Source organism: Bactrocera tryoni, chromosome 4 (genome assembly GCF_016617805.1).
Source record: "Bactrocera tryoni isolate S06 chromosome 4, CSIRO_BtryS06_freeze2, whole genome shotgun sequence".
Classification (NCBI taxonomy): Eukaryota; Metazoa; Arthropoda; class Insecta; order Diptera; family Tephritidae; genus Bactrocera; species Bactrocera tryoni.
The window spans coordinates 76297793-76365619 of record NC_052502.1 but is presented as its reverse complement, the minus strand read 5'-3'; the positions used below and the strand labels follow the sequence as shown (position 1 = coordinate 76365619).

Sequence of the window (67827 nt, the reverse complement as noted above, 5' to 3'; positions counted from 1 at the left end):
TGTATATATATGTATGCTATGCTACATGTAAACATCATTTAAGTCGTTAAGTCTAACGGTCATGTTTAATTTTATTTCTAAATACAATTGAAAAACAAAATGCAACAAGAAAAATAAAAACAAATAAATAAATATAATTAATAAACATTAACATATGTATGTTTAATTTAAATAAAGTTATAAGCTTAGTTGGCGACTGTTTGACGGCGTTGGAAGCAGGGTTGCGAATTTTTTAATTAAAAATTTTGAATTAAACTCAGTTATTCAATTTTTTTCCGATTTCAGGATTAAAGATTAAATTATAAGTTTTTCAATTTATAACTCCGGGTTTAATACTAACAATTAAATTTAAATTTTTCTCTGAAAAATTGAGAATTTAATTTTTAGTCCAAAGTGTTTGAGATTAAAAATAAAATGTTCAATTTTGATTGAAAATTTAATTTTTTAATTAAAAAAAAATATATTTTAAATTTTATTACTAAATTTAAAAATTAAATTTTTAATTAAAATTAACCTTTTTTTGAGATTAAAAATTAAAAATTGTATTTTTAATTAAATCATTAAAATTGAACATTTTATTTTTAATCTAAAACATCTTGGATTAAAAATTGAGAAAATATTTTTTAATTTAATAATTAAAATAAAAAAAATGTTCAAAGTACGATATTTTACTAAAAATAAACTTCCTTTTCAAAAGATGTCCCAAATGGTGGTAAGCGAAATACGTAAATACAGAAAACTTTACAAATTTCCTTCTTTAATTTTTAATTATAAGCTTTGGATTAGTTTTTTTCAATCCGGTTTTAGTGTTAAAATTTTAAAAATTGTTAGTAACTAAAATTTTCGGTAATACAAAGAAAAAAAAATTAATTCAAATGTTAATTCGAATATTTTTTAATTATTTGCAACCCTGTTTGGAGTTTGCTGTGTAAACAAACAATATTTTAATACACAGAAATAAAAAAAAATAAGTAATGCAACAAAATACAAATTGGTATATAAATAACAAGAAATAAATTAAATAAAAAACTCAACTAAATTTTTTATATTAATACATATTCATACATATGTACATAAAAAAATATAAACTGAAAACTTTATTTCTTAAATTAATTGTTGAATCTAGCAATTTTAATGCATTTTACAACTTCGTCGCAAAAAACCTATTTAACAGCTAACTTTTGCAACCTTGAGTGGTCTTAGCGCATTAGGCGATTAAAACTATTTACAGTTAGTAACCAACATGGTGATTTGGAAGGAGCTTCGACTTAAAATCTAGAAAAGCGAAACCAGAAACTGAACTATGGAGCACTAATTATGTTTTAAATTATTATTTTAAGTTTTTTTATTTAAATACATATATAGATACATATATTTTTTTATTATTTTACAAGCATTTCAAATCTCTAATGAAAGCTTAAAGAGCTTATAGCACTTTGGTAATTTTTTTCAATTTAAGCAAACGATGTTTGGCCAGTTATCACATACAAATAAGTGGTAACATCATATTGCATATACAAATATTTTCAGTTAAATATAATGACTTCAACTTTAACCGCAACATTCTCGCCAGCTTTTGTTCTGTAGTGTAAGCTTTTGTGTGCACCGGCAAGACATTTGAAAAATAAATTGAAATATTCTAAACAATAATTGTTCACGTTATGTGATAACAAAGCTAAATACATTTTTTTTAATAAAAAATTATTTTTAATTTAATAATAATAAAATAAAATAATAAAAAAAAATATTTTTAATAAGAAAAAATGTATAATAACGAAAAATAATTTGAAACTATTTATCTGCGAAAAATTTAAGGGCACAAATACTCAACCGCATTGCGGCTTTAATTTTGCTAGTTTCTATTTTAAATAATACAAGAGTATGAACTTGCAAGCATGCCTATAAATTCATAAATACATAAATAAGCGTAATAAAAAAGTAAAAAGAGTAAATAAATTAGTAGAAAAAATATATTTGAATTCTTTAACTGTTGTTTAGCTGTAAAAACAATCATAAAAATGCATAATTAAATTGTAATCTACAAAAAGGTAAAGATATAGAAGAAACATGTATGTAGCATAGTTTATAAAAAATTAAAGCGGTAAAAAATTAAATATGAAATATTTGTAGCATAAAATACATATTATCTTTTCTTACAAGCACTGCTTTCAAGTGGCTGGTTCAATTGGAAATCGTGCTTCAATAACGAGTTTCACATAACAGTTTAAAATATATTAGTTTTTAAAACATATTAGTTTCTACATTTTATTGCAAATTTTAATATTCCTTTTTTATTATTTTAATACCTTTTTTTTCTACCTATTTATTTTTTGAATTTTTGTTTTTAGAATTCTATTTTTTTGTTTTGTGTTTTATAAATAATTTTTCCTCCCTATTTATTTTTTTTTTTAATTTTCTTTGTAATTCTCATTTTTTGTTTTGTGTTTTATAAATAAACATATTTTAATGCGACTTAATTTTCTTTTCCACGTATTTATTTATTTTTATGTTTTATTTATATTATATTTTAGATATATTTTTATAATTAAAATTTTGATTTATTTATATTTACATTTTTTTTTAATAAATTTTTTTTTTCAATATTATATTGAAAAATATTAAAAATGGACTAGTTTCAATGTAGTTGCGTTTAATTTTCTATTAATTTATGGTATGTAATAAATCCATTTTTTTGTTTTTTAATAAATTTAATTTTTATAACGCTTAAATTTTTAATAATTTTTTTATTTTATTTTTTGTTTTTTTTTATTTTATTTTTTATAATGCATAGATTTTTTTGTAACTGTATTTTTTATTAATTTGTATTTTTTAGTAATTTTGTTTAATTTTTTCAATAATATTATATTGAGAAATATTTAAAATTAAAATCTACAATTTTGTGAGTGTGGTCTTTTTTTTAAGTTACATTTAGCGCGTTTTAGCGATATTATGTACTTATTTGAGATACTGACGCCCATCCAACACAGTAAAATCATTGGCTTTTTATAAAATTTTCTTTTATTATTACTCTCTGAATTTTTGAAAACCGTATAAAAATAGATAACACAGTCATTGCAATATAAAATGCATACCTGCTTTTGTAGTTCAAAATTTTTAAAAATTTTGAATTTATAGCAAGTATAATATTTGTATGTATAATTGCGATTCCATCCGTTAAAGCACACAATGCAAATTAAAAAATCGACTGCGAGAACTCCTAATCGTCCGCACACTCATACGATCACCATTTCACATCTCTAACCAATATTAAATACCCTTTGATACTTAGTATTTTTTCTAACAAATTTTTAATTTTCTTAATAAGAAAAATATATTGTTTTGACATTTCGCTTTGTACAATGGAAATATCATTAATATGAAGAATAGCAAATTAAAAAGCACTGTTACTTAATCAGCTAAAACGGCAACTTGTTTACTTTAACTTAAAATCAGAAATAAGCAACAAAAATTTAACAGAATACAAAATAACTAAACATATTTCTTGAAACAGTGTTGCATTTTGCATCTATATACATACTCTATAAAGAAATGACAAAAAATTCGAAACTTTTGAAATTGTAACACCAATAGCACAAGAACAGCAGTAAACATGCTTAGAACAGCGTGAAAATAAATTAAAAAATAGTTATATAAATATATTTACAACTTATAAATAAATTTAAATGGATTATCAGACAAACATTCATATGTATTACTTTAATATATACATATTATGCATATACAGATAATGAATATAAACGTAACCCTAAGCGAAAGTTGCAAAAACTGTATAATTTGAAAAAAACAAAACCAAACAAAAGAAAAATATTACAAAAAAGCGACACATGGTTAGTTAAATAATAAAAAAAAACATACATTTAATGAAAAAAAACATAAAACTAGCAGAAGCGTTTAATAGTAAAAATAAATATATGAATATAATACATTAAAAATATGTATGTATGTATGATGATTTCGATATTCATTATTACAAATAGTAATAAAGAAATAATAACAAATAAATGAACTTAATATAAAAATCTTCAAACTTTAATTAACCTTAAGTAAATGCAACTAATATAACAGTTAAGAATAAAACAACAGTAAAAAGTCGTAAACCAGGAAACTGAACGCTACAGCAAGAAATGAAATGAAATGAAATGATTAAGTGGCGGCGAAGACGTGTAAAAATAATAAATATGCAACAAAAACAAACAACACTGTTTCTATTACAGTTAGGTGACTATATTTGTTTACTCGCCTAAAACTAGCAAATTTACGCGATTTTTTAATTATTTTTTTACAATATGTGCCCCAAAACAAATTCATATAACAAGCAGCGTTATCTATTGAAAATTTACAGAATTAAAAAGATACTTTCACCCCCCTTCAAACGCAGCTAACTTCATGCAAATCGCATGACGGATGTTAGAAACCAAAAAATATTGGGTAGTCGAAAAAGTATTTTCGCATTTCTAATCAAAATCAAATTATTATATTTTTATTTTTATAATGAACTTTATTAAAAAAATTGTACCATTTTGGTCGACCACTTTTTGCTAGAGACATTATTCCATCAGTGTACAACTGGTTTCTCGACGAAAAACTGCGACAAGTAATTTTCACAGGAGCCAACTTTACCCCATTAAGGGAGTTTTGCATTGATTGAAACAAATAGTAGTCCAATGGTGCAAGGTCAGGGCTATATGGTGGATGCATCAAAACTTCCCAGCTAAGCTCTCCCAGTTTTGCCGAGTCATCAAAGATGTGTGTGATCTAGCGTTGTCGTGATGGAAGACAAAGCCCTTTCTGTTGATCAGTTCTGCCCGTTTTTTTTTCGATTGCTTGCTTTAAACTCATCAGTTGTTGGCAGAAAAATGTAGAATTAATCGTTCGACCAGGCTGGAGCAGCTCATAGTGGATGATTCCTTTCCAATCCCACCAAACGCTCAGCATAGCCTTCCGAGGCGTCAATCCTGGCTTTGCAACCATTTGTTGAGCTTCACCACGCTTGGACCATGATCCTTTTCGCACATTATTGTCGTATTTGATCTACTTTTCGTCTCCTGTTACCATTCTCTTCAGAAATGTTTCGATTTCATTTCGTTTCAGCAAAGAATCGCAGATGTTAATTCGGTCCATTAAATTTTTCACAGACAATTCATGTGGTACCCAAACATCGAGCTTCTTTTTGCACCCAGCCTTTTTTAAAAGGATCAAAAAACCTTTTGATGATGAATGTTAAGTTCCTTAGCGATGTCATGGCTGATTACGTGACGGTCTGGTCAATCTTTTCCATAATTTCATCGACTTTTTCAACGATAGGTCGACCAGAGCGAGGTACATCTTTCACATCGATATTTCCAGAACGGAAGCGAGCGAATTGATACAGGATCGTTTCCGTAAACTTCACATATTTCATTGGTGGCTTGCGTGGCATTCTATCCTTTTCTAAACAAAATTTCAAAATATAGCGAATTTCTTAATTATTTTCACTTATTTTTGAACAGCTGTAACTTTTTTCAACTTCCCCGAACTAAATTTTTTTTGTTAAATGAAGCTTAAAGTTTCACCTTTCCAACCATATTAGTGTATGACACAATGTGATTGGTAGCACTTGGAGATATACGACTGTAAAGACATCTATTGACAAAATACGAAAAGACTTTTTCGACTATCCAATATAATGTGCGAATATTTCTATATATCTATCACTTTTAGAAGCCACTTAGTATAATATTTACCGTTTGCTTTTATTTATTGTAGAAAATAATTACCCAAGATTTCTTTCTCGTTGACGAGCGGGCTTCATAGACCCCTCGTAGGTTAGGTCTTAATAGTTCAGTTCTATGCAATCAATGCAAATTTTATTAAATCTTTTATAAATATAAAATTCTTCAAAAATTCTTTATATTATTTTGTAGGTATGTATGTGTATATATAAAAATGCGCAGCATTATTCAAACATTTTTCACAGACTCGCTTATTCAGACCGCATATCTCATGGCAATAAAGTAAAATAAAAAAAAATACCACCAAATAGCAGAATATTCAAATAATGAATTTTCCAAAAGGTCTGTTGGTAACTTTTCTCCAAATTCCAATCAAAAACCAACAAGTAATTCTAGTATCCGTCAATAATGTTGACCGCACCCAGTACTCCCATCAGCCGAGCAACACCTTACGCATCATATAACCATTAGCACCGCTCGTTTGTGGCAGCTCTGGCTCTGGCTCAATGCACTTGGAGGAGCATAAATAATGCAGTAACGGTACACGATATTTGCCACAGAAGTCCACAAATTTGATATGCTCCACGCGATTGTCGAAGAATACACCCTTGCATTTGGGATTTACACAACAATTGGCGCTCTGTAGATAGTCATTGACCGTGCGCGGCACAATGCCCGGACCGAAGGGTATGCCGGTACACTTGACGACACGCGCAGCGAACTCCATCAGTGTAGGCGGCTTCATAGCGATATCTTGCACGAAACGCACCACCAAAGGGTTGTCGCGCAAGCTCAACTGCAAAAATAGATAAAAATAGAAATATGTAAAAATCATACGAATCGCTTAAAGCTGTTAAATATGCGTGTCTACACACCTCTGTTAAATTTTTCAATGCGATAATATCTTTTGGCAAGTGTCTTAGGCGATTTTTGTGCAACAACAATGACTTCAGGCTGTTCAAATGCGCGATGCTGGTTGGTAAATTCTCAATGACATTGTCGCACAGCACGAGCGCCTGCAGTTGGCTGAGCATGCCCACGGAGTCGGGCACATCGCTGATTTGATTGCCGCCTAGCGAGAGAACCTGCAAGCTGGAAATGAGCGTATATTTAATATGTATTTTTTGATTTTTTTATGAGCAAGCGAGTAAAGTTTAGAGCTACAGATTTGGAGCAGTTGCTAAGCAGCATTGCACAATAAATAATTTAGTGTGCACATTTTAAATTCAAATTTGTAGTACGAATTACATAAACAACAGCTGATTCAAACATAACACCATAAATGATCAGCGTGTCGAGCTGAGTCGATTTAGCCATGTCTGCCAATCCCTCAGCCAGTCTGTCTTTCTGTTTATATGCGAACTTGTCCTACAATAACAGACTACTATATCCGAAAAAAATTTCATTTTCCAAGGTACCGTAATATCCAACTATATAGAGCTTTAAAAGTCAAATTCTTGTATGGAAACATTTTTATTTGTGCGGTTATAGCTTTGTGCAACCGAAGTTAACATTTTTTTATTGTTTTCGTTACAAAGAAAAAACTATTGCGCTTAGCTACAAGTTATGCAATAAATACTGGTATATACGATTTAAAAAGTCGAAAATAATGAAATTGCGTTAGTAACACTTTCTGTTTTTAACATCTTGCTCCACACTATCGCACGCAGATAACATCTGAATCCGCATAGAATCAAAAGTTTTATTTATGACGCACTTAGGTCTAGCATTACGTACATACATATGCATAAATGTACATACATACATACATATGTACATGCACAGCTGTTCACATACAAATGTCAATTTTTGATTCAAACGTCTCCTAATACATTGAAGAGCCGCCAAGCATCTATTGCCTTTTGTGCATAATAGTATTATTTATGATTTTGTTATAGCTTTATTGTATTTTTTAATTTATGATTACACAAAGATTCTTATCGCCAGACAAAGGCTGTCTATCGTTAAGCACAAACAGGCAATAGTGCCATTAATTTTTTTGTTATTGCGTTGGTAAACACACTTTTGATGTAAAGGCTGACATGATAAGCGCCGGCCCACACAACAGCGTATGTCAAAATGAGAGTTAGATAAATGGAAAAACTCTAGAAAACAATTAATTTAAAAAACCGAATTGCGTTTGACACATGTTCAAATGCCATTGAAAGTGAAGTGCTTAACTACGTATGTATGTATATGATGTGTGGGATTTCTGGTACTTTTTACGTTTTTTACATTATTAGTTTTAAATTGTATACGCATATATTAAAAGTACTGTAATTGCATCTTGGTAGCTGTCATGTTATTAATTTACTATGCGGCTATTGTTATTACTCATATTAATTTGTATCAGTTATCGTTATTGCTTGTTATCACTAACATGTTATCGTTTTTTCATATTGCAGGCCAATAAAAACAACTCAAGTGTTGTGCGTTAAACAAATAATCGTTAATAATTACATACATATGTATATGATATTTTTGTATGCAAAAACTTAAAAAGAAATTGATTTATTGAGGAAATTACTAATTCCTGCAGAAAATCTGTTTACAACCGAGGATTTGAAAACAAAATGTGGCTGAATGAAATTGTTTACATTCAATATTGAATATGAGTTCAAATAATCGTTAACCGTGAAAACAATGGGTGCGGGTGTCAAAGCATTTAAGGTACCTTAAAATTGTGTTGAAAATTGATTTTCCGGGCTTTCGTAATAAATGTTATATCTTTGCAAACTTTAGAAGCCACCACGCCCACTGCAGTTGGATCTACGTACGCGGAACTCAGCCGTTTTTTATGCGTCCAAAGGCTGTCAACTCGACAGCATTCAAAATTATCTCAACGACAACAACAACAACAACTATATGAAAGAAAATCAAACGCTGCGCTAATGCAATTCGCTGTGGAATATTTCCGACTGAATTTTTAATCAAATATGCGTAATATCACACGTGTCAGTTCATAAATTGATTCGAAAACATAAAACTAGCTTAAATATTCAAATATAACGCCTTACATGCTACTAATGTAAAAAGAAGATCATGTTAAGAAGAGCACATAGCGGAATACTCACTAACCTAGTCGCGAATCAGAGCGTGACAAGCAACTTGTTCACTTTAGCCCCTGTTGGAAGTACAGAGTGAGTAAATAAGCATTATTTCTTGGATTTACGCTCTCATACATAGGCATGCATGCATGTTTGTATGCATACATATACATATGTATGTATGTGAAAAAATCTTTTCAATAAAAGTTAACGGCGCGGTACCAAACGTATTTCATAGATAATCAGCATCTGTAGTCAGATTTTCTTAACATATAATATAAGTCTATACGTATAACGCTGTTCGAACTGATAATCTTCGACCGAAAAGGTTCAGTGCGGCTTTCAAAGTTTTAAAAGGAAAAATAGCTGATATGACAAAGTTTTTTCACAGACAGTTTTATATAAAATTAATTTCATAACTGTTGTTTAGTTAGACAACCTTCATACAAGTACATACATTTGTGCATACATACATATGTAAGTAGTAAACCCATTTTGTTATTGTATGATATGTTTGTATGCATATAGTCAGGGCCGTAGAAAGAAAACCAGGGCTAGAAGATTACGTAGGATTGTAGCGAATTGTTGGAGAAACAAAACCTGCCAGGTCCCGGTTGGAATTGTCCCCTTGTTCACTGTACAACGATCCAGCGCGTGGATAGTTTTTTTGCTGCGAAAATACTGCAGATTCCGACTATTATAAAAAGTTACTATTGTAGAAGCAGATACACACAACAAAAAAAAATATATTCACACATTAATTTCTTAAAAACGCACAACTGTCATTTCTATCAACTCGCACAATATCAAATTCAATAACGTAACACTATTGCCCACCTTTGCATTTTCCATATATCCTTCGAAATTGCTGTTATCCTATTTGCGCCGGCGTAGAAGTAGCGTAACTGGCGCAGCTCTAGCACCTGCTCAGGGAAGTGCGTCAGCTGATTGCCGCTCAAATTCAGCTCCTTCAAGGCTGAGTTGCGCATCACAAACGATTTCGGCAATGATTTGTTGGACAAGTTGTTATTTTTGGCAATCAATGTGACTAACGGTAAATTGCAAATAGCCTCAGGCAATTGTGTCAAACAATTGGAGCTCAAATCCAGTACTTTCAAATTGACGAATTTAGTAAGCGCTGGCGGCAGTTGTGTGAGTCGGTTATGATTCAGCAGCAACGTCTCGAAATCCTTGTGTGTTTTGAGCGCCTTCTTCGCATGCAAATCGTCTTCCAGTGTGATTACGGTGAGGTTCATACGTCCATAATCCAGTGTTTTTTGCTCCCGCGAGTCTGTGTCGCTGCTGTCTGATGTATATACTTCCATTTTTCTTAATAATTTTTATTTAATTTTCTTGTGTATAATTAATTTAATATTTTCAAAGTTTTTCCAGTATTTTTTTTAATATAGTATAAATAAATTGATTTATTTTTGGTTTTTTTTATTAACGATTAGAAAATAGTAATTTTGTACAATTCGTGCTTCAGTTTATATTTAGTGCATAGTTCCGCGCGTGTACGTCTTACTTCACTGACTGTTGTTCAATATTTTAATTCAATCATTTATTTCAATTGTCGATTGCCTATTACTCAACTGAGTACGCGTTGTGTTGTGTGAGCATGAAATGATTATTATACTTATTCTCAATTAAGCTTCTTCGCATAAAGCATGCGCTATTTAAGTTAACTAAAGCGAAGCTACTCCGTCTGATGATTGCACACTAAGTATGGTAAACATTCGTTGGGGGCAGCCGCTGTATTTCGCCCTCGCGTGTTCACTTCGACAACGACAACACGACTGCTAGTTCTGATCAGTACGGATTGGATGTTGGCTCCGCTTTTATTTCGGGCGATTAGTATTGTCAATGTATTTAAGGTATTATAAATAAAAATTTTGGCAGTAAAAAGCTCTCGGCACAACAGACGAGAGCGATAAGCCTTAGATGCGACTCCAGCCCAAGTAAAAACTGTTTTTTACAACGATCATAGAAAAAAGACGGCAGAAAAGCATACGCGAGCGAAAAACGGTGGGCGGGAATAAGGCTTCACACAAGCACCTAGAGCATATAGCTGAGTTAGGAAGGAATTGGTATTAAAATATTTGTATGTTTGCACTTCAGACGATATGGAACTGTCCAGCTCAAATCGGATCTTGAGTGTATACTCGATATTCATATAGAGCCTATTATCACCGTCACTTCCAACTGTGGCCACTCGCCGTTGAAAATTCGACATGTAGACTCCTCTTCTTTTCGTAACGCCATTAGAACTTTCAAACTGCAGTTTCTTTATGTCAGGTCTAACTTAACTTAACCCTTTTTGACCGAGCCATTCTTTATTTTGGTGATGTGCGCGTTGTTTTTATTCAATATATACAGATGGCTTGTTACTCGATCATTACCATCTGTAGTAATATTTTTTTTTCGGATTTGAGGTAATTTTACACATAATAATTAGGTTCGTAACCAGGTACCTGTTTTTGGACCTCCTGCAGATCTGCTGCGGAATCAAGGCAATCCAAAATTTTTCACAATTAATTTCTACAAATGTACATATTTTCAAGTTACTCATTAAATTAAATGCCATTTAAAAAAAATCATGTTTTTTTCTGACTGAAAATTGGTTATGGCCTCTTAAGCCGTCTCAGCAAGCCGTACCTGCTTTTCATAAAAAAATAAAATACTTTTTTCGATTTTTTCTATCCACCAGGAGTAGTCTCGGCTGCGACTGAAGTCTATGGATATGCAATCCTTGCCATGCGCTGCTATTATAAACCCTCCCATTAAATAGTATGCCCGACTTCTCTTCAATCGTTCTTGCCCTGTGCATAACTAAAGATTAAGTAAAAAGCTCCATCTAACATTGTTGCTCGGAGTATATTTATTAATGTTGATTACTATTGCGATTTATAGCCTTGTTTTTCACTATAATTAGCTGAAACGTATGTACATACATACATATGTATGTACAAACAGATGCGCGTGTAAACTTCCTTTTTTGCGGTGATATCAGTCGGTAATCATTATCAGTGCCATTTGCACACACACATACAAACGAATTAATGAAAGCTTTCAATATTTTGTTGGGTTTAAACAAAATTCCATTATTCCGCAGTGCTAGTGTACTCAAGCTTGTTAAAGCTTAAAACTATGCTCATAAATAAAAATTTTATTTCAACATCTCTACAAAATCGGTTAAAGCTCTCTCGTAGCAACAGCTTAATATTATGTACTCAAAACATATACATATGTATGTATATACGTACGTACATACATATGTATTTCGTTGATGACTAGTGCGGTTTCTGAGTCCTTATCTCATATTACCGTTACACTTCAAATAACTGACATCTGTAAAATTTTCAAATTTTGGCGTTCTCATGCAATCTATTTCCCGTTACTCATGCAATCTATTTACCAAAATATCCAATTCTTTATGTGCAATATTTTTTCCCACCAAAAGTCTAATACTTACTAAATTTAGAAATATTACGAAGGAATATTTTTTAGGCGTTATGTAAGTTGTCTAAAATTTAAGTAATGGACTTCCAATTTGATTATGGTGCTAAGCGAACTCAAGATTAGAGGAGAAAATATGTTATCGCTAACGTATTGGTTTGTGGTCTACTTCACAATTTTTATTTATGACTTCAGTTATTTTGTTTTATCGGGACTAAGAAAAAAATTATTGTCCAAGATCTTTCATGAAAGCTTTCTAAGTTATTGGCTAGATAAGAGTTATTGACTATAAATTAAAAGTTTTTGGCCAGCCAAATATCACGTGTTCATTTTCCACACGCATTTGTGGAATTTGTATTCCAACGGTTAAAGGGTCAATTTTCAGAACATTTCAAAAAACATAATAAATAAATAAACAAAAAATACCGTTCTTTAATGGTAAAAAAAGTTTAGCTCGTCGAACTGTTATTCTAACGGTAATTTCACTATGGTAACTGTATATGAAATATGTATGTATGGTAACAGTTGTAGTTTCGCGCTCGCTTCTTTAAACTTTTGCTGTTTTGTAGCGACGGAAAACATCCCTAAACAAATAATTTTGAAAGGTGCTCAGCTGGCAGTTCTTGGCCGTATGAAAATCCGGGTGCGTTCCAGTAACGTAGCCCCGAATTTCATAGAATGGCTTTCTTTACACCCATGTATTGCACTTATTGACATTACGGCGCGCAAATAGTACCTAAGTGTTATTTAGCTTCCAATGGCGTAATGTTATCCCGAATGCTGATGAAATTTAAATCGACTGACGTGAAATTTAATAAAATTGTTTCATAAAAACTGTAAATTATTACTTTTTTGCACAAATTAATCATTGCAAACGTCAAATATGTTTGCATTTGCATATGTTTGTAGATAAGGCAATGTCACTTTGACAATAAAAAATTTTGTTCGGATCTATTGGTTGTAAACGTAAATAGTGGAAAATAGTTATATATGGGCATACGCCACTACCGAAGTGCATACGTATGTACATATGTATAAACATACAGACATATGTATATCTATAACATTACTGATAATCGCCGTCTACAATCAGACCTCCCCTCCCTACACATACACCCTGTAAATAACTATATTCATATTACATACATTTGTTTTTTCGTTAGGCGCTTATCAAAATGTGTACATACATATATACGTACGTACGTATATTCACACTTATGCCTTAATATACTCGTGTTTTTGTTTTCACAAGTATTTAAATATAGTAAACACCTTATACATACTTATATGTATATTTATAATCAAAAAATTAAGCAAGTCATCGCAATCAACTGCTAACCCAAACACAGTAAATAATTAGCGTGTGTTTATACACAGTGACCACACATGCAGTATTTATTGCATCTTTTCCGAAAGCAATGTTATATTCTCGTTCAAATCCTTTTTATGGTATTTTATTGTATTTAGTCCAAAGGAAATGTTACTAATAAAAGTTGCTCATATATACATCAGCTTATCTAGCTTCGAAATCTAATTTCGCCCGCTAATTAACTCCCTACTACAAAGATATTTTTCCCGTTTTTTCTTATCTTTTTTCAATTGTTTTTCTAAAATTGTTCGCCTTTCTTATCAATAATTAATAAGGTCTTATCAACCTCTAGTTTCATATAAAGTTCACCTCATACCAACAAATCCTATTTGAGACCAGACGTTGCCTGTATTTAGGGTTATCTTTGTACATTTATTTAATTATTATTTATTATTCGCATTAAAAATTATTTTTGCAAATTTTATGCAGATGTTGAAATTAAATTCCAATTTTTACCGTGCTTTAATATATACATACATACGAGTACATATGTATGGCATAACCTCAAATTGAATTTGAGATTGTCAATAAATTACGAAATGAAAACTTAATGTTGACGCGATCGGTAATACGTTCTTACGGTTCACGAAATTGTGTATTTGTCTTTGTCAAAGAAACGTTGTTGGCAACTTAGCAATAGGACGGTCAGCCATTAATTGAAACGCAGACGAAGGAACTTCAGACGTGTCCAAACACTGCACTGCTACGACAACAGGATCCCTCTTGAAGTTTCTCATTGAATGGCTGCATAGCAAGGCGTCCATGCTTCCCGTTAAGGAACACAATGGATCACTCTCGAAGAAGTTTCTGTTTTGATGCATTCGTAGAAATAATTTTTTGATTGCGTGGACGAGATTGCACAATACTCCGACCAGACTATGCACGGCACGTCATTCATAGTTATGTCATTATCACATTTACCGCCCTCCTCCTAGTAAATGGCGTACTTGGAGTCAAACAACCGCGTTTCCTGAATCTCCCGTTAGATTATTTTGACGTGTGTATGTGTTAGTTTCTATGCAAATTATTTCAAATATACAACAACACTGCAAGTTACCTAACTAAAGAAAGTAAGTTGGTTAAATAACCGGTTAATTACCCAACCGCTATCAGGGATTTCACTTAAAGTTTCTGCGAGTATATTACGACACTATTGACAATTGTAAACGGAACTATTGTGTATGTGTGATCGTTCATCTCTTTCTTACACAGTGAGCAGAATGAGTTGCATGGTAAGTTTCCGTGCTAATTCCTTCTATGAATTCGAGTTTCGGTAGCCGTAACGTTATAGTTGCATACAACGTAGACTTCATTACTGTGAACGACTTTTCAATAAGAAGCAGCACATATAATTCAACCGTTTGACATTTTCAACTGTCATCAGCACCTCTGCAAAAACAATAATTGCAGCCTGTGTTAGCACAAATCCACCCAAAGTTTAATATAGAATTTATCGCGAAATCTTCTAAAAATTAGTCTTAATAAAGCAGATAAAACAATAATTATTTTGTGAAAACTAAAATAATCAGAATGTCGGATCTCGATAAGTGGATTGAGACAGTTAAGGAATGTAAATATTTGCCAGAGAATGACTTGAAAAAGCTTTGTGATATCGTGTGTGAAATTTTACTTGAGGAATCCAACATACAACCAGTTAGCACGCCCGTCACAGTATGTGGTGATATACATGGACAGTTTTACGATTTGGAAGAACTTTTCCGCACAGGTGGTCAAATACCTGATACCAACTATATTTTCATGGGTGATTTTGTAGACCGTGGCTATTATAGCCTCGAAACATTGACACGTCTGCTTACATTGAAGGTGAGCTTTCAAATTCATTTGATTTATGTCATTTTTTCAACATTGATATATTCTTCGTTTATACTAATAGGCACGTTATCCTGACCGTATTACGCTGCTGCGTGGAAATCACGAATCGCGACAAATTACCAAAGTGTATGGCTTTTTCGATGAATGTTTCACAAAGTATGGAAACGCTAATGCATGGAAATACTGTTGCAAAGTTTTTGACCTGCTGACAATTGCTGCGGTTAGACTGGCAAAGATTTAAATTAAAATTTTGTACTAATCGTTTATTTTTAGATTATTGATGAGGAGGTGCTATGCGTGCATGGTGGCCTCAGTCCAGAAATTATCACACTTGACCAAATACGTACTATAGACCGCAATGGTGAAATTCCTTATAAGGGTGCATTCTGTGATCTCGTCTGGTCGGATCCAGAAGATATGGACCTGTGGTAAGTACAAAAAGGACGTTTGTTTTTTGCAAATTATGTTTAATACATGTGCATTTTTAGGGGCCAAAGTCCGCGTGGTGCTGGTTGGTTATTCGGCCAGCTTGTGACAAAGGACTTTATGAATATTAACAATTTAGAATTGATTTGTCGTGCACATCAGCTGGTTAACGAAGGTATTAAATACATGTTCGATAGTAAGCTTGTAACAGTGTGGTCAGCGCCCAACTATTGCTATCGTTGTGGCAATGTAGCTGCGATTTTGACGTTTAAAACTGCGAAAGATCGCACAACCAGTATTTTTAATGCGGTGCCAGAAACGGATCGAGTCATACCACAACAGAACACAACACCATATTTTCTGTAAAGAAACATATCTATTTGTCCACCCGCCCACTTGTGATTGCTCGTCGTGGAGTATTCTTTGCCTTTAACGTTTACGCTGTGTTCTTCTTTACTCCACGTTTTTGATATACTCGATTTACCCTAGATTCGATATATGTATAAGGATCAAAAAAAAAAAAATCTGTTAAACATACATATAATAACAATAGCCAAAAAAATATAAAATGTTCCAGTATTGGTACCAACTGCTGCAACTAGCCTGCAAAATATCACAACTTGTTTGAATGCGTATCATCATTTTTTATTACTACATAAAAAATACTTTGGTTTTATACATAAAAAAGTTGTATGAAATTTAAGAATGTGTAAAATTTGTTTTAAATATTCCTCAACTAATTTTAATGTATTTAAATTCGTGGCCTACGGCATTTACTCAAGCTATGTTACTTAATAATTTTTCGTAAATATTGCCTAAGACCTGTGTGATAAAAGTTGCACAGCTTCCTCAATTTAATGCCCTCTGCAATTAAATCGACGTAAAAGTGTGTATAATATGTGACTAAATGAAAATATCCGCGCAATTTGCAATTAATGTTGATAACATAAAAATCTCTTCCGTTAAATTGGTCAAATGCTGTGGAGTAGCTATCAGTGTTGGTGCAAATACAGTGGCTAAATTATGCTCGTTCATTTTGTTAGCCGCGTAATGGGAAGCCACTCTAAAAAAAGAATTCACAAAGTAATCAAGAAATAACAATTTAATTGGCTGAATGTTGAAATACCTTTTTAAATGCTCCGCCATAAATTTGAGGCAATTGTAATGCGCTGGCGGTAAACGTTTAGCCGCCTCAGTCATATTACTTATCTGCTCTGCAGCGTTAGGGCTTCCTATAAGAAGTAAAATGTTTTTTCAATAATTGCTAATAAACTTTCATAGACTTCAGTTAATTACTTGCTGCTTGCATAAAACTCGGGTAAGCCTGAAAAGTGATGAGCGGCACAGGCAGTAGACGCAGATAGAGTTTCAACGTGCCAGCTATCACATTTACATTGCCATAAGCGCCCTCTGACATGTCCGTCTTTTCGCCATCACGATCCAGCGCTAATTTGAGTGCGTCTATTTCATCTGCAAAGCCCGACACACGATATATACCCTCTTGCAACATACCACGTGCCTCAACCTCTTCCACACAACGTCTCACAACGAATGGTACACTGCTCTGATACAGCTGCACCACCGTGGTCAAATCAGTGCCAAATACACCACGTATGAGCTTCATATCCGGCACACATTTGGCCGGCACTAACTCTGCACATTTGAAATGCGCCATGAAACCGCATGCTTCACACTTCATTCCCTGTGCAGTGAAACCCCAAAGAAAATTCGCACAAAACTCACACCAATTGAGACCCTTAAAGTTATGCACCTTAAAGTTATGTGCCTTTTCATAGACAAGTGGTAGTATCAAGTCGGCGGTATCACTGGCGTCCTTCATTTTGTTGGTAACTTCTTTATTTATCGGCGCTTTCACACTATCGCAATCACCATTGACATCCGTGTTAGTAATTTCTATAACACCACAATTGTCTTTCGCTGACACCATTGACTTGCCAAGCTCATGGGATAATGCCCTCAATTTACGTCGGTTAAGTGTCATGTATGGGCTCTGTTGGTAGCAATTGCGCGTTTGCTGATTAATTTGTAGTATGATGGGAGCAGCATGTAATTGCATGTAAAAATTAACCAGGCCGTCAGCAACCAAATCGTGTATGGTATCATAGTGCTTAGATTGTTCTTGTAAGTAGTGTCCTTTGCCAGGTTTGTAATAAATCTTAAAATGTTTGGTACGATAATTAAAACGCACGCTTAAAGTAAAATAATCATCTGCTTTGGGACTACGACGCAACAAGTAAGTGCCATCTGTTTTATTGGACAAAAGTTGTTCAGCTTCTAGATGTCCCATTGCGCCGTGGTACTCTGGACCATAACAATGGCCTTCATTATTGATGACATTTAGTGTTAAGGGCCGTGTGCGGTGTAAAGGCTTGGGCGTGGGCGCTTCCAGCTGTATTTTATACACTAACAAAGAAACATATTAGCTGTGGTCAGGGATACAAGGCACATAAATAATACTTACACTCTGGTTTCCATACCTTCTGCACTGGTGAACTGGGCTCCACAGATATAGTGGAAGGTCGCGACATTGCGCTGCGATTTTCCGCCGTTCAATTTTTACTATTTTCTACAAGTTTGTATCATTTTTTGCAAATTAATCTGTTCGTTGAACTTTCATAGAAAATTGCATCCATAGAAAACTATATGAAGTTAATTGTCAAATATAATAGCAAAAAAACATACACATACACGGGAAACAGGGCGATCACGGTACAAGTACATAATTTAACATGTTTCTAGTGTAGTATAAAAGTTGTATTGATACAAAAATATTATTATTCGCTATGAAAGTATGTAATATATATACTATATATGTATATACATATATAGCAAAAAGTTGGTAAACAATTATTAATCGCTTGCATTCATAAAATGTTTGCTATATTGCAATCACTCTGTATTTTTATACTTGATAAACTGTCATGCCAACAACGTTGCTAACCCTGTTCAGATGAAATGAAAGAAGCAGGCATAACAAAACAAGAATTTTCCATTTGAAGTGTTTGATAAAAGAGAATCAGAAAAGGTGAAAAACGCTCATATCGGTGAAAAATCTGTGAAAACTATTAATCACGAATTTGTGTGAAGTTAGCAACGCGCGTGAAATTTTTATTAGTTATAAATTGGATCTATGACGAGTAGTACGTAAAAAAGTGAGAACGGACACGCAACCAAACAAGAAAAAGAAAACATTGAATAAGATTTTAAGAGGGGTGTGCGGTGCGTGCGGCGGTATCCAGACCTATAGAAGTGAGACCTTGAGAAAAAATACGACGAATATTGCTTAGGACAGTGTAGGGCGAAGCACCAAGGAATGGCGTATGATCTCCAGCAGCCATTGTGAATACAAAAAAATCGGAAAAGTTAATAATTATTTTACAAGTGAAAACTAGTTGTAGAGATATTGTACGAAAAGTGTTTGTCCATAATGCCAAAAGTAATGGGATCAATTGATGCGGAAGGGAATGTGACAGCCGGGTCACATAGTGGACGTGAGGCACGCAATTTAGCCGAAAAGCAACGCCGGGACAAAGTAAATGCAAGTATACGGGAACTAGCTAACATAGTGCCACAGGCGGCGGATTCATCGCGACGATTAGACAGGACCGGTATACTAAGGTGTGCAGCGCATGGCTTTCGTTTGCAATACATATTTGGTAAATCAGTGCCAAGAAAACAGACAATGACAGAGCTCTCACAAGATCCGAATTTTGCGGATGCGTTGACATACTTATTAGACAGCTTCTTTATAACACTAACCTGTCATGGACAAATTGTCGTAGTATCAAACAGTGTGGAGAAATTACTCGGACATTGTCAATCGGATCTCTATGGACAAAATATACTGAGCATAACACATCCAGACGATCATCCGAATATGCTGCAACAACTAATACCACGTGACATGGAAGCGCTATTCCGTTGCAGTCACGAATATCAAATGCAGCAGCAAAATAATGATAGTAACAGCAATGAAAACACTGATACGTTTTTGAAAGACATCAATGAACGCTTGCGTAATGATAAGCGTTCATTTGTTGTACGTTTAGCACGGGCGGGTACACGTTCAGAGGCGAATCGGAAGTATGAATTGGTCCGAATTGATGGCTGTTTTCGACGCAGCGACTACTCTTGCTCAAATGGCACATTTCCTATTGTTTCACATGTTTTGCGGCGAACACGTTACAATGGAACTGAAGGTGTCCATGCAATGCAGCATGATGTTATAGCACAAGCCGCACTGCACGGCATAAGTGGCAACGATGTGGTGCTTGTAGCTATGGCACGCATCATACATACACCAAAGATTACCCATTATCTAACGAGCGAGAATAGCGGACGCATGGAATATAGAACACGGCACTTAATAGACGGACGAATAATTGACTGTGATCAGCGTATCGGGCTGGTGGCTGGATACATGAGAGATGAGGTAAGGTTGTTTACCACCATTTTTAGCATTAGGCATAAAAAGTTAAAAATCACAGTTGCAAATATACACACACATATGTATGTGCATGTAGGTACATATTTATATGTAATATTGTAATAGATAATTAGACAAATTTGTGTGGCAACTAAGTGCTAAAAATGCAGGTATTGCCGTAAAGAGTCATTTAATAAATAAATATAAATAGCTCAATTATTTGCTTCGGGTAGGTTCGGTCGGTAGAAGTCTCGCTTTGCTGAAAGTGTATTTTTGCTCTGTTTGTTTCTCTTAGCCGCCTTATCAGTCAAAGTACACGTATTTGTATGTACATATGTTTATTGCTTTTAGATGATATTTGCGTTATTGATACAATTATTTGTATACTCGTACATATGTACATATATACGAGCGCTTATTCTGCTCAACAAATGAATACAAAACAGCTAAAAAGTATAAAACAAAACAACTAAACGATAAAATGTTTAGCATTTTTTATTTTGAACAGCCGAAAACAATATGGTTTTCTGTCCGTCTGTCTATTTTCATATGTACACACAGCTGTTCAGCAGACTTCAGAGCATAATATTTGATTTCTTGTTGTCAAAATGACTTTGCTGGATTAGTAGAATTAATTAATCCCACATTTAAATAATATTGTATTTAAGCATATTTTAATATGTATGGTTGTGTGTAGTATTTGTTTGCTATTCTGCTCAACGGTAAAGACATTCGCGTTAAGCGTATTGAACTGCCATTCAACCGAAAAAAATCAAATGATCAAGTAGGTAATCGCCCAAATCAAGAGACAAGAAAAATCAAAAAGCACTCGGGTTTTGATTTAACTCTTTTGATTTTACGTAAAAAATGTAAATTTTTATTTTTTTATATGTTCGAGGGTACGTACATATCTACATACATATGTAGGTATGTATGTGTTCAAACGGGTTTTGTGAAGTGTATGTATGTGTGCTAATAAAATAAAAGATTGACTGATTTTAATTTTATATGACCAAAATTATAATTTTGTTACATTGAAGAATTGGTGGTGGGAAGCATTTTTGAAGTAACAAATAATAAAAATAAAAGAATAGCTAACAATGGCGTTATGGCTTAACTATGTACAGCCGCACAGTTTATTAATATATTACAAGTATAACTTACTATAAAAAATTGCAAATCAGTAAATATGTACATACATACATATGTATGTATGTGTATGCATTCTACTAATGATAAGTTAGAAAATAATAAATTAAAATGGGCGCAGTGATTGTGTTGGTTAAAATGACACACATAAGTCTACATACACTTTGATGTAAACATGTATGTATGTATGTACATATATATTTAGGTATTTTGTTTATGGCATACTGTGAAAAAATGCTATATACATACGTGCGTAAACACACGTACCTACAAATATAAATATACATACATATTTATATATCTACAAGTAACAATTTGTATGCTTGCCTAAGATAGATATGTACATATGTATGTGAGTCGACGCACACCGCCAGCGCTATTAAATGGTTTGTTAGAAATAGAATTGGCTATAAATATTTATTTAGAACTATTTTATTCGCATGAGCTTTCACTTATTATTTTATTTATTAATGTTATTTTTATTTATCTTTCTTTTTTTTGCAATATTTTTCAAACGCTTGTAAATAAAACAATTTATCTAATCGCAGTCCGTGACCCCTGCGGGAGTTGCATATATGTAGAAGCTGTAGGTCTGTTGTATAGATGGGGGAATAGTAAAAGAACGCAGATACATTTATACACATACATAGTATGTACATATGTACGTAGCAGTTAATTTTATACAAGTAAGCATTCATAAAAAGAGACTTTCATTCATACAATATAATTAATAATGGTCTGGCGTGAGCCATCCCGACGGGTTTAGGCCAAGTTTTCACACATAATTAATTTCCTTGTTGACAAAGGTGTAGTTTTTTGATTTACAGTATAGCGCTGCAGCATTGACTGCATAAAAAAACATCATCAATTATTAAAATGGTTCATAGTATGTACATCTGTTTGTGATTGACACAAACAAATAAATTTTTATGTTTAAACATTGCATACATCATAAGTAAATATGTATAAGAATCGAACTATAAGTTTTTCACAATTTGAGGTTATGTTCGGCACTATCGTATGACGTCCGGTCTGTGGCTGTATGTTATATTTTATATTTGTTATAAGTAAATGCATACATACATAAATGTGTGTTTTGTGTATTTATATATTTGCAAATATGTTTCTAGTATGTAGCTTGATTAGATGGCAGAAGTACTGCAGATAGCATTGAGGAGTTCATGGTTTTTACGACCAATTATATGCGAAACTTTATCTACACTTGTATACATAGTATGTTTGTATGCGCGTGCTAATGTACGTATACATATGTATGTATGTAAATTGTGTCTGTATATTTCTATTTACTTATTTTAAGTCCTTCGTTGATAATTCTAGCATATGTATGTATGTATTTGGGTTTTTGTACTCATATACATACGTATATGATAAATATGTACATACATATGTGACTAGTAAAATAACTTCTAATTTTTATTTTTTGAATCCACAATTTATTTAATTTTTTATATTTATTAAATTCTTCTTATTTAAATTCATCAAATACAATGGCCCTGATATGTTCATAATAATTGAGGGACTAGTTCCGTATATACATATGTATATACAAACAGACAGACAGACATCACTTTGATTACTTGCATTTTATTTATTTTTACAAATAGTTTTTTTCTCAGTCGCACTTCTTTCGCAATTAAAATTTTTATTTCTTTGAAAAATAAGCAGGTTTTTTATCATAAATTCAAAATATTGCCACGTTGTCCTAGATAATGTATCAAATGAGGCTTGCTAAATGATAGACTATATATTTTATTACAAGAAAAGCTGGCAGCTCGTAATAAGCATATTCTTATTTTTTTCACTTTATAAAAAATAAAAGTATTTAAGATAAGCTCACTGTTTCTGGTACTAGGCATAGCGTAGAAATGCCAATAAAAGCTGTTATAACATTTTTTTCTATTCTATTTTTTTCTATTCAATTTTTTATATTCTACTTTTTTCTATTTTGTAGTAAATTTCTAAACAAAGATAAGCTATTGTAGGTGATATAATCGTTATTATGTACCTGTGTTTACTGTTAAATGTCAATGAGATGTCGTGAGTATGTGTGAGGGTTTGACTTCTTATGACATATTTGTTTACATTTTAGTTGAGGATTGTTTTCAGTCAAACAAAATAAATCATATTTTCCAGGATGTTACTGCTTTAAATTACTTATTAATGCACGCGTACTATTTTCATCTTCCATTGCAGGTCTACAATCTTAGCCCGTTCTCTTTCATACACCACGATGATGTGCGCTGGGTAATTGTTGCGTTACGCCAGATGTACGACAATTTTGACGAGCAAGGTGAAAGCTATTATCGCCTACTCGCACGGAATGGAACCTTTATTTATCTGCATTCGCAGGGTTACTACGATACCGTAGACACCGAGCGTAATGTCTACTCTTTCGTTTGCATCAACACGCTGTTGGATGAGGAGGAGGGCCGTTATTACATGGAGGATATGAAGCGACGCTTTTCTACAATTATACATTCGAATTTGCCCATCTCTTCAACGGTGGATGCACCTGCCTCTCACGATCCCGTACGTTTGGAACGCAGTGTAATGTTTTTAATTGACAATTTACAAACACGTCGTACGCAAGGTAATGGCACAGGCTGCGGTGAAGATACCGCTACACAGGCAGACAATGAGCGAACAAAAAGTCGACGTCTGATGTTGGTGCCGCCGGAAGTCTCCTCGGTGCGCAGCTCAATCATGCAATCGTTGTCCGTGGTGAATATTGCTGCTAAGAATTTGCGCAGAAATATACGACGAAAAGCGCGTAGAGATTTGCGTAGAGCGCAAAGAGGGCCGCAAAGCTGCAGCGATAGCAGTGATACATCCATCTCAATAGATAGCAGTGATGAAGATGTTGCGAATGATCAAAACACTGCTTCGTCCGATTCCATGTACATAGATGCAACGCAAGCGAATTTGATGCGGCCAAGCGTGCTGCAGATGAATACAGGGGCATCCACAAGTCAGCGGAGCGCGCTGGAACAGCGCCTAACTGCATCGACAAATGGTGAATTCGATGTGAACAATGCAACACATACACCCGCGTTAAAGCGTGCACGTGCAACGGTAATGGCAGCTAGTTGTAGCAGCGGCAATTGCAGCGGTGGCAAAAAAAAGAGCACCAAAATATACATTGAAGAAATCATTCATCAACCGAAAACTTGCATGAGCACGCTACTAACGCCACCCGCAACCACTATGCCAATTGCAAGTACGACAGAAATCCATGAAGTCATCAACAATTCTTTGGAGAACATCGATCAGTCACTGCAGAGCATACAAGCGAATGCACGCAATTTGTGCCAACAACATGCGCAATTTTTGCCTCTAAATGTGCCACAGAACTTCAATCAGCAACTGGATGAAATTATTGTGGAACATCAGCGTCAAGCTGAGCAGCTCATTAATATCAGAAATGAGTACGATGTACATTTGCAGCAACAGTTGACGCCACACCAACCGCCCGAGTTACAACAAACACAATTGCCCGCATTTGATGACTTAGCTGCTATAGATCTACCGCTATTGCCGCAGTTGGTATTTCCCGGCGATGAACAACCGCCGCACATCGATGCTGTGCCAAATGCCAGCAATTATATAGAGGCGAGTGCTACAATCCTTAGTGAGTTGGAAAAGCGGCTATAGTGTGTGTGCCAAGTTTGGCCGTGGTGGCTGGTCACTACTGTGACAATAACATTGTTGTAAGAGTTATTTGCGTATTCGCAGCGGTGGCGCCGACACCTTCCATTTGTGTCACAACACAGCGTAGTGTAACCGGAGCTGGTGAGTGTGCAGCTATTTTGTGTCTCATCGTGTTAATTCAACTACAAAAACACTTCAAACAACAAAAAGAAAAGTTCAAAACAAAACTAATTCACTAACAAACAATTTTCCAAACAACATTGATATAGTGTGCCAGGTGGTGGCGTAGAGCATATTTTTGGTGATTTCACTACAAAGAACAAAAAAATATTAAACTATGTGGTGGCTTAGTAGGATATTAGTACACTTAACCTAACTGGTGTTGAGAATTGTTGGCGTGCAGTTAAGATAACAAAAAAGAGTTATAATGTGTTGAGGCAAATAAGAAACAAAATGCAGCAATTAATTGACATTGAAAGTGAAGAAAAAAGTGTAAAGAAAGTTTTAATAATTGCACAATAATAAAGTCTTGATATTGTATAACGGGTTTTCAAGTGATTGTGCGTTTTCTGTGCACAAATGCCGGCACGAGCTTTTCGAGTTAAAAATAGATAAGCAAGTAGCTTTGAACAGGAAATGCTATATGCGCAGAATGTTTAAATGTGGAACATTTTTTACTAAATAAGCCTATCGCAGAATCTGTGAGTTACATAATACAAAATGTATCATTCGAACATTGTGTTTTTTTAATTGAACATTTTTATAGAAAGTGCAAGTGATAGTGCAAATAAATTTTATAATTTAATATAAAAAACAAAATTTTTTAAAATAATTTGATAACATTTTTTAATTCCCTTATACTTTGTGTAAAAAAAAGTTTACTGTGGTTTTCAACAACATAAAACCAAGTGCCAGCTAAATTTATAAAAAACAATTCTAAATGCATTATGAAGTAGTCATTTACATTTTTTTGTAATATTTGCATTTTATAAATTTTGCGATTAGAAACCCAAGAATAACCAAATAAAAAAATATTAAAAAAGTGCTAATAAATTTTTTTGAGTTCAAAATAATTAAACGAAAATTCTACAATTTTAATATTTTTCATAAATTATGGCAAACAAATCCATACAAAATTTGAAAATTTTTTTAAAGTAAATTTCGCTTTGAAACAAGTTGAAATGAAAAATTAATAAATTATTTGATTGTTCAGAAAAAATAGAATAAATAAAAAACAAGTTTGGCTAATAAACACTTGTGGTAACAGTCTTTAAAAACATTACACTAACATTGAAAGAATAGAAATTTCTTAAGAAGAATCTATAAAAAAACACACAAATATTAAAAAATCTCAAATTTATTTGACAATTGATTGAGAAATCGCGTAGACAGCTATGCAAACAATTTATTCAGCAAATTTAAAAAAAATGTATAAAACCGACAACAAGAGCGGTGGTTTGATAATACAAAAAGTAATATGCAATATTGGCCAAAAGTAAGAGCTTGCGCAGAGTATTTTTTATATATATTCGACAATTTATAATATTAAAAATTATATTTTTTATAAAAAATAAGCGAAATCAAATTAAGAAGATATTTTTCTTTACAAAAGCAAATAATTAATTAATGGTACTAAGATAAGAAATCATTGAAAGACTAATAATTTTAGCGTGCTGTGCAAGTTTTGAAAAGATTTTTTACAAAAAGTATAAACAAACATCTTGAGAGATAGAATGAACAATGTACCCAAAAAAGTATGTGAATATACATACATGACATTTATTTAAAAATAATATACATATGTATGTATATGTGTACACATATAAAAATTTTGCTTGGAAATTATATACAACATAATATATGTATAATATATAACGCGGTTCGGTAAAAAATATATAACAAAAAAAATATATATATATTTGCTTCAAAAATAATGATGAGAGATAATAATAAGGTTTTTAAAAAAATTTGCTTGCATATTTAACTTTTATACAAAACAAAAAACCTAAGAGACAACCTACGACGTCTTGGCTTCCCAAAAACCCAGAATAAAACTTGTCAACGTATTTTTACTCCAAACGCTTTAACTGCAAAAAATTCTCAACACATAAATATAAACAAAAAATTGTTATATGTATATTTTATTTTTAAAACTATATATTTTATAAAATATTTTATATCACTAATAATTTTTAATGCAGGTTTTAGAAATATGTTTCTAATGTATTGTTTTATATTTTATTTTATAATCGTTTTTCTTATACAACATTAACATAAACCTTAAGTTTACAAACAATTAAGTGCAGCAAAACTTGGAAAATTTATATATTATTATTTTTTGCATTGTTTTTTATTATTTAATTTTAATTATTTTTTCTAAGCAGTAATTAAGTTGTGAAAAAGTAAACCCAAATGATTGACGAAATTTTATGGCAAAGCAAAAGCGTACATTTAAGTAATATCACTGTTTTTATTATGCACACATTCACACATCAATATGTATACACGTTTTTAGCTGTTAATGGTATATCTTAAACGAATAAAACCAAATAGTTTTTCACTAAGAAAAGCTTACAATAAAAATATGTATAATAAAAACTTATATATACATATATTTATGCATGCAAATCTTTGTAAATATGTATGTATAACTCTGCGAGTATATGTGCGTGTCGAAAGCCATATTTGGAGCGTATTTAAGGTGCGGTGCTGTTTATACAATATTTTGCACATAAGAGGAGTAATATAGAAAGCGTAAGATATACAAATATATACATACATATGTGTAACGTGGAACTCGTACTATTTTTATTAATTGTAATAATATAAGTAATAAACTTAAAAATAATAAAGGAATATGTCATTCGCAAAAATACACTATTTTTACTTTCGCTGCTGCAAGGTAGGTTCTTGGGGAAATCAATTCTACAAATCTTCAACTAGCTAAGCGGAAAATTTCATGCACATATCACAAAATTCCAACAAATAACAGAGAAAATGCAATATTTCAAAATTTGTACATTTCGTACCACGCGAACAGACCTGCGAAAACGCATTTTTACAAATTGTCAAATTGCACCACATCTATTAGGCGAACAGAACTGCACAGCAAGTGCACGCACCTGCAGCCCCTGAAAGTATGCCTCTCACATACGCGCCACGTGGCAGAGCAACATGACAGCACACAGCCACATGTCCCCCTATACATGTGGCTAAGCAACATGGCGCGTACACAGCTACATGTTGCTCGTATACATGTGGCTGGCAACATTTTCGGCGCCACTTGCTTGCAATTCTGCGCGCCTGGTGCATTGGGCGGAATTTTCGATTTGTGAAAATGCAATGCGCGCAGGTCTGTTCCTTTCTTGCTAATTTGTTTTTGAGAAATTCTTTAAAATTAAGTAAGTGATGTTATTTTAATAAAAAAGAGGTAAAAATAATGATTTTTTATTTATTTTTATTTGATTTTATTTTGCAAAAAAATGCAAGGTTGCCATATGAGTTTTAAATAAAAAAATTTTATTAAGTAAAATTTGTATTAAATAAATAAAGCCAAATAATTTAGTTTCTTAAAAATACTTGCATTTTGATCATTTCTTTTAGGGTTGCCATATAACTCTTGATTAAAAAAAGTTTAAGAAATAAAATTTCAATTAAAATCAAAACATAAATTCATATTAATATTAAAGAATTTAGCTTCTTAAAAATATTTTTATAATATCGTTTAGGGTTGCCATATGATCTTTGATTGATACAATTTTACAAAATAAAGTTTATATTAAAAACGGTATATATGTTTGTAAGTTTATATTAATACTAAATACTTTAGCTTCTTAAAAATATTTTGATGATATCGTTTAGGGTTGCCAAGAGACTTTTGAACGAAAAAAGTTTAAAAAATAAAATTTCAATTAAAATCAAAACATAAATTCTTATTAATAGTAAAAAATTTAGCTTCTTCAAAATATAACAATTTGGTTTAGGGTTGCCATATGATCTTTGATTGATACAATTTTACAAAATAAAGTTTATATTAAAAACGGTATATATGTTTGTAAGTTTATATTAATACTAAATACTTTAGCTTCTTAAAAATATTTTGATGATATCGTTTAGGGTTGCCAAGAGACTTTTGAACGAAAAAAGTTTAAAAAATAAAATTTCAATTAAAATCAAAACATAAATTCTTATTAATAGTAAAAAATTTAGCTTCTTCAAAATATAACAATTTGGTTTAGGGTTGCCATATGATCTTTGATTAATACAATTTTACAAAATAAAGTTTATATTAAAAACGTTATATAAGTTTATATTAATACTAAATACTTTAGGTTCTTAAAAATATTTTGATAATTTCGTTTAGGGTTGCCAAGAGACTTTTGAACGAAAAAAGTTTAAAAAATAAAATTTTAATTAAAATCAAAACATAAATTCTTATTAATAGTAAAAAATTTAGCTTCTTCAAAATATAACAATTTGGTTTAGGGTTGCCATATGATCTTTGATTAATACAATTTTACAAAATAAAGTTTATATTAAAAACGTTATATAAGTTTATATTAATACTAAATACTTAAGGTTCTTAAAAATTTTTTGATAATTTCGTTTAGGGTTGTCATATGATCTTTGATTAATACAATTTTACAAAATAAAGTTTATATTAAAAACGGTATATAAGTTTATATTAATACTAAATACTTTAGCTTCTTAAAAATATTTTGATGATATCGTTTAGGGTTGCCAAGAGACTTTTGAACGAAAAAAGTTTAAAAAATACAATTTTAATTAAAATCAAAACATAAATTCTTATTAATAGTAAAAAATTTAGCTTCTTCAAAACATAATAATTTGGTTCAGGGTTGCCATATGACTTTTGATTAAAAACGTTTACAAAATATTTTTTTTAATAAAATCAATACATAAATTTTTATTAATACTAAATACTTAAGGTTCTTAAAAATATTTTGATAATATCGTTTAGGGTTGCCATGAGACATTTGAACGAAAAAATTAAAAAATCAAATTTATATTAAAATCATGCATAATTTGATATTATTATTAAAAAATTGGCAAAAAAAGAATAATTTTGTTCAGGGTTGCCATAAGACTTTTTATAAAAAAAAGTTTACAGAATAATATGTATGTATATTAAAATCAATACATAAATTTATATTAGTTATAAGGAGTAGTGCTTCTTTAAAATAGTGTTGTAAAGGGTTGCCATATATGTATGTACATGTTTTTAGTTGATATGTGTTTGTATTTTGAAAATCGGTTTTATACATAGTATTCTTATATGTACATATGTATGTATGTATGTATGTATGTATGTATGTATGTATGTCTACACTCGATGGAAAAAGCTGAAATATTTTTTTTTTAATTTTTACTAATTTCAAACATACATACATATGTATGTACATATGTACATACATACATACATACATACACACTTATTTTTTAAGAGATTTATTAACGACTTTTTTGTTAGAGTTACCATATTTTAAAAATTTCTAAAAAGGCTTGCTCATTGATTAATTGGGGATTTTTGTCGTAATTAGCTAAATTTAATTTTTTTACAGGGCTGCCAAATCAATAATTTAATATAAATCATATCAATTTAACACGAACAAAGTAAATAATGAGTTCAGATATGTATGTATATGTACAAGTACATATGTAAAACAAAAATTTGTATCAGACTAGTATCACTTTCTGCAAGTTTTCTAAATATTACCAAAAAAATAAATTTATTTAGAAATTTTCAAATATTTTTTATTATTATTTTCGCTTCTTTTGAGCTTTTTCTACCCATTCGCAAATGTAAAGCCATGCACATTACAACAAAGAGTTCAGCTGTTTTATATACATATGTACATACGTTCGTTGCGTACGCTTTTTCTCACATTCTTGTTTTATTTTCTCCCACTTCGTGTTCGTGAACTTGAACTTCACGCTCGTTTTAAAAATGACTTTCGTCGGAAAAATACAAACAATCAACGAAATTTGCATGCTAGCAATTAGGCGTTTACAAATAAACAAGCATACATACATACACTGCATATGTTGAGTATGTATTATATGTATGTATGTGTGTGAGTCTGGGTCATTTCAGCTGTGCTTTTTTGGAGAAACTGGCTTTAGTTATTTAATGAGTAACAGTTGAAAAAGTAAATATGTAAATACAGCTGGTGGGTTAGCGCACCTTATAGGAAGAGATTTTTAGCGCTCAGATGTTCACTGGGCAATAAGCAAGTAGGTTAACAAAAACAAGAAAAAACGTTAACTTCGGCTGCACCGAAGCTAATATACCCTTCACAGGTGCATTTCTTTTAGTAACTACATATGTGTTCAGTTTATATGGAAGCTATAGCCATAGTAATCCGATCTGAAAATTTTTTCGGAGATTATATTATTACCTTAAGCAGTAATCCATGACAAATTTCGTGAAGATACCACGTCAAATGCAAAAGTTTTCCATACAACAGTGATAAGCTGGTTGGAGGAACAGCTGCAGGGTGCTCCAATTGGTGCTTAGGAAAATAATGCCATAAATTTTATAAACATTTTTTACAATTGTTGGGTACAAATGGGTCGTCATAACACCGATTTTCGATGAATCATATTGTGCAATTGATGATGGAACCGTTCCTGCGGCAGCCGGGAACCGGAACGGATCCGTATATTTATGCGACCAAGAACTGTCAACTCGGCAGTATTTCTCCAAATTACTTTAGGGATTAATGATGGGACCGTTCCTGCGACACCCGGGAACGAGTCCGGATATTTATGCGACCAAGAATTTTCAACTCGGCAATATTCCTCCAAATTACTTCAGGGATGATTTCTACCGCTAAAACACCAACAATTTATTATGGCAAGTTCGATGGCCACGTAAGCCTTACAACATGGATCTACGTATCCGAAAAAGTACTGTCACCACAGCAGCCTGGAACAGTTTAGTGAAAGTTTAAGGCTGCTACAACAAGTTTTAATGAGACCACGCATATTACAGAAATCTGAAGATCACTGCTTTATATTGCATCTCATACAAAGTAGAGTTTAGACTCGGACTCGAAAGATAGTAGTTGTTATGGCCTTCGTTTAAAACTTCTTTCTGCGTTGTTGGCCTTTATCCGAGTTTAAAAAAATAACCCTGGTCGGTTCAGCTCCGCACTCGCGTAGAATTCCTTTCTAATAACCATTAAATGTTTGTTGCGGTGGAGTTAATACGTAAGTACCAAGAAGAGTTATACAATCTTTCAAGGAAAGGCTGAAACTCAACTTTCCTCTTACTGAGCTCGCGAATCTGGAGTTTGTTAGTACTGAATCCGAAGACACAGCGGGTAATCGTCATGCACACACCAAAAGCTTAGATGGAGATTAGCTATATACAGACTTAGTCTTGGTAAACCTTTAACATAATTAATTATAACCGTTGGATCACTCAAGTGTGGTGCGTAAAAACCGAAAGTTCAGCGAATTCGTTTGCATTTTGTTGCCGCTAAATCGCCTACGCCTCTCTCATTCAATCTCTACCACAAATTACTTAATTAATTATGAATATAATATGGTATTGACGGTAGTCTTTTAACTAATTCATAAATATCGGTAAAATCCAAAAAAAAATATTTTCAAGCAAAAAAACCGCATCGCTTATGTAACGACTTCTTAAGCAGCTGTCAAACGATAATTTTATGCAAATATCAATATTTGTATCTTCACATTAATCTATCTATCTACATATATACATATCTATCTTTTATTATTGTTTTGTTGTTTACTTTTGTTCTTTTGCTCGGCTAACTTGTTGTTCTGTTGGTTACTGTATTTTTTAACACAGTTCATTGTTTTTTTTTGTTTTTGCACAGTAATTGGGCACTTTGAAAAGCCACTTCTTGTTTTGACGCCTACGCTGTGCGCTGTCAAAAATCATAGGCAAATTGTTGTTGCCGATGTTTTCTGTTTATGACATATGGACATTTATACAGATGAAGGCCTCCGGCGACCGATTAATGTGGATAATGATATTGTATGTAAATAAATAGCGTACAAGAAAAAACAAAAACAGTAAAAAAATTATTTTAATTTTTATGTTAAGGAAAAGTGCCCAGCGTCAGTGGCTTACAAGTTCCACCGAAGACATACAATAAAATAAACAAAAATTGCGCAGACATACATAATAGACAGAAGACAACGAATTAGATGATGCGACCTGATGGGAGTTCCTAGAAGTGATCAATTGAGCTACGTTCGGCATAATCGAACGTAAGTAAGCTATCGAGATTGGATAGGTGCAGAGCAAAGGTTTTAAAGAGAGAGGTAATGTAATTTTTGAAATTACATCGATCTCGGCTACCTATACGGCTTAAAGCTAACTAGACATCTTTCCTAACTAAAGCGTGAGAGGTTCCGCAGCTAAGAATTCAAAACAGCTTTGGACTATTATAATGAATCTCTGTTGACCAACTTCTGCAGAAGTCTTATTAGATAATCCTAATCTCTGCGTACAACTGGAAAAAAACAATGCCGGTATTTTTTAAGCTGCGTCGAGCTTACTTATACAAATAGGAAGACTTTCTAATTCCTTTGTATTTTTCGTGTATCTTCCAAGTGGTAAACAACTTTGTTATATTCAAGCTCAAATCAGCGACTGCAAAAATTGAGAGGGCTCAGGAAGGATTGTTCCCAATCTCCCCCACTCTCACTTCACTGGCTCTAATAGGAAGATTACATAATTGTGTCGAAAGAAGTCCCAAAAATACTGTCGGATGCTTGTGTTAATTTGTCTGGATAGGGTAAAAACTAGAAAAGCAGCAAAAAGGTATTAAATTCCATATAGAGTCAGATTAAAGGCTTACGAAACCAAACTTGACTATAAAACAACTGAAAAGCACGAGCTCGTGACAAATTGACTAACAGCGCTAATATCCAGAAGTAATTTTATAGGAACATAGATCCTTTCGGAAACAAGAGAAATGCGACCTCAACTAACGCACTTTAGAGAAATTATACCCATAATTCTGCTTTTTTGATAAGACCTGTGGCCTTTAATGAGGTGAAAAAACGAAAGTAAACAAGAGGTTTTATGGGATACTGGAGGCACCTAAAGCATCTTGCCATAAAAAAAAGCAGTCAGTAGATGACAGGCTTGACAAATTTTCACTGTGGACCGCTCTTCATTTTGTTGCAGTAGTTTTATGGGATGCCGCCATAGCGGTCCTCTTTGGTAGGACATAAATCTGAACTCACTCATGCTGATTGTGAAGACTCGGAAGTTTTGAAAGTTGCACCTAACCGTGCTTAAGCAGTTGCTTCGCTCGTTATATCAACTCTCTCGGCCTCACTCTCATTTGTGTAGCGCTTTGAAAGCGTGGGATATGCCCTGCGAGTTTATTATCACATTTCGTCAAAATCTATATAGTTTTGTATTTATGTATCTGTATCTATGTTTGCATGAATGTGTGCCGAGTACGCGCCCCTGCAGGCCATATTTATGAGTTCTATTAGTCACCAACTGGTGAGACGAATTTCGATGAAGTGTTGGCTAAAAATAGGCAATAGCGCTCACAATGAAATTTAGCAATGAATGATTTTGATGTTTTTTATTTGTGAATATTTTATTTTTGGTAAGAATCTTTTTTTTAACTCGGTAGCGGTAAAGGTGGAGAGGGAGCAGGTATAGCTTAATACAATAATATTTTTATACCCTGAACAGGGTATATTAAGTTTGCCACGAAGTTTGTAACACCCTGAAGGAAGCGTCGGAGACCCTATAAAGTATATATATAAATGATCAGTATGTTGAGTAGAGTCGATTTAGCCATGTCCGTCTGTCTGTCTGTATATATACGAACTAGTCCCTCAGTTTTTAAGATATCGTTTTGAAATTTTGCAAACGTCATTTGCTCTTCAAGAAGCTGCTCATTTGTCGGAACTGCCGATATCGGTTCGCTATAACATATAGCTGCCATACAAACTGAACGATCACAATCAATTTCTTGTATGGAAAACTTTCACATTTGACAAGATATATTCACGAAATTTGGTATAAATTATTTTCTAAGGCAACAATGTAATCTCCGAAGAAATTGTTCAGATCGGTTAACTATAGCATATAGCTGCCATACAAACTGAATGATCGGAATCAAATGCTTGCATGGGAAACTTCCTCATTTGACGATATATGTATGTATGTATCTTCACGAAGTTTGACATAGATGACTGTTTAAGGTATTAATATAATCTCCGAAAAAAATTGTTCAGCTCGGATTACTATAGCATATACATAGCTTCCATACAAACTGAACACATAGTTACTAAAAAAAAATGCACCTGTGAAGGGTATATTAGCTTCGGTACGGCCGAAGATAACGTTTTTTCTTGTTTTTTTTTGCCTTACGCACAATTTCTATTTCGCTTGACAAATGTTCAACCATCAATCGATAGGCATTAGAGATATTAAAACTCCTTGACAAACTGTGGGATTTTTTAAGGGCAAGGTAAAACATTCTACCAATAAATAATATTATAAAAAATATTGAAAAGTCTAGCAAACAATGAATGAAATAAAAAAATATCGTTCATACATACACACATATTATACGCGAGTTTCTGCTGATAAACCGATAAATCGATGCAACCGTAAATAATTAATATGTAATAATGAAGCAAAAAATACATATGCACTTACACATGTACATTTGTATGCACGCTATATGTCAAAAAATAAAATAAAAGCATAATAAAATCAAAATGCGCTCTTATCAGCCAGTCAAGTGCTCTGCTACTCGCATGACAGCGCCGATATCTTATCGCTTGTTGAGTATTCGAGAGCATGATTGGGCAAATTGTCTACAAAAAAGTTAATAATGTGTTAACAAAATATATATAGACCACCCGCTAGGCTGAAGTTCTTATCAATAGAGAAAATATATTGTGAAAATAACAGATAATTTTTTTAGTCATAAAAAAGTAAACATAATTATAATTACATTGAAAACAATAGAATTATTTATTAAACATTTTTTAAATTTTTTTGAACGATTTTTTTGTAAAAAATAAATAATTTGTAATAAAAAAACATAAAAAATTTTATTATTAAAAAATATTTTTAATTTGAACGAAATTTTTTTTGCAAAAATTAAATACATTTTTTTTAAACTAATTTTATTTTTGTAATTAATTTTATTTTGTAATTTAAAAAAAATTAAAAAATTTTGTAAAGTTTTGTTTTGCACACTTTTAATTTACTATTAGAACAAAATTTTTAAAAGTTAAGCGAATTTGTATTTTGTAAAAATGAAATATTTTTTTTGGAAAATTGTTAAATAATTTGGTTAGGTTAAGTTCAATAGCTTATCCAGGAATCGTACTTTGACTTCTAACTATATGCAGTTCTTTGTGAATCTATAAAAATATACTATTTCCTAACTGGGATCCGAGCTCCCAAGTATTTAAGCCTTGGTCTCGCAAACGCGGTACAATCAAGAAGGACGTGTTGAGATGTTTCCACCTCTACTTCTTCCATACATTAAGTCCTGAGGAAGGTGGTTGTAGCATTAGCATTTTTCTGTTGCTTAAGTGGAACAAAATATTTGTCAAATAGTTTTTAAGGAATGCTACTGAGTTTACAGTCTGGGTCGCATAAGTATCCGGGACCGTTCCCAACTGGCATATGGAACCAGTTCCGTTCCGAAATTTCGTAAGAAGGGTCGGAACTGCGACTGCATATAGATCCTGGCCCGTTTCAAACTTTCGTAAGAACAATAGGTCCCGAGACTGGTTATATATGGAACCGGTTCCATTTCGAACTTTCGTAGAAACGGTCGATCCTGAGACTGCGTCCCGAACTTTTGTAAGAACAATGGGTCCTGAGTCTGGGTGCATATATATTCGGATTCCGAACTTTCCTAAGAATTATAGGTCCGGAGACGTTTACAATTGATAAACGAATAGGCGCTCTTTAGGTTAAAGCAAACACTTTAAGATTTGACTTCACTCATTTAAAAAGTCATAGTTTCACAGTTTGCCACTGGAGCTTTTTCCTTATAACCCATTGGCGTCTAGAAATCGCGCACTTATTTGCAATATTAGTGTTTGATTCCCACATTTTAATTTAATTTTTTTACAAATGTTTGATTAGAAAAGCAAAAACCTATAAAAAAAATCGCAGCAGTTAGCACAAAAAGTTATGGGGTGGGGCATTAAAAATACGTAGCTTTAATGAGCTTCTAAGCAATCTAACAGCAGCGCCCTCGTTCATTCATCCATAAAGCCATATTTGTATGGACTCCACCTACAGGGTGTACACGTACAGCAATTTATTGTGGATCCGCTTGCGGCGCATCCCAGAGCTTCTTTTCCTAAATACATAAGTGTAGTGTATGTACGAAGTTTTTATAATTTTCTCCACACCAGTTTATACAACTTTTTATATTTTAATTCATTAAATTTTTTGCAGCAATACTTTTTTCGAAAATTATGGCAAACCAGCCTTTCCACCTCGTTACAAAGAAAAAAGTCTAATTAACTTGTTCTTACCCCGATTGTTTTATGCCCATTGATCACTGCTGAAGCGCGCCCACGCCGTTCATCACGTCAAACCGCGCTACTAAATTTAGCGTTCTTCGAAAAGTTGTGTGAGTGTTTGCCAGAGCGCGAAGCCTGAGCCAACGAAAAACAGGAGTAGAAAGTTAAGTAATCTTTGCGAAAACCACTCAAATGCTCAAACAAGTTGACATACTCAGGCGGAGTAGCTGAGCGCACGCGCAACCGCGAGACGACACCTCAAGCCGTCAGCCACAAGTCAGCGCTTCAGGTGCGCTCAAACACGCAGCGGGAAGTATAAAAGGCAAATATTGACGGAAGACCGCAAACAGTTGTGGTTTGTCAGCTGAGACGCGCGTCAACGAAGCTTTGAAATACAGCAAATAGTTTTCAAGACAGAACCGCCGATTCTGTAGAACAACAACGAGCAGGCAGTGTGCGCTGTTAAAGTTATTTAATTTAGTGTGCGAAAAACGCAAAAAGCAAACGCGTTTAAAAAATAATAAAAAAAACGTGGCAAAATGGTGAGTCCTCCTGCCGTTGGCGTTGTCTGTCGAGATTGACAGTGTTGCAATCGCTTTGGGAAATAAAACACGATCGGCTTTGGGGGCTGTAGTTAGCAAATTCAGAACGTGACTGGAATTTTAAGTTTCAAACAAAGCTTTGTTGGCGTTTTATTTTGAAAATACCCAAAAATAACAACAAAAAAAAAATGAACTATGACAATTATTCTAAGTGTGTCTGTATGTATGTATGTATGTGTACAGAAATGTACTTAAGCGTTTGATGGGATGACTAAATGCACTGTGACAAAGGTGAATTGCCAAAAGTCCAATTCAGTGCGAAATTTGTATGCCGGTGATGCTCACAAAAGTTGTTTATTATTATTTAAATTTTTGTTTTTTTTTTAATGACGAAGAAACGATTATTGGACACTGGCTAGCAGACATGTTAATGAAAATATGAAAATTAACATAAAATAAACGAAAATGAAATGAAAAAAAATCAAAATTAAAAAAAAAAAAATATTTAAAACTTAAAAAAAAAATCTAAATTAAAAGAATTTCAAAATTAAAATTTAAAAAATTTAAACGAGTTAAAATAAAATCCCTAAATATTTAAAATTATTTTTTTTTTCAAATTAAAAAAAAAACTACAAAATTAGGTATTTAAAAGATTTTGGTTAGAAAATTAACGCAAAAAAGAGATTTCAAAATTAACATAAAGCGTTTCAAAATTAAAATTAAAAAAAATATACATACATACATATATACATATAATAATTCAACTTTCCTAAATATACTTTAATTATTTTTTGTACTGAAAATTCAATTTAAAGCAAAAAAAACGAAATTTCTTAAAAAAAAATAAAATAAGCTTTGTAAGTAATTTTGATGAGATTTTTTTAAATTCTTAACCATTTTCATCTGTTTTTTTTCTTTTCTTTTTTAAAAATCGAAAAAATAATTATGAATTTTTTCAAATCAACTTTTGTACGACTCCATTTATACGGTTGCGCTAAAAAAATGGATAACCCATTGAGTAGCTAAAAACCGGCCAAACCGTACGTAGGCGTACACAATGCACTGAACTTGATTTTTCAGTTAATTGTTTCCAGGCAAATTGGTCACGATCTTTTCTATAAATGGAGCTGCAACAAGATTTTGCAAAAAGCAACAAATACTTATGAAAAAAACAATCACAAGTGTCACAAATGTGTCATCATCTGCTTATGTATAATTTTACGTACATATGTGTGTGTGTATTCACTTTAGGGATTTTTTCAACTCGTTTAAATATTTAAACATTTGCAAATGTAATAATATTGACAGCTACATACATAGATGCTCAAAACTATGCAAATATGGACTTAGTCAGCGAGCGGGTTGAGCGCAAAAGCAATACAAATTTGACAAATTAACTAATTTTTCACATACATACATATGTATAGGGTATAACAAATGGATTTTTTTTTTAATTTTAAAAAATTTAATATTTTTTTACTTTTAAATTTTAATAATTTTGGCAATTTTTATATTTTACTTAATTTCTCTTTAATTTTTTTGAAATTTTTTAGATTTTAACTGATTTTTTTTTAATTTTTAAGATTAATTTATTTAATTTTTTTTTTTTAATTTCTGAAAATTTATTATTTTTTTTTTAAATATTAATTTTTGAAATTAAAAAAATTTGCACTGTATATCTATAATTTAAATTTTTTTTGTTTTAAATTTTGATATATGTACATACATATACGCATGTATATTTTAAATTTTTAATATTTTATTAGTTTTTTGTTTAATTTTTAAATTTTATACTATTTTTCTTAATTATTAAATAATTTTTTTTTGCAATTTTTAACCGAATTTTTTTATTTTAATTTTTAATATTATTTTTAATTTTAAATATTTTAATTTTTAAAACTTTAATTAATTTTTTTTAATTAAAAACTTAAAATTTTTCTGTATCTAAATTTTTAACAAAAGTTTTCGAAAATTATATGGGAGAAGCATACAATACATCAAGTCTTCTTAACAAACTTTACTTTGAAGAAAAAGTACTCTAAGCTTTTGCGCTTTCAAAGCTCACTATAATGCTGATGGTAAAAATAAGCTTGAAACCAAAAAATATTTCTCAATACAACTTCTTGGCCTCCCTTTATCTAATTTTCATACACCTGTCACGCATCTTCCTGGATTAAAGAAACTTCAGAAATAAAGATGGAACACTCAACATCAGGAAACGTATGGATTCAAAGTAAAAAAATCTTTGACTAAACGTGATTTAGCTAAGGGAAACTCTGCTAGGCGACAGTGTCTGGCGGAATGCACATTTGGGAATGTGAGTGAGTGAGAAATACAGAAAAAATCTGGGTTTCAGGAACGAACTGCAGACATAATGCTCACCTGATGTCTCTAACCTTCGACAGGTTTTGACCGTATACAAAACTGAATAACTGTAACACCGATAGCAAGCCGTCAAGAGATCTCAATACTAAATTATACATCTTTCTCTCTTCCAGCGTTCAAAAATTGCATTCAGTTTTGTGCTCCTGCTCGCCGCAATCACCAGCTTTCCAGAGGTTCTAGGTAAAAACGTAGACAAACGTTGCGTGAACTGCACGTATCGTACATATTACACCTCCGCCAGCAGCCCGTCACAGTACACAGCACGAGATGTCAGCGGTATTTAAAAGTTCTAAATTCGTACAAAACCACTTATGCTCTCATATAAAGCACAAGCTTCCGAGTAACGCGCATCACATTCATAATTATCTGCTACGCATTGGCACCATCACAACGTTTTTGGATTCCTAACCTCATAACCGCCCTAACAGCTCGTATATTGACTTTCTTCGCCTCTGCTTCCTACATTATTATTATTATATTATACATCTATTCATTCCATTTTCTACTTTTCTCCCTCTCATCTTCTAGCCGATGGCTGCCATGGCAATCCTTGCGGTGTGAATGCTGTTTGTCAGGATGCTGGCGGTCGCCCGGTCTGCTCCTGCCCCCCTGGTCATAGCGGCAATCCGCTGACACACTGCAACCGTGGCGAATGTTTGGACAACATCGACTGCCGTGGCGATTTGCAATGCAAGGATAATCGCTGTGTGAATCCCTGCGTAGGTGCTTGCGGTCTCAATGCCAATTGTGAGGTAAGCTTATTGAGCACGAAGGAATAATTGTGTAGAAGATCGATTTTTGTTATACTCGTAACTCTATTATCCTTTCCTTTTACAGCCCAAAAATCACGTTGCTGTTTGCAGTTGCCCCACAGGCTACAGAGGCGATCCATTCACTTCCTGCCATCGTGTTGATCCTGGTGAGTTTACTTTGCATAAAAAAATAATGTAAAAAGAATCCTACGAAGGGAGAGCCATCAAAGGCGACTCCCAATTGACTCCAATATCAACTTGTCAACAAAAAATATGTCCTTAAGAGAATTAGAATTGTAGACGGAATCTCATAAGACGCCTGAAAAGGGATCCGCGGAGATTTCTGTTTGGTTTTACATATAAAAATCCATGCGGCCTTTTAGAATATTACGAAATCCGTTTCCAAACTGGTATTCATACATAAAAAAATATTTTTTGGGTTTTTACACACCGAAGTCTACCACTACCTTAAATTCCTTATTCCTTATCGGAAAGTCATCAGGTTCCTTAATACTAAGTATACCAACACTAAACAATTCATAGCCCGAAATTACGAAGTGTTAAAAGACAGGAATTGGAGAAATTAAGAAGCCATTGAGCTAAGAATCCAATTATGTAAACCGCAGACAACAATAATTCACCCAGTCCAATAGACTATTTAGTCACTCAGTGAGAACAAACAACTTTAAGACCGGTCTGCAGTGAAAACCCGTGATTACATAACACCCTGTTTCATAGTAAAGTCAAACAGACATTAAGCGGCGCGCAGTGCCACCAAGCTCGAAGCCCACGCGCATATCCGACTTCAAGATTTGCTCTATACTGCCTGTAATTGAGACGGAACTGATGCAAGGCACACGTGTGACGCATTGCGTAACAGAATGTTGCAAGTTATACACCGATTTCTAGGCAAAAAGAATGTTACTCATACGCCCAGTTGCACCAGCCCCCAGTGCGCTAAAACATTACGTAAATGCTAGAATTTGTTTGTAAACAATTTTTTGCGGCTACTCGGGTTTAACCCTGATCTTGCGCGGGGGATATGCGGAAAGTCTTATGTGGTTGGGGCGTTTAATTAATCCGTAACAACAAAGCAAAGCAACAGCGCTTGGCTAACCAAACCACAAAAGTAATGCGACGCAATAAAAAAAAAGTTGTTGCTGCTATTTTTAGCACGTAACTCAGTTTTAGGCGTATAATTTGTAGTGATTAAAAATATTTAAATTTTTTAATGATTTTCATTAATAAATTTGCGCATGTGTGCGTGCGTTTGAGCGCAGCTGCCTTGCTTCCCGTGGCAGCCCACACATTTGTCAGCTTATTAGCTGCCTTTACAATTGGATTTTTGCTACTAATTTATTGCCGCAGATATGCGATTACTACTCATATATGGTAATGATTATTATGCATTACCTCAGCGGCAGCGCTATGGGAGCCGAAGTGAACGCTTGGCGCCAAATATTCTCAAGCACCGCCACTACATATACACGCAAGTGCAAAAACATATACATATATAATGGAGAATATGAGTATTACAAAAAAGAAGAGTGAAAAAGTCATGAGTGAAGTCACACGCTTTGGCAGATCAGCTGTGGGTTCCGGTTCACCTTCATGTTCCGCGCGAAATATTGATATTGCTTCGTGATATATTTTACAAAGCAATGGAGAGCAAAGAAAAAACAAAACCAAAAAAAAAAAATAAACAACAAGAAAAACAAAAAAAAAAAAAATTAACAACAAGGAAAACAAGACAACAAAAAGCGTTGACTTCGGCTGTACGGCAGCTATAATACCCTTCACAGTTGAATTTTGTATAGCACAAAATATTTTTATTTTGACTTTCTCGGTCAGTTTGTATGGCAGCTATGCGCTATATTGGTCCGATGCGAACAATACAGGGTTTGTCCGGAAAGTAATAGGACTGAGTCGATGTAAAAAAATTTATTGAACCCTCTGTTGTCTCAAAATGCTTGCCTTTCATAGGCCTTTTCAGGCAAGGAAACAAAAAAAATCCCGAGGTGCATATCTGAGCTGTAGGGCGTCTGCGGAAGCGTTGGGATGCTGGGCTTGGTTAGGTGGCTGCTCACAAGAAAGGCGGTGTGAGCCGGGGCGTTGTCGTGGTGCAACTTCCAATCGGCTGCGATGTCTTGTCGAACCCGATTGACCCTTCGTTTGAGTCTCTTGAGGACTTTCACGTAAAACTTGGCGTAAGCCTGCATGCCAGCTACGTATGTACAATAGTGTTCCGACAACAGGTGTTCTGAAAAATGAGCAGTTTCGAGAGAGAAAAGGACGTATGCAAAATTTCATATCGATATCTCCAAAACCGAGGGACTAGTTCAGGTATATACATACATGCGGACAAACCGACGGACGAACACTAAACCGACTTATACATATATATACATATGATCTTCATACGGTTTTCGGCATTTCCTTCTGTGTATTTCAAACTTCGTGACAAACTTAATACACCCTGTTTAGGGTATACAAATTGCTTCCCTAAAATTATTATAGCTGAAAAGGCGCGCTCGCATCGCCAAGGCAAACTGTGCGCTTAATTTGCTAAATTGTGCTGGTCAGCAGCTCGCAATGCTGTTGTCGGATGCGTTGGCGTGCGAATGACAAATATACATACACACAGAGGCGCATACGTTATTAATGGCGTCGTCGTCACTGGCCGACAATGCATACTGGTGATCGTTAACAAATCACTGCTGTCTTATCTGCTAGGCGTGTAAATAAATAAAATTCTTTATGATATCAAGAATGTCATAATAAAGGGTGCCCCATTACGCAAGACCAGTGAATAAACAATAATTTTTAAATATAGGCAAGTAAATATGCCGAAGTTTTGAAAAACACAATCGTTATTTTGAAGGTGGTTCAAACCCAATATGGGTTTTAGCGTAAAAAGGAAAGATTTCGTGAAAAAAATTCATAGTTTCAGATCAAGGTGCCCCGTCAATTTTTAAGTAATTTTCGACCAAGGACTTGCTTTGCGAATATTTTTTATGCTGTTGTAGCGGCGGAAAAACTCGTCTTCTTTATTTCTGAAAAAATTTTCAAACATGCTGCCGAGTTGACACTCCTTCACCGGATAAAATTTCGGTTACGTTGACCCGATTGTGGTGGGAACAACAACCGGTATTCCGCACAAAATTCTTTTGAGAAAGAGGTCGCCATATCTGACAGCGAGTCCCGCGATGACTTCACATCCGATCCCAGAGTGATTTTATTCTTATGATACAAGTATCATCTGCATAAAAGTCACACAGGGGTAAATTAGTTTCTAAGCCAGGGTTTGTATATTATATAATTCGACCAAATTTTATGAGGAATGACTGGTCCGTTCCTACAAACGCAGGATCTACTTCACCGGAGCGGCCTCGAACTTTTATCACCGGGCAAGACCCATCAACTCGGCAGCATTCCTCCAAATTATTTTAGGAATGTTTTCTGACGGTACGATAACAACAACAGAAAAGACAGGCGTATTTTTTCTATGATTTCCGTAATTTCGTTTATATTCGGATAAGAATACTGCCTTTTTAAAAACCGGAAAAAGTAAAAAAAAAAAAAAAACAAATAAATACCTTCAGCAAGTTTCGCGCTTTCAAAAAGCTTCCATATTAAAATTTTTAGTCCATTAACGTCAATTCAATGTTGGCTGGTATTTTGAGGTTATGTTGAAAGTTTATGTAACTTGTCGTTAATTGTGTAGATTTTTCCGCTTCTCTAAGGTCCGTGATGGAAGTTTATTTTATCGACATTGCTTACTTCCTGGAACAAGAAGTTCTATTTCGCATGTTCCGGCGATTTCTTTAAGAAAATTATATAGTTATTAGTAATAAGTAGCTGGCGAGTACTTTATCGGGCTACTAACCGCTGATCCTATTATAGAGGACTGCCATTACTAATTCAAACAATATTTCTAATTTTACTTTCAGACGAACAGTGCCATCCAAGTCCATGTGGCATCAATACCAAATGTGAAATTTTGAATGGTGTGCCCACTTGTTCATGTATACATGGCTTCACTGTAAGTATAACACTATATAATAACGGCCATGCTATTAATATATTAACTCTGTGCACCTACAGGGCAATCCACTTAGCGGCTGCCGGCACGAATGCGAACACGATGGCGATTGCAGCGCACGCGACACCTGCAGCAACTACAAGTGCGTGCCCGCTTGCCAGCAGTGCGGCATAGGCGCCACCTGCAACACAGTCGCTGGACATCGCGCAGTTTGCGAATGCCCTAAGGGCTACATTGGCTCGCCGTACACCGAATGTCGACCCGAGTGCTATGGCGACTCCGACTGTCCATCCAATCGTCCAGCTTGTTTCTACGGCATCTGCAAGAACACATGTGATGGCGCATGCGGCGTTGGTGCTGACTGCAATTTGCGCGGTTTGACGCCTGTCTGCAGCTGCCCACGCGACATGACCGGTGATCCGTTTGTGCGCTGTCGCCCATTCACGAAGGGTGTGTATTTTGTGGTTTGTAAGTTAAAATTTTTGAATAATTTTTGTATAAATTTTAACAGAGGATCTCTGCGAGCCAAATCCTTGCGGCACAAATGCGCTCTGCATTCCCGGCCATGACAATACTGGACGTGAGCGGCCGGTCTGCAACTGTTTGCCGGGCTATACGGGCAATCCGTTGTCGCACTGCTCGCGGGTATGCAAAAAGTACCTTGATTTTGATCGTTTATGTAATTGCACTTGTTGTTTTTGTATATGCAGGGTGAGTGCTTGAGCAACAACGAGTGTCCCGACAACAAGGCGTGCATCAACTATCAGTGTGTGAATCCCTGCATTGGCAAGTGCGCCTCGGGCGCTACCTGTGAGCCAAAGGCTCATTTGGCGGTGTGTAAGTGCCCACCAGGTTACTCCGGCGATGCGTTGGTGTCGTGTCGCCAGACACGCGCCTTCCCTGTGGCGAAATACGACGGCTGCACACAATGCGGAAAATAGGTGGTGGGGCTTCTTGAGGCGGACGTCAAAACTGCCAAGCACGAAAGTGGGTGGATATACCATATATTTATGTATATAGAGTGCCGAAACTACTTCGGACTTATGCTCCGCGTTCTTCGAATGGCTTTATGCCGTTAGTTTTTTCTTTTTGTTTCTTTTGTTTTCTGTTTCTAACTCTAATGCCTTCTATACACTGCTCTGGAAATAAATTAATAAAAATGTATTACTTTGATTTGTAAATTAAGCATAATTTTGTAATAATTGTGCGTTTGACGCGCAGCCGCTTTTCGCAATAAATTTAATTTATATTTTGTAATTAAATTTTTTAATAAAATATACTTAGAAAAATTATAAAAAAAAAGAGGCTTACCATTATTGTTGTTATTGGAGCGGCAGAAAATCGCACTCAAATAGTTTGGAGGAATGTTGCCGAGTTGATAGTCTTTGTCCGGACAAAAATCCGGGGCCTGTCTGGTTACTTAGATCTGACTGTGGTGGCAACGGGCAATAATAACGGTGTACAGTGAATATTAGCAAGCATGCTTCGCCTTTACAGGCGCCGTTCTCATGAGGCTGCCCAGTATTGACAACTTGACCGACTTGAATGAGACTTTTGAAAAGTTCGAGAGTATCAGTGTGGTGAGTATGTTTGCACCAACCAAACACATTTTAAGAATTAACCATGACGATTGCTGTTGAGGTGCCGCTTATAGAGTCTTGTTTCGCTTTTCTGCAGAAACATATTCTCACAACGATTTTGCAGATGAATTTAGCAGCGGATTGTTTCTGTTGCAGCGGGCAGAAGTTTGAGTCGCCAAAGCAGCGCTTGAGCTGATAAAATCCTGGTCAATACAGGTAACCGGAACCGGTAGTCGTAGGAATAAGAAGACGCTGATAAAATCCGATAAAAACCATTAAACGCAACTAGTAGCCGCAGAAATTACATGTCGCTGATAAAATTCGAAACAATACCGTTAACCGGAACCGGTAGTGGTGGGAATTATTTGTCGGTGATAAAACCCTGGTCAATACCGGTAACCAGAACCGGTAAGCGTCGGAATTACATATCGCTGTTAAAAATTCGGGTCAATATCGGCATTTCGTTTATAAAATCCTCCAAACCTTCAACCGGAATTGGTAGTTGGGGGAATTACAAGTCGCTGATAAAATGCGGCCACGTGTGGGTATTATAACGGCGTTTCTTGAGGTTTCCTATGTTCTTGAACTCTACCTTGACTGTGTATTATTTTCTCTTTACAACGAACATTATAGAAATTACAAATACAAAATAATAATTTACAAAACAGAAAAATATCAACCATGGAGTATGGTGAAAAAGTGATGTTCCACTTGCAATGACAAATTTTCAACACAGACATATTTAATTATTATAAAAGTATTTTCGTTTTTTTTTTGACATGGTAAGACGTAATATCACTTATATTTAGTAGACTTTACTTTTTTACTTTTAATTGAATACAGTTTTATAAACGAAAGTGTTTCTTATGCGCGAAATAAATACCAGTTGAAAGATGCAGCATTAAAATAACAAACTTGTGTTACTGTAGCGTTAAGGTAATTAAACCGATCTAATAAATAATTAATTAATCAATGTAGGCTTCTTAGATTACCTTTAGCATTTAAAAAATATCTTTTTTATATGTATATGTCGTATGCACGTCTTGTGTATGCTATTGTATATATGTATATGTATTAGTTAATATGTATGCATACATGCATGTAAATAACTGTGTATTTATAAAACGCTATGCTATTGCAGTTTGCTGCATATATGTATATCGTTTTGGTGTGATTTCAATTTATTTTGTTTTTCATATTTTGTTTTACAAAAATGTTTTCTTACAACACACACACACACATTTGTTCCTACATTTTTAGAATACCGCAGTACTTTTATAACTGCTATAAAAATACTTATTTGCACTGCAGTATGCCGTGAAACATGCAACACAAACTGCTGCCGCTACTGCTATATATTTTGACAACTCACGTGACCAAGCTAACCCATATACTCGTGTACATTGTACGCGCGTTGTCACTAGACCTGGACTGGTTTCTGTTCTTTCTTATTTTGTGTGTTTATTTTTGCGTATACGCGTTTTTCTTTTTTTGTTGATGTACATATGTATATGTGTAGTATGTGGTATGTTTTGTATTTTATATATAATATATATTTTTAAAATATGCTGAGTACTGTGGTTTTATTGCGCGTTGTACACAAAACCGTTGTGATGGTGGGGCGGCGTATGTTTCAACTGCAACATTTACTTTTTCGTTTATTCTTTTGCTGTTTCTTCAAAGTGATACTGTCCTTTTGCTGCTCATTTTGCGCATTACGCAGCTTATGCTGCAGCACCTGTCGCGTTATGGCGAGGAACATCTCTTCCACATTAATATTGTCTTTGGCGGATGTCTCAAACAGCTCGATGTCCATTTGACGCGCAAAGCGCTGCGCATCCTCGGTGATGACCACTTTACGATCGGGATCATCATTTTTGTTACCCACTGTAAACGAAAAAATTTATCACTTGTTTTCGTGTTGTGACATTTACCCGTACTATCAACTTACCCAATACTTTATTGACCACATCGCAATTATTTTGTATTTCATCTAACCATCGTCGCACATTCGCAAATGATTCGCCATTCGTTACATCATACACAATGATTACGCCATGCGTGCCACGGTAGTAGGTGCTCGTTATAGTGCGGAAGCGCTCTTGTCCGGCTGTGTCCCATATTTGCAGCTTGATGCGAAGCCCATCAATGACAACCGTGCGTATCTTGAAGTCTACGCCGATGGTGGTAATATAGGTGCCGGCGAAGGTATCGTCTGAGAAGCGTATCAGCAGTGATGACTTTCCAACACCTGCAAGCGTAAAGCAGCGCGAAAAAACCAACAACAACAAATAATTAAAAGTTGAAACCAGCGAAAGTAAAAGTCGAAAAAGAAAATTAGAAAACACGGTATACTATATGTACATACACTAAATGAGTTTTGACAAATGAGTGTGTGTGTGCCAAGAGGTTAAGCAGCGATTAGTTTAGTTAGTTGCACATATAAATAGAAGTTAGCAAACTCTAGACTGTTTACACTTAAATTCGACATGAAAATTACGTACAATGATTAGCGAATATTTTATCAAACTATCACATTTTTTTACTGTTATGCGTGTCTGACAATAATAACCACATTAAACGTTAAAAAGAATGTTGGTCAAAATATACTGCTCTCGAAGCCCATATCAACATGCTCAGAATTATCATGCATACTAAAATGTAGCAACAACATGTCAGTAAGTCAGCAAGCATACGCGACTGCGACCAACGGCCAGCAAATAGAATTAGTCATCCATCGTTTTATGCGTTATATAGGCAGTTGGTGCTGTTATTTTAGTTTATTATGTAGTTGGCTAAAATTAGCTAACTTATGGGATGCAACTTGTGCCTTAGCCCAAATTGACCCAAATTCCCCGGTGATGCATTTTTAACAAAATATACTACACACATACATATATGACTCCAATTGGACATACTCACCACTATCACCTATAATTAATAATTTAAATAAATGGTCAAAGCCGCGTGCCATGCCGCTTAGCTATTGTACGTTTGTGTAGAATTTACCCTCTGATTAGCAATGGCTGTTACAGCCAATAAGTGAACAATAGTTCCACAAGAAACAATTATCCCAGTAAAAGCAAGAAGTGCAGCGTTGTGTTGTTACTTTTTCTCACTTTTGTGCTATAATTTTTAAACTTATTATTTTGTTCTTTTGTGTTTGCTTTGGGTTGAGACTTATCCCTACTGTATACGCCGACGCCAGTGATTCTTTTAAGGGAATTGATAAGATTTACACAGAGCGCGCGGGCGGCAGATGGTGCTTCGACGTTATTTGGTGCGGGATATGGAGTTTAGTGAACGACTGCATACGTCGCTGTCCGAAACTTGGATTCAATTTTGATATATGTATATCGCTGTTTATATGCTAAATTGCCAAATGTAATTTATCAATTTTTTGTTGCTGCTGCTTAGGTATGACGTTGGTGTTTCTTTCGGTGTAAGCGTTAAGGGACACTTTGGCTGCGAGTTGCATTTGGCGATTCGGCTGACGGTGGGTGGGTATGTTAGAAGTGATTATACCCCAGCATATATTATTTTGTATTCGAATGGTTAGTTAATTTCACGTTTTTGGCAACTTTTCTGAAATATATTGCAACCAAACTTTTATGCTCCGTCTTTTTCTGAAATTTCTCGTGTCAAGTGACCAGCACCAACGTCTCCAACACCCGCGTTCACACACTTAGCACTTTATTTTGTTGACGACAGCAACGGCAGCGTTACCGAAACCGACGTTATATGAGGGGAACTGTCTCGGCAGCGCTAACAGCGGCTGAGACGACGTTACTTTTGCAGTTGCTTCCGCTCCCTTTTCGTTTTTAATTTTTCATTGGATTTCTCCCCTACTGATGCTACTGCTACTTTGTACAATGGACATACGTTTTGACTTTTGGGTTTATGTCCAAATTTTACTCCAATATATGTAAAATATATGCTGTAGTTCGATTTATTGTCTATTTTATATGGACGCAGGGTTTTTATGAACTTTGCTGCAGAATTCCTAATTGTAACTTTAATTCAAATGAGACGTCTCATTCACTCTCTGCCTTCACTTCTAATCTCAATCATCCGTCATTTTTGCCATTACTGTCTTTTCTTTGTTTCGCAAAGTGATGCCACTCTATGAATTTAAAACGTGGTAAGACCTACCCTGTGCGATCATTTGAAAATGTAAAACACTAAAAATAGCTTTTGTGTCTATTACTATATATATATATATGAATAAATCATGAAATGGTTTTTCTTTAAATAACCTAAATTCAATGTAAAAAAATGCGGTCACTTTGTACGTGTAGTTTTTACGTTTGTTTATGCGTGTACTCATATGTGGCAGCATTAATTATTTGAGGTGAGTTTACTTGACGCTAGTGACGTTTAGCTTTTTCACAAAAACGAAAAGAAAAGAATTGCGGCATTTTTCAGCAAATTTTCGCGCTTACAGAGAAATTAATAATTTAATTAAACAATAGTGAATTTAAACAAAAAAGCTGCAAATTAATTACAATAAGTGTGCGTGGTGTGGGTATAAGTGTGTTTAAGTGGATAAAGAACGGTAACCGCGTGGGTTTATAGTGAAGCTAAAGCTGCAAAAATGTCCGTTCGCGATCAAATTAAAATAGATATAGTGAGTGAACAATAAAATATGCTACATTATTTTTGCAATTATTAATTTTACAAAAACTATTGATTTCTAGGAATGGGGCCACGAACGATTGGTGCGTTCGCAACAGGTGGTAGAGATGCGTCCCTACGATATTGAATCGTGGTCGGTATTGCTGCGTGAGGCACAAACGCGACCGGTAAACGATGTGCGCAGCTTGTACGAATCGTTAGTGAATGTATTTCCCACAACAGCACGCTACTGGAAGATCTATATAGAGCAAGAGATGAAAGGCAGAAATTTTGAACGTGTGGAAAAATTGTTCCAGCGTTCATTAGTAAAAATTTTAAATATAGATTTGTGGAAATTATATTTGACATATGTAAAAGAAACCAAGGCTGGCTTGAGTACACACAAGTAAGTTGTTTACATGTTATTTTAGTAAAATATTATATATTAATTTAATTTATTACCTGTTGTAGAGAAAAGCTGGCACAGGCTTATGACTTCGCTTTGGAGAAAATTGGCATGGATTTGCATTCGTTTTCAATTTGGCAGGACTACATACATTTTCTGCGTAGCGTGGAAGCTGTGGGTAGTTATGCGGAGAATCAGAAAATCACCGCAGTACGTAGAGTGTATCAGAAAGCGGTGGTTACGCCCATTGTAGGCATCGAACAACTGTGGAAAGACTACATAGCTTTTGAGCATAACATAAATCCTATAATATCAGAAAAAATGAGTTTGGAACGTTCGAAGTAATTACGCAAATTTATTTGCAATGCTTAAACAGTGTTAAAAAATATATATTTTTCAGAGACTATATGAACGCGCGACGTGTTGCTAAGGAGCTTGAGATACTTACTAAAGGCTTGAATCGTAATTTGCCCGCCGTGCCACCGACGCTTTCCAAGGAGGAAATGAAACAGGTTTGTGCACTATAATAATTTACGTTTATTTATTTTTAATAAAATCACTACTTAATCCAGGTTGACTTATGGAAGAAATTCATTGCATTCGAGAAATCAAATCCGCTGCGCACAGAGGACACCGCACTCATAACGCGTCGTGTTATGTTTGCCACCGAGCAATGCCTGCTGGTGCTCACACATCATCCAGCCGTGTGGCATCAGGCCGCACAGTATCTAGATCAAAGTGCGCAAGCGTTGGCGGAAAAAGGCGTGCGTATTGTGTTGCATAAAAGTATAATTATATTTTTTAAATTTAACAGCTGGCGAAAAGGCAATACACTGTTATTGCGGTTACGTTTGATTTGCAGCAATGTGTTGTGTTTCCTATTAATCTTGTGGAGCTACATAGTCAAGGGACGCGGTGTGCTAAACAACTTGCTGCAATGCTTACATGTGCAAAAACGAAATCTTGCTGGAAAAATTGACAATAAATCGCTGTGTTATGCGCGCACTGCGCAACACAATATTGTTACAAATGCCATAATCAATTTCTTTTATTTTGAACTATTCTCAAATGATGCATGGTTGTATTGCTGCATTTACATGACAGTTGTTTTAAGCAAAAAGTGTGAAATTTTATGAATTTGTTGCCAAATAATTATAAATAATTGTAAATAACCAGTTTTTCTTATTGAAAAACACTTGAAATATGCCTAACATGCAACTGCATCGATGCTTCCATTGACATCGCCCACTCACTGTGTTCACTAGCTTATATATAAACTGGCCTAACACAAATATATATATTTTAATACTTTTTTTTCATTTTATACAGGACACACAAGCTGCCAAAATCTTTGGCGATGAATGCGCCAATATACTAGAACGCTCTATTAACGGCGTCTTGAATAAAAATGCGCTGCTTTACTTTGCCTACGCAGACTTCGAGGAGGGACGCATGAAGTATGATAAAGTACATGCGATGTACAACAAATTGCTATCCATACCGGACATTGATCCAACGCTGGTAAGTTGTGCGCGCATGCGCAAGCTTCTTGTGAATCGTTTAATAAGAAAAAATACCTTTCTTCCCCCCCACCTGCAGGCTTACGTGCAATATATGAAGTTTGCACGCCGCGCTGAAGGCATCAAATCCGCACGTGCTGTCTTCAAGAAGGGGCGTGAGGATGTGCGCTCACGCTATCACGTGTTCGTGGCCGCGGCATTGATGGAGTACTATTGTTCGAAGGATAAGGATATTGCTTTTCGCATCTTCGAACTCGGTCTGAAACGCTTCGGCGGCAGTCCGGAGTATGTCATGTGTTACATAGATTATCTGTCACATTTGAACGAAGATAACAATACGCGCGTGCTGTTCGAGCGCGTGCTGTCTTCGGGTGGCCTAACGCCGGCGCTTAGTGTGGATGTATGGAATCGCTTTTTGGAATTCGAGTCGAATATTGGCGATTTGTCGAGTATTGTGAAAGTCGAGCGTCGCCGCAGCGCAGTGCTGGAAAATGTGAGTGCTTATTTTCATATCTGTGGCTTTAGCGCCTTAAACCATGCTATGTTTACTTGCAGCTGAAGGAGTACGAGGGCAAAGAGACTGCCCAACTGGTGGATCGCTATAAATTTTTGGATCTTTATCCGTGCACAAGTGTTGAACTGCGTTCCATCGGCTACACAGAGGTGAGTTGTTGTGAGCTTCTCGTGTATTTCGTTTCACTTATACGTACGCATGCATTTGTAATTGCAATTTCAATGCCGCACGTGCCGCAAATGCTAGAAGAGTTACGTAAGTTTTGAAAATTGGCTGACACAGCTTGCCCTTTACATTACGCACACCACCAGCGCAACGACATACTCATGTACAAAACCACGCATTAGCACATATATGCAAAATTTTAATATTTTTTAAACCAATTTATAAAAAAATGTTTGTTTTGCATGATTCGCCACCTTACAGAATGTCGGCATTATGACGAATAAAAGCGCCGCCAACGCTGCAACCGCTAAGCCAGATGAACCCGATGTGGAGCAGGTAGTCTCGTTACCGCGCCCCGATTTCTCGCAAATGGTGCCGTACAAGCCCAAAGTGAATGCACATCCCGGCGAGCACCCGCTAGCCGGCGGTACCTTCCCTCAGCCGCCGGCCTTGGCCTCGCTGTGCGCACAGCTGCCGCCGCCCGTGTCCTTCCGCGGTCCATTTGTCTCCATTGAAATGCTCTTCGACATCTTCAATCGCATCAAGCTGCCCGACGGTACGTATTTACTGTTATTTTTGTAAAATTTATGTTATTAATTATGCAATGTTATACTCGTACACAGCTGTGCCACTGCCCGTCGGCGATCATGGTTGCGACACGAAACTCTTCGACCTGGCCAAATCGGTGCATTGGATTGTGGATGACAGCGTGTGCACCGGCGATGCGGGCAGTCTGAAGCGTCGGCGCATGCTGCCCGGAGGCGACGACAGCGACGAGGAGGGCCAAACGCCAGCGCCACCAGCCAATGACATATACCGTTTGCGGCAGCAAAAACGCTTTTCCAAATAAGCTGTGTGACATTGTTTTTTTTTTTTAATATAAACCTTAATATACCACATACATATGTACTTTAAGAGCGTGTCACTGCATTCTATTGCAGTATATTTAACGCAAAGCAAAAGCAAATTTTTTCTTCAAAGAGTTTTAAGTTTTATTAACATAACATAATGAATTGCTGCGGGCAATATAACGGCATTGCACATTAGAACCACACTGGACGGTATTTAGTGAGTATACGCTAAGTGCTAACTAAATCTAAGTCTAATTTTCTAATTTAAGCCTTTTTCTTATGTACTACGTAGGTAAGACTGCTGTTGGCGTGTACAATTTTCAAATATACAATCCACACAATACAAATACAAAATAAATACAAGTTTAATTAGTCGCAAAAGCTGTAATTGCATGCTACTTGCTGTTGTTGCTGTAGCTATAGGCGTAATTTCCACCATTACAATTGCTGTTATTGCTGTATATGGCGGACAAGCAGCTATTATTGTTGTTGTAGCAGCATAAAACATATAGTTTTTGTTGTATGTTGTTGTGCAGGCGGTAATTGGCCGCATGTAAAACCGCAGCCAAAGCGGTCAATTGGCACTAACCAAGCACCAGCAGCTAAGCTCTGGCATATGGTGAGCTATAAGACGGTATTTGCTTGCAACTTTTACTGAAACACAATTTTTTTTTCATAGTTTCTACAAAGTAAATGCCTGCCGCATAGTATGGCATTTCAAAATTAACAAATTGCACTAAGTAAGCCGCTAGCATTATTCTAAAAGTAACTGGTTTTTGATTGGTGAGTGTTTGTTTAAACTTTTCTATACCGTTATTTTACTATAAGGTAGTGTAAAGTAGCTTAGAGATTTTGGCGAACTCACTGTTTTAACTCTTGATTGCCTAAATTCTAACTGGAGCAAATAATCGTTGAAAAATCATGTTCTATATATAGCGCTATAACTGTAAAGGCGCTTAACTAGAGCGCGCGTGAATAGTGCTGACAATTTCGCGTGTGAACAAGGTGGGCGTGAGGGAGCCCTAAGTCTTGTTCTTTCAAAAAGTCCCACGAAGTCGAATTCGTTGTTGTTGTTGTTGTTTTTTGTTATAGCGGCAGAATTCTGGCGAGTTGACGGTCCTTGGCTGGATAAAAAGCCGGGCCCATTCAGGTTACGTTCCACTGTCTTGAGAACGGTTTACACTTAACTTCGTTTTTGTTGCTGTCATCATTGTTGCTGTCATCATTGTTGTTGTAAATGCTTTAAATCTCTCCTTCATGAACTGAATATATGCAGTTATTTCTCCGCCACGTCCTTTGCGACGCGTCCGCTCTTTTTCGCGCGCTCCAACGCAAATTCCTTCGGGTGATAGCGTTTCCGATGCTTATAGAGCCCTGCGAACTGCGCGAATTGCTTGCCACACATTTTGCACTTGTATCGCTTGACGCCCGTATGCAATAGCATGTGCGCATAGTAGCCCGAGCCGACGCCGAAGTCCCTGCCGCAGATGGGGCACACCTTTTCGCGTATGTTCATGTGTGTGCGCATATGACGCTCGCATTCGAAAGCTGTGTAGAAGGCCTTGTCGCACAGTTCACACGTAAAGTCGCGTTGACCGCTATGACGCTTCAAGTGCTGGTTCAGCTTACTGCCTGTCGCGTAGCTGGCGCCGCACTGGTCGCAGACATAGGGGCGACTTTTGGTGTGTGAGCGTTCGTGCACGCGCATGGTGGCGCCGTCAAAGAACTTCTTCGGGCAGTGGGCGCACTGGTATTCGCGCTGATTTGTGTGACGCTTTAGGTGACACATGAGGTTGCGGCTCAGCGTGAAGCTTATGCCGCAAATGTGGCAGACATTTTCTAGCGTGACGGATTTCGCTTCGTGGGCGATCGGCTTGGCGCGCTGCTTGACAATGGTTTTCTTTTTATTTTTGCTATGCGCTTGCCGCATGTGACGTTCAATTTCGGTGTGTTTCTTAAATTGTGCGCTGCACTCCGCGCATTGGAACGGCGCTATATGCGCGTCCAGAAAGCTTAGTAGCTGATAGTATTCATAACAGGGCTCATAAGTTCCACCTCGCTGCTCGGTGGCACAGCGTCGCTCCTTCTCCATACGATAGGTGCAGCGAAACTCCACAATGCGTTGTTTCAGCTTAAGCGCTGTTATATTTATGTTGTGCGCGTCGCGCAGTTGATCGCTTATCGCCTTGAAAATGCTCTGACGCAGACGTCGCCGCTTGTAGAGTGCATGATTGGTATCCCACAGTTGCGGGTGCGCGGCGTACACCTCGATAATTTTCAAGTTTTGTTGCTTGTTCAGCAGCAGCTTTGGCGCATCGCTGCTCTGCTCAGCGAGCTGTAAAGTCATTAAATGTAAAGGGTTCATAACTTGAGAAATCTTATGCGACGAACTCACCACTTCGTTGAGAAAAGCAAAGTCATCATAAAAGCACCAACGCGTACAGCCGCCCTCCAGCTCGATGCGCTGTCGCTCACGCCGATAATACTTGATGTAGTCGTGCATTTTGCGGTGCACCTTCGTCCAAGTGTAGCGCTTTTGGAATTGCGCATTCAACTGTGCCGTTATTTGACGCCAAACATTACGTCGCCGCGCGCGCGCTCTAAAGTCTGCATGGTCGGGGTCCCAAAGCAGCGGATTTTGACCGTAGAATTCAATCAATTTGTGCGTTTGCTCAGCTGTGAGGCGCGCAAAAGACCCAGTCTCGTCGGCGTGGTTTGTCTCGGCATCGGGTTGTTCATCGTACTAAAGCGGTACAGTGTTTTGAATCAGCGCCTATCAATTATCTCACTATTACTTACATCGCGCAGTATACCCGAATCACCATTCGAAGAATCATACTCCTCAGATGCCATGTGCTCGTCAGCATTGCTGCAATCGTTTATTCCTACGGCTTGTTGGTCATGTGGCGTCGATGTGCTAATTGCGTGCTCTTGTGCCTTGAAAGGTTGCTGTAAAGCAGAAAAATATTTCGTAAATATCTGCTTGTGGTTATCATAAACGCGATATTTACCATTCTCGGAAGCTCTATCACCTCCAAAATTTGTATCTTATTCCTATTCCGCAAAGAGCGTCGCGGTAGCCTTGACTCCTTTACGTTTACATTCTGATTTCTGTCTACTTTGAGGTTCTCTTGCAGCATAGACTCTTCTAGGCTCCCGTTCGCTTGTTCTACGAGCGTGGTAGCTTCGTGTAGCTTGTTCGTGGTGTCTACAACTGACACCAGTTCCATTGACTCCTTTACGCTTACATTCGGATTTCCGTTTATTTCAAAGTTCTCCTGCCACATAGGCCCTTTTGGGTTCCCATTCGTCTGTTCAATGGCCGTCATAACTTCTTGTAGTGTGGTATCAACTGGTTCGAATTCATTACTTTCGATCTCCAACTCACTTGTTTCTAAATTCGCCTCCTGCATTGCGTACTCACTTTTCAATATTTCTTCGACCATAACCTCGAACTGTTCCGCTGCAGATTTGCTTAGCTGAAGCGTCATTTCGTTAACAGAATTTTGTAGCTCGTCGTTTTCCTCGTTTCTTTCTTCAGAATTTTCTTCGTTGATTTCTTCAGGATTTTCTTCGTCGCTTCCTTCGCTGTTTTCTTCGTTGCTTTCTTCGGTGCTTTCTTTAATGCTTTCCTCGTCTGCTTGTATTGGCTCTCTGACAACGCACAGTACCTCATTTCCTTCCCTTCCTTCAGCAACCACATCTCCGCTTTCTGCTGTTTCATTGCTTATTGGCAACTTCTCTGCCCTCGTTTCTTCTGCGCCCTCACAACATTCCTTTGCATCTTTACATATCCGCTTGCAAATCTTGCACAACTGCGGCTCGATGTGCTCCCTCAAGAATTGTAAATGCGCATAGTACTGGAAGCTGCTTTCATATATTTGACCCTTCAAAAGAGCTTTAAGTTCCTCCAGTTTCTCGAGGCGATAACGCTTGCGTAGCGTATTAAGTCGCCGCTGTACAGCCGCCGTTTTAAGGTGTATACCAACTTTTTTTAGTTTCTGGCTAATGCTGCGATATGCCTTCGCTTGTGTGTCGGATTTTTGGCTACTGCGTTCGTCTTTATGCCAGAGTTCGGGAAATTTTTCATAAATTTCTATTAATTTCTCGGTTTTGAAGCGTTTCAGTAGTGGATTCTGCAAAAGATTTTTAGGTTAGGAGCTTTGAAGTAGCTTTGGTAATAAAAGCTTCTACAAAGCTCAAAGGCATTCCGAACTGGCTGAAGCTCTAGGCCAGCAAACGCTACTTTGTACAAATTATTCTAAACTAATTTATCTCTTGGACGTGTTTACCTTGTACTACTTATCTTGAACTACATATACTCGTATGATTGGAATGAGGTTTTTACTTAAATAATTTACCTACAGAAAGCTCTTTGACCACAGTACGTACAAAGTTATCAGCGTGAGGTTTTCAAGAAAAATTCAGATTACATAAAAGTTCTCGGGCATCTGATATATACCGAAATACATTCGGAGCTTTGATTTGGACTGCGAGCAGTTCCAGTCGTCGTCATCTCTTCCACCTGTTCGGTTTTGCCGGACATTAACCATTTATTTTTTATTTTGGACACAACTTAACAACCTTCTTTTTCAACTGACTTCAGCTTTGAGCTCTAAGAGTTTATTCGAAGCACTCAGGTTTTGGCAGATTTTTGAGGTTATGTTCGGCCTAACCGGGTTTCTACCTCAAAGGACCTACCAAAGAAATCGTTGGTCCAGTTGGAACTGTCGCTTGAGCCGTTACCGTTAGAAACTAACGAGTTCTCATATGTCTGATGAATTTCATATCACATAATGAAGTTCATAATTATCTTACTTTTAGTTATTCTTAGAAAAAAAAACACGCCTGAACAACTACCAAAGTTCGTTTTCATACAGAAAACTGGTATAATTAGCATTGACTTGCCTCAACCCGTTTCTTCACAATAGTACCCATTGTGTTTGCGTGCGCGCTGTCCGCTGCCAATTCTTCAGTTTCGCTACTCTGGGCTCGTTCTGCATACACCTCTCCGCTGCGCAGATCATTCACATTGCCCCACACTCCAACCTCTGCGCCGTAAGGTAGCTCTTCAAAGGTTTCAGTTGAACTTACAGCGGTGACATTCTGCACAATTGCTACGTTGTGGTCACTTTCGAGCAGCTTGTTGTTGAATAAAATGAAAACCGAAAATTACTTTCAACTGCAAGCCCTTTTTGGGCCGCTAGCGCGTACACTCACCGTGGCTGCATGCCATGACCCAGTTTCCGGCGCATCAGACGCCATTGATACGGTTTCCGAGTCGCTGTAGTTGTCTTCAAAGTTGTTGCTTTCGCTCAGCATGTCAGTGTGGCGCTCTTCGGCCGCTGCTGAGCTTTCGATCTCCGTCCATTGCTTGGGTAACAACTCACAGCCATCCGCTGTAGTTGTTGTATCGGGCAATGAAGCGTGCGCCTCAGCCGTCCAGTCGTAATGCCAAATATCCATGTGTTCAGCGAATTCGGACAGCGTGCAAAGTGGATGCTCCTCGCAGAGCAAACATTCGATGGCAAAGAGTTCACCGACACAATCCCAAATGAAGACTTCGCCACATTTAATGCGTTGCTGGTTCGCTTGTAGCGCCGACATTGTTGTTGGCGGCTTGGCAACTGCGCAGGCGCGAGTAAAGTCTCCCGTAAACGTCATTTATTTCGTTTTTAATTACGAACAGCGACAAAAATAATTGTTTACTATTAACTTTCACCGCGACATGCCAAAGCGTACACTTAGAATGATGACGTCGCACCCAACCACCAAAACACTACACAAATAGTTGGTGAGTGGCGAGAAAGCGCCACAAGCCAGCCAACCTTTAGGAAAGTTGTTCGATACGATTTTGAGCTCAAAACCCCGCAGCGCGTACACAAGTTGTCCCGATCGCGACGACGGTGTGACGATGACTACGGCCAAAGCGCTGTGCGCCAGTTGAAGCTGAGATTTAGCGCAAGCCAACTACTCGGTTATGGCAAACGAAAAGCGACGTCGTGTAAAGGGTCGTGGCCAAAACGGGAACCGTAGCTACCACAAACGCCACACGTCGTACAACAACGGCGAAAGCAAACAAAGAGTGGGGAAAATGGAAATTCGAAATCATAACAAAACAGCGATGCTCAATCCATAGCAAATACAAATACAATAAAAAAACAGTCCGTCGTGCGCGGCACAAACAAACGGCTTACAAAAACATAACCGCTGGCGGCAGCAAACAGAGTTGAATGAACGCCGTGGGACGTTGTCGAAGAAGTATGTCCAGCGTTAGAGAGCGCGCGAGAGCGGTAGAGTGTATAGTAAACAACGGGTATTTTGATTCTTTGGCTAGCGGTAGCAACAGGTAGTAAGCCTGCCGGCTTAAGACAACCCATGAATGCCAAACAAGCAGTTGATTTCAGCGTTTGTACGTGCGTTTTTTGAAATGCCGTTTTCTAGCACGCTCGCTGCGGGTGTGTGTGTGGTTGTGTGCGGCCAATTAGCAAGAAGCAGGTTAATCTTATTTGTAGGGTCGGTCTTATTAAACGCCTTTTGTATTTTTTGCTGTGCCTCACAGTGTGTTACAAAAATTTATGATACGTCCGCGTTTCACTAAACTTCAGCTCTTTAACTATCCGTCGGAGGTCGTGTCGGGTTTTTTTGGGTTCAGGTTAGTCTTCAAATCGCTTTTACTGTTTCTACTATTGGTTTATTGATTTAGTCTAATCTTCGCACATCACGATATCATCCAAGTCCTTTTTTACTAATTGCCATTTCTTCCATTCCTCGGTATACACCATTAGCATCAAAGAGCGAATATAGACTCAGAACCTTATAAAAGTCTATTGGTTAGACAGAAACGTCTAGTAACATTAGAATCCCTCTCATTCTGAGTTCAGACTTGGTTCAGTATGGCTGATTTTCATATAACCCATCATATATGTCTGGAAAACGAAACTACTCTTCGAAATGAAAGAAAGTTAGTAGATAAAATATCACAAAATACCGAAACGGTGCTTTCGGAAAAGATAAAGACAAAACTTTTCCACCATAGTCGGTTCTAAGTAACTGGAACGCACCAGTGACAGTAACCGCGATTGTCCAAAGTTCGTACCTTTCGTCCATACATTAGTGGGTTTTGTATGGTCTTATTAAAAATCATCGAGATTTTTTGGGTTTGCTAAGATGCCTGCTTACAAATTCGGCACCCAAAATGTTGCAGCTAACGTCAGTCTTCGATTTCCAGCTACTGTTTCAAGCACTGTAAACGATTTGCGGTCCAATCTGTAAGATTTTGCCCTGAACCAAGTCTTCTTGGATCTCCTATTCACTCTTCACTCTTTTAATTACATATGGTATTTGTGTACTTAATGGTACGACTCTTTTATCGCACACTGTATTCTTTTACATGCCCGCTCGAGAGTGTTTACCTGAGAGCGCACAAATAAAGCTGTCTTGTGAAGTGTTTCTCTTTTTGACTATCATCAGTCAGCTGATTTCTTTTCCTAACACAAACCGGTTGTCTGAGGCTATGACTTGGCGTCCGCTCCAATCGGAGAATGTAATTTCATAAGCGGCACTGCCTGTTTGAGAGTAAATATTTGCTTCGTGAATTCAATATTGACTTAGCCATATGCAAATTGTACATTTATATATGTATGTATTTTGTGTATGTATGAGTAGGTGTCGCTTAGTTTGAGCTTACCGTTTTATTGATTTCTAGTTGGGTATGCACTACCTAAAATGTTTACCTATTTCGCTCCTAAAAGCAAACTTCTTAAACACGCAATGACACAATCGATGTTGCGGACCTGGCGGTGAATATAAAGGGTGATCCATTTCGAGGTTTCTTACCGTTTTAAAGAAAATACACAGAAACTTTAAATTTAATTCATTGGCATTTAGTTTTTGAAGATTATCTCTACGCCTTAGATGGTCCATCCGATGAGTCCATTGCTCGATGATTCGTTCGAGCATTTCGACTTGTAACTGGCGAATGGCACGCGTGATGTTTTGCTCCAAGGTCTGAATCGAAGCGGGATTGTCCGCATAGACCTTAGACTTTACATATCCCCACAGGAAAAAGTCTAACGGTGTGATATCACACGATCTTGGAGTCTATTCGACCGGCGCAAAATGTGAATTTATCTGCTCACCGAAGTGTTCGCTCAATAAATCCATTGACTGATGCGATGTGTGGGAAGTGGCGCCGTCTTGTTGAAACCAAATGTCGCCGAGATCATGAGCTTCAATTTCGGGCATCAAATATCTCCAATTATAGGCATAATTTTTGAAGAAATCAGGCCCGATAATTCCACCGGCCCACAAACTACACCAAACCGTTGTGCTTTTTGGATAAAATGCCAGTTCTTTAATCTCTTCTAGTAGCTCTTCGTACCAAATGTGGCAATTTTGCCATTGAGCCAGAAATGGTCCTCTTCGCTGAACAAATTTTGGCTCGAAAACGTCGGATCTTCTTTGAACTTTTCAAGAGCCCATATAGCGAAGCGATGTCGCTTGGGAAGGCCGACCGGCTTCAGTTCTTGCATAAGCTGCATTTTGTACGCTTTCAATTTAAGTTCTCGACGTAAAATGCGCCAAGCCGTTTCATACGTCGGTGCGAGTTGCTGCGAACGGCGCCGAATCGACTCTCCACGGCCTTCGTCTACACTCTCAGCTACGGCTGCTATATTTTTTTAGCATGGGAAGTCCGACCGGCTTCAGTTCTTGCATAATCTGTATTTCAGTAGGCCGATTATGTTGTATGTGTCAAAAAAAGACTATTGAAAAAGTACCTCTACTTGGATTACCCGTGACAATTGAAAATTAGACCATTGAGATCCTTTCTTGGTCGATATGTAACTTAACGGTATTTCCGATTTAAGTCGGTAGGCTTATATTATATTACTCAGCGATCGTAGAAGGGTTAAAGGCCTATAAATACTTATGAGCACTGCTTCTTGTAAATTTCTTATTGCATTATTATTTTATTAAATATTTCCGATAGCAGAATATGTTCGGAGTTGGCGTGTTCACCTTAAAGTTAGGCGGTTAAACGTTAGATATCCTAGCGCTATTTAGAAGAGTTTGCCAAGGCATTTCATTGCAGCTGTCACACAAGACACTGTCACAAGTAGTGCGACGATAAGGTCAGCGACTTATGCTTAATGCTGCCCATAAGGGCAGCGTCTTAAAGCCGAGGTGACCACGGTGAGACTTTTGCTTAAGACTGCTCAGCTTAAGCATAAGTCGATGACATTCGTGGTCGGATTACTCAGTAAAGTATAGTTTGAGATCGTATTGTTTAGACGACACTAAGTAGTCGTCAGATCAACGAAATCGTATTTAACTGCTTTGAATCCGTCGCTTTTCTCTTCTCGCTCTACTATGTGCATAGCCTCAAGCACAATCGCTGTATTTTTAGGTTGCGTGAGTCATAAATGTGATAAGTTATGAATTCGGAAGCCATTTTTACTATCTTATTCTCAGAGATACTTTCATAATTTACTTTTGCGGTTACTAAGAGCATATGCTCTAATTCTCACGCTCGCCAATAAACTATCCTTGGATGTCGGGAACTAAAAATTACAATCCAAAAGTCCTCTGGTTTTTCTTTGTTGAAATTCGAGAGCGCACTCTTTGTTGTTGTGCTCTCACATAAATAATTTAATTAGCTCTTTTCTTTCTAATTTACTTATACTAGATTATAAATAAGTACATGACATTCTGCATACGACTATGAATCACACGCGCCTACACATTTACATTTACACATGTTCATTACCTAAAACAGCAATAAATTAACTAATAAATGAATATTTTGGTAACTCTAAGTTATCAGGTGCTCCTAAACCTAATTCTCTCATTGAAAACTAACTCTACCGCACGCTGTCGTCACTCAAGCCCGCCCATTTAGCAGTCCGTCCGTACACGCTGTTCTCTTCACGTCGTTACCGCTCTGTAAACACGCCGCGTAGCTAATCGCATGTGGCAAGTAGTTTTGTTCATAGTTGCCGGTGAAGAGATGCGCATATGGACCGATTGCGAATACGCCGACATCATCGCCACCATGCGTCTCCGATTCGAGTGGCACCATGCTGGGGAATGGATAGTCCTTGTGTTTCATGTTGATCTTGTTCAAGTTCTTGCGTTTTATGGCGCCATTCGCTTTGAAGACGTTGTAATCGAAGCCTGGACCGTTTGCATAGCTGAGCGTCGCATAGGGTAGTTGATCATCGCCCAGTTGACCGTTATTCACGCCAATAATATCGTTCTTGCGCGATGAGTAGCCCGCCACTGACATGGTGTGCGAGTGATCCGAGGTGACCACGGTTAGGGTATCGCGTACGTCGGTGCGTGCGCGCGTCAACGCGATGGCCTTGTCAAATTCGGCGGTCTCATCTAAAGCTTTCATGGCGAGGGTGTCGTGATGTGCGTGATCAATGCGTCCGCCCTCGACAAAGAGGAAGAAACCACGGCCGTTGCTCTGACGCTCCAGTATATCCAATGCAACTGCGGTCATCTCGGCGAGTGTGGGCGTCAGCTGGGCATCCGCATCCAGATGGAAAGGCATGTGATTGGCGCCAAAGAGACCCATGACGCGTTTAGTCGAAGCGGGTAACTGCAAAAGCGTAAAAAACACATTTGTTAGACTTGTTATTGCGTTCCATGCGTGCAGCGGTACTTACATTCAACAGCTCATCGCGTGTTTGCGCGTAGTGTGCGTCGTTGCCATGCATAGTCAGCCATTCGTTAATCAAATTGTGTCCGTCCAGACGTTGGCCAAGCTCACCCTCTAACTCGCGCACCGTATTCGGCAGAAAATGTTTGCGTCCACCGCCCAAGATAACATTCAAATTGCGTCCGACCTCGCCGTGCACCAGCTGTGTCGCGATGTCAGTGCAGATATGCGGATCGCCGTTATCGGAAAGCACCTCCGCGTCATTTTCCCAATTGCGGTTGGCAATGTGCGCGTAGACGCCTGCGGGGGAGGCGTGCGTCACCGATGTGGTGGTGACTAGACCCGTTGCCATGCCCTGCTTTTGCGCCCATGCGGCAATCGAAGTGACGTGATGGAGGGTGTTGTTTTGTGCCAAGCAATCGTTCGGCTCGACAGCAGCCGATACACCGATTGTGCCGTAATTCGTTTTTACGCCGCCGAGATAAGCGGTAGCCGTGCAGGCGGAGTCGGCGACCTGTGTGTTGGTGCAGTAGGTCTGCAAGGGAAGTAGGAAGAGCAATTAGTAATGTTAATGAAGTGAAGTCTGCAGGAGGGTGTTGAGCGCTTAGTGTTTAAGTGGTAACAGATAACCAAGAACTTGTGTGGTCTAATTACAACGTAGGCGGCTATCTCTTCTACTTTTTTCGTTGATTTCATAAGATTATTTCAGTTAGAACATAAGAGGGGTTAAGAGCAAACCAGCTTTGCAAAAAAAAAAATCATCCACTTTTCGCTTGTTTTCTGGCTTCACTAATGGTCGCTGGTTTACCCTACACTCTAATATGTGCTCAGTCTAAAGCCTTTATATAGAAGTTCGCTATTTTGTAAGACTACGTCGACACTTACCTTGCTCAGGCCTACATAGGGGAAGCGTTCGAAGCTATATTGTTTTTCTTCGCCACCCAAATAGACACGTCCCGCCGTCAAAGTTGGTATGGACATGCCGTCACCCAAAAAGAATATTATATTTTTGGCCAAATTGGTATTGAGCTTTGACTTCTCGGCTATCTGTTTCTCTAGTATGTTCTGTCCAACTGTGTTCCAGTAGTGCGAAAATTCCTCTTCCGTTTTCGGCGCGTCGAAGTTGATCATTGGCATGGAGCGCTTGCCGATGTTATGCTCCGTCGGCAGCGCGGCCTTGAAATTGAAAACTGGATGCATGCGTCGCTCGCTGGTCTCATGGTGTATGGCTGCGGGTGTGGAAAGATATGGTTAGTGGGAGTGAAGATGTAAATTAAATGTAATTAAAAAACGCAAAGCGCGCTTAAATGTTCGTCAGAAAAGTACAGTTGTGTACTCACCGTAGCCGCGCGTCTGGCAGATTGCTAGCTGGCAGGCCAAGAGTGTTAATGTAAACTGCCGTAAACTACACATTTTAAATATATTTTTTTAGTTAGATCCTCTGTTAAACGCGCTTAGTCTCAGCCTGTTGAGATCCTGCTGATTTGTAGTAAAATGTACGCTTTGCACTGCTCTAAGCAGTTCACTTTGCTTACCGTTTCAACACTGACTCAAGCGCTCGGTCAAGCGTGGTACTTATAGTGCTGCCGCTGCCACCGCAGGCCGCGCCATGACAATGCGCTAGCGCGCTTATCAGTTACAATGCCGCGCGCGGGATGAGCGTTGGACAGTGGACCGCTGGTGATTTTATTTTTGTTATTGTTTTGCCATTGTAGGCTGTACGCTATTGGCTGTTTACGCGTCGAGCGCGCTCGTATGCAAACGAACGCTGATAAACATATATATTTTTGTAACTGTGTGTGCGCGCTGATTGTTTTGCCAAAAACGCTGTACTTATTTCCTTGCATTTTTGTTGGTGTTAGTGCCGCACGTTTCTCTGTCAAAAGTCGGCGCCGCGCGACTTTTAGTAGTTTGCTACAATATCAACAGCACCAGCAGTAGCCCTTGCTTATGCGCTGCTTGTTTTGCCGACAGGAGGCCCGTCACACATACATACGCGCGCGCATATACACATGCATTGCTTCGTATGTGCGTATCGGCTGTTTGCCCGCTTGCCTGCCTGCCGTCTGCTTACCAACATGTTCACGTGGCGCGGCTGCCGTTCAATGTACGAGCATTGAATAATCACGTG

At 36.3% G+C, this 67827-nt stretch overlaps 9 protein-coding genes across 12 annotated transcripts; 4 read left to right on the top strand and 5 right to left on the bottom strand.

Annotated features, from left to right (window-relative positions):
• Window positions 1-5734: 5734 nt before the first annotated feature.
• Window positions 5735-10610, bottom strand: LOC120775317 (leucine-rich repeat-containing protein 58). Its single transcript, XM_040105453.1, has 3 exons — window positions 9617-10610; window positions 6608-6824; window positions 5735-6528 (listed from the first exon to the last, which is right to left on the bottom strand). The coding sequence occupies exons 1-3, from the start codon at window positions 10102-10104 to the stop codon at window positions 6166-6168; spliced, it is 1068 nt and encodes a 355-aa protein (XP_039961387.1). The 5' UTR covers window positions 10105-10610; the 3' UTR covers window positions 5735-6165.
• Window positions 10611-14216: 3606 nt separating this feature from the next.
• LOC120775318 (serine/threonine-protein phosphatase 6 catalytic subunit) lies at window positions 14217-16482 on the top strand. The gene is made up of 4 exons (XM_040105455.1): window positions 14217-15428; window positions 15499-15657; window positions 15711-15865; window positions 15926-16482. The coding sequence occupies exons 1-4, from the start codon at window positions 15135-15137 to the stop codon at window positions 16227-16229; spliced, it is 912 nt and encodes a 303-aa protein (XP_039961389.1). The 5' UTR covers window positions 14217-15134; the 3' UTR covers window positions 16230-16482.
• Window positions 16483-16486: 4 nt separating this feature from the next.
• On the bottom strand, window positions 16487-18516 carry LOC120775316 (N-chimaerin). The gene is made up of 4 exons (XM_040105452.1): window positions 18346-18516; window positions 17160-18287; window positions 16990-17095; window positions 16487-16926 (listed from the first exon to the last, which is right to left on the bottom strand). Exons 1-4 carry the CDS (start codon window positions 18410-18412, stop codon window positions 16767-16769), a joined length of 1461 nt encoding a protein of 486 aa, XP_039961386.1. The 5' UTR covers window positions 18413-18516; the 3' UTR covers window positions 16487-16766.
• Window positions 18517-18686: 170 nt separating this feature from the next.
• LOC120775315 lies at window positions 18687-25153 on the top strand. The gene is made up of 2 exons (XM_040105451.1): window positions 18687-20316; window positions 23674-25153. The coding sequence occupies exons 1-2, from the start codon at window positions 19312-19314 to the stop codon at window positions 25129-25131; spliced, it is 2463 nt and encodes an 820-aa protein (XP_039961385.1). The 5' UTR covers window positions 18687-19311; the 3' UTR covers window positions 25132-25153.
• Window positions 25154-38160: 13007 nt separating this feature from the next.
• Window positions 38161-46637, top strand: LOC120775440 (neurogenic locus Notch protein). Its single transcript, XM_040105625.1, has 8 exons — window positions 38161-38201; window positions 40700-40862; window positions 41115-41338; window positions 41424-41505; window positions 45289-45380; window positions 45443-45830; window positions 45892-46025; window positions 46091-46637. The coding sequence occupies exons 1-8, from the start codon at window positions 38199-38201 to the stop codon at window positions 46319-46321; spliced, it is 1317 nt and encodes a 438-aa protein (XP_039961559.1). The 5' UTR covers window positions 38161-38198; the 3' UTR covers window positions 46322-46637.
• A 1040-nt stretch (window positions 46638-47677) lies between these two features.
• LOC120774326 (ras-related protein Rab-35-like) lies at window positions 47678-51027 on the bottom strand. Its single transcript, XM_040103876.1, has 3 exons — window positions 49883-51027; window positions 48912-49211; window positions 47678-48847 (listed from the first exon to the last, which is right to left on the bottom strand). Exons 1-3 carry the CDS (start codon window positions 49932-49934, stop codon window positions 48594-48596), a joined length of 606 nt encoding a protein of 201 aa, XP_039959810.1. The 5' UTR covers window positions 49935-51027; the 3' UTR covers window positions 47678-48593.
• A 320-nt stretch (window positions 51028-51347) lies between these two features.
• LOC120774322 (protein suppressor of forked) lies at window positions 51348-55414 on the top strand. 4 transcript variants are annotated; one of them, XR_005705233.1, is made up of 12 exons: window positions 51348-51587; window positions 51658-51980; window positions 52046-52321; window positions 52381-52492; window positions 52553-52744; window positions 53310-53501; window positions 53580-53993; window positions 54056-54163; window positions 54261-54269; window positions 54441-54735; window positions 54803-55247; window positions 55323-55414. XR_005705233.1 is itself a non-coding variant. In XM_040103864.1 (11 exons), exons 1-11 carry the CDS (start codon window positions 51555-51557, stop codon window positions 55027-55029), a joined length of 2181 nt encoding a protein of 726 aa, XP_039959798.1. In that variant the 5' UTR covers window positions 51348-51554; the 3' UTR covers window positions 55030-55414. The 4 variants fall into 4 exon arrangements, 1 of the variants encoding a protein (XP_039959798.1); XR_005705234.1 differs by having other exon boundaries at window positions 55300-55414; XR_005705235.1 differs by lacking the exon at window positions 54261-54269.
• A 719-nt stretch (window positions 55415-56133) lies between these two features.
• Window positions 56134-60694, bottom strand: LOC120774692. The gene is made up of 8 exons (XM_040104422.1): window positions 60251-60694; window positions 59939-60172; window positions 58672-59166; window positions 58384-58581; window positions 58042-58263; window positions 57830-57979; window positions 57426-57773; window positions 56134-57365 (listed from the first exon to the last, which is right to left on the bottom strand). Exons 1-8 carry the CDS (start codon window positions 60692-60694, stop codon window positions 56307-56309), a joined length of 3150 nt encoding a protein of 1049 aa, XP_039960356.1. The 3' UTR covers window positions 56134-56306.
• Window positions 60695-64454: 3760 nt separating this feature from the next.
• Window positions 64455-67249, bottom strand: LOC120774323 (alkaline phosphatase). The gene is made up of 4 exons (XM_040103866.1): window positions 67037-67249; window positions 66582-66925; window positions 65704-66231; window positions 64455-65636 (listed from the first exon to the last, which is right to left on the bottom strand). Exons 1-4 carry the CDS (start codon window positions 67107-67109, stop codon window positions 64914-64916), a joined length of 1668 nt encoding a protein of 555 aa, XP_039959800.1. The 5' UTR covers window positions 67110-67249; the 3' UTR covers window positions 64455-64913.
• Window positions 67250-67827: the final 578 nt, after the last annotated feature.

Coding starts and splice junctions, on each gene's coding strand:
- LOC120775316 (XM_040105452.1), bottom strand. CDS start 18,412: ATGTCGCGACCTTCCACTATATCTGTGGAGCCCAGTTCACCAGTGCAG. Junction 18,288..18,345: donor GAAGGTATGGAAACCAGAGT/GTAAGTATTATT, acceptor TTTCTTTGTTAG/TGTATAAAATACAGCTGGAA. Junction 16,927..16,989: donor ATGGCGGAGCATTTAAAAAG/GTATTTCAACAT, acceptor TTCTTTTTTTAG/AGTGGCTTCCCATTACGCGG.
- LOC120774326 (XM_040103876.1), bottom strand. CDS start 49,934: ATGGCACGCGGCTTTGACCATTTATTTAAATTATTAATTATAGGTGAT. Junction 49,212..49,882: donor ATTAATTATAGGTGATAGTG/GTGAGTATGTCC, acceptor TTACGCTTGCAG/GTGTTGGAAAGTCATCACTG. Junction 48,848..48,911: donor TGTGGTCAATAAAGTATTGG/GTAAGTTGATAG, acceptor TTTCGTTTACAG/TGGGTAACAAAAATGATGAT.
- LOC120774322 (XM_040103864.1), top strand. CDS start 51,555: ATGTCCGTTCGCGATCAAATTAAAATAGATATA. Junction 51,588..51,657: donor ATCAAATTAAAATAGATATA/GTGAGTGAACAA, acceptor ATTGATTTCTAG/GAATGGGGCCACGAACGATT. Junction 52,745..53,309: donor AAGCGTTGGCGGAAAAAGGC/GTGCGTATTGTG, acceptor CATTTTATACAG/GACACACAAGCTGCCAAAAT.
- LOC120775315 (XM_040105451.1), top strand. CDS start 19,312: ATGCCAAAAGTAATGGGATCAATTGATGCGGAAGGGAATGTGACAGCC. Junction 20,317..23,673: donor CTGGATACATGAGAGATGAG/GTAAGGTTGTTT, acceptor CTTCCATTGCAG/GTCTACAATCTTAGCCCGTT.
- LOC120774692 (XM_040104422.1), bottom strand. CDS start 60,694: ATGACGTTTACGGGAGACTTTACTCGCGCCTGCGCAGTTGCCAAGCCG. Junction 58,264..58,383: donor AAAGTAATGAATTCGAACCA/GTTGATACCACA, acceptor AGCGTAAAGGAG/TCAATGGAACTGGTGTCAGT. Junction 57,980..58,041: donor TGATAGAGCTTCCGAGAATG/GTAAATATCGCG, acceptor TCTGCTTTACAG/CAACCTTTCAAGGCACAAGA.
- LOC120775318 (XM_040105455.1), top strand. CDS start 15,135: ATGTCGGATCTCGATAAGTGGATTGAGACAGTTAAGGAATGTAAATAT. Junction 15,658..15,710: donor ACCTGCTGACAATTGCTGCG/GTTAGACTGGCA, acceptor GTTTATTTTTAG/ATTATTGATGAGGAGGTGCT. Junction 15,866..15,925: donor CCAGAAGATATGGACCTGTG/GTAAGTACAAAA, acceptor GTGCATTTTTAG/GGGCCAAAGTCCGCGTGGTG.
- LOC120775317 (XM_040105453.1), bottom strand. CDS start 10,104: ATGGAAGTATATACATCAGACAGCAGCGACACAGACTCGCGGGAGCAA. Junction 6,825..9,616: donor GATATATGGAAAATGCAAAG/GTGGGCAATAGT, acceptor GCTCATTTCCAG/CTTGCAGGTTCTCTCGCTAG. Junction 6,529..6,607: donor CATTGAAAAATTTAACAGAG/GTGTGTAGACAC, acceptor CTATTTTTGCAG/TTGAGCTTGCGCGACAACCC.
- LOC120774323 (XM_040103866.1), bottom strand. CDS start 67,109: ATGTGTAGTTTACGGCAGTTTACATTAACACTCTTGGCCTGCCAGCTA. Junction 66,926..67,036: donor CTGCCAGACGCGCGGCTACG/GTGAGTACACAA, acceptor CCACACCCGCAG/CCATACACCATGAGACCAGC. Junction 66,232..66,581: donor CCTATGTAGGCCTGAGCAAG/GTAAGTGTCGAC, acceptor CTTCCCTTGCAG/ACCTACTGCACCAACACACA.
- LOC120775440 (XM_040105625.1), top strand. Junction 40,863..41,114: donor CACAGCACGAGATGTCAGCG/GTATTTAAAAGT, acceptor CTCATCTTCTAG/CCGATGGCTGCCATGGCAAT. Junction 45,381..45,442: donor CATGTATACATGGCTTCACT/GTAAGTATAACA, acceptor GTGCACCTACAG/GGCAATCCACTTAGCGGCTG.